The 72089-nt window shown below is 41.1% G+C and overlaps 2 protein-coding genes across 2 annotated transcripts; both read left to right on the top strand.

Annotated features, from left to right (window-relative positions):
• Nucleotides 1–43498: 43498 nt before the first annotated feature.
• On the top strand, nt 43499–47433 carry LOC121142151 (filaggrin-2-like). Its single transcript, XM_040751478.1, has 2 exons — nt 43499–43591; nt 43696–47433. Exons 1-2 carry the CDS (start codon nt 43499–43501, stop codon nt 47431–47433), a joined length of 3831 nt encoding a protein of 1276 aa, XP_040607412.1.
• A 14-nt stretch (nt 47434–47447) lies between these two features.
• Flg2 (filaggrin family member 2) lies at nt 47448–53492 on the top strand (the record flags this gene model as incomplete). Its single annotated transcript, XM_040751477.1, has 1 exon — nt 47448–53492. A coding segment is annotated over one exon (5448 nt), but the record flags the coding sequence as incomplete, so codon positions are not given.
• Between the last annotated feature and the right edge of the window lie 18597 nt (nt 53493–72089).

Below are 72089 nucleotides of genomic sequence, written 5' to 3'. Positions count from 1 at the left end.
TGAGACACCCCCCACATCGGTGACCACCAGAACCTCAGACCCACCCGCACCTAGAGGAGTGATAGAGAGGGGTAGACAGCAGTGTAAGAACACACTCAACAACATAGACAGCAAACAACTTGTGCATACTTATAGAAAAGCAGTCATCTATTTCTGTTCCATGCGTTTTTGTTGACGTGGTAATGCTTATAAACTCCTGTTGCATTGGTCACAGCACGGGAAGTAGCCTTGTCCTCAGGGATACTCAAACTGAGGCCTTTAAAAGTCCAGCAAGCCAGGTACCTTCCCTGGGTAGTGAAAGAGAGACGGCAAATTGTGCTGCTGCCCCCTGGTGGCACTTAAGAATAGCATCATAAAAACATTCCTGAAGGAAATTTGCTTTTTCTGGAGCCAAAAGGCCCGTGGGACACAGGAGAAGCTCAGCACTACAGCCTTTGACCGCAGCACCAGAGGGAATGGCCTGGAAGCAGCAGGCGTGCTCCACTCCCAGTGTCTCTGAGCAATGGGATTTCAACTGTGTTTCTCTGTTGAGGAGTGTCCTTCATGCAGCCACGCCCACCACCAAAGGGTTCTTGATGTCTGCAGAGCCACATCACCTGTAAGGACCTCGGTACCACTGTACAGATACGGTGATGGTGCGGGTGGCTGATTTTCAGTCCTGGGGAGCATGGCTTAGTGAGTGTGTGCTTAGGTGAGCAGGAAGGCAAACATCCTACAGATCTCCTTCCACAAGGTGGAAAATGGAGATCTGTATGTTTTTCTCAGAGGCCTTGAGTTCAAAGCACTATCCTAATCTTGTCCTGGATGCTTATGTGAACACGGTGGCTTTGTTTCTTAGCACTAATGTAGGCCGCACGGTGCTGTGTGACATTCATTCTTCAGCGCCCTCTGCTTATATACCAACGGCAGATAATGAATTGTCAGCCCCCTTTGCCAGAAGCAGCATACAGTGAGCAGTTCTGGGGTTGGAGAGGGAGCACCCTCTACCTCCATATTTTTAACTAAGAGAAGGACAGAAACTGAAGCAGCCAGATGACTTTCTTTTAGTGTCTGTATAAGTGGTCAGGGGCTGATAGATCCCCAAGGCCCAGCTTTCACTGGGGGGGGGGGGGTGGGTTAGGCTGTGGAACATGCTAGAACAGAGTAGACTGTATTCCTAAGGCAGCACCATTCCTTGCCCATTCTGACTTCTTCCACCCCAAGCCTTCTCGTGGCACAGATCATCTCTCCAGGAAAGGAGATCTAACATGGGATGGTGAGAAGAAATGGCAACATGGGCCATTAGAAGTCTTTGCTCTTCTGTCTGGAAAAGAAGTAAACTATTTAGGTAACTAGGCAGTCAGATACTACACTAGAAACAGGGCTTTTTAAATGCCTTAAATAATAAGACACAAATTTAGCTGCAAATGATTATAGATTTATCTCAGGAAAATCACAAAAGACCCAAGAAAGAAAGAAAGAAGGAAAAAAAGCAAGAAAGAAAATTAACTGTTATGCAGAAACAGTCATTGTTATTTAACACCCCCAGACTCTCCTCTATATAAATTACCATAAAAGTATCTCTATGAAAATATATCCCTATATGTGCAAATATATCTATGAATATCTATACATTTTACATTTATGTGTTAACTATACAAATTACATCTGTATGCAAATTACATGTACATATCTAAACACATACACAGGACATAAACATGTGTGCTCATGATTCACAGCAGACCAACTTCCTATGTCAGCGACTTAGGGCAGGTCACGTCAGCCAGGTTTGGCGATTAAGATTATGTGTTAGGGTGAAAGACTGAGCACTTCACAAGAGGTGTGCCTCTCATCGGGGCATTTGTCTTAATAGCTTTGTCTCTATTGTGGAGAAAACAATGGTAACTCTTTATAGGTAGGTGTGAGAATAAATAAATCCATACACTTAATTCCAAGAAAATGGTATGGTAAGCCCTCAACGAATTTAAAGAATTGAACGGAGCATCCAGGCCAGCCATTTATAAAGCAAAGAATGATCTGAGAACAAATGGGTCTAATCAGAAAGACTTTGAGCCGTGCAGAAGATCCTCACAGACTATAATTCCTTCCCACATCTGCAATGGCCATGGCTAATTGGGTGATTTTTCAACTCAAAGAAAACCCAAGAATTAGGGATGAATCAGTCCTATTTTACATTTTGTCCCATGGGTCAAAAGCAGGCTAGCACTGTTTCATCTTTCTCCCTCTTCAGATCAATAAGCTGTTAGACAAGAAGAAGCTGGCCTTAGTTTCCACAGGACTCAGGGAGGAGGGTGTGGGCTGCTGGAGAGGTCAGTCCACCATTTGCATTGATTGTATCTGACTTACAAATATTTAAAAAGTACAACAATCTAGGTCACATTGACAAGAAAATTCACTTTTCCTGTTTTGTTTCATAATACATTTCATTACTTGGGTTTTTTTTCTTCTAAGGCAATCTCACCACACACAGAAAAGAATTCCCACACATGAGATGATGTCTATCCAATTTCTTGAATTCAATCCCCAAATATAATATAAATACAAATACAAATGCTGCTACTCGCTGATTTGTGTGTTGTGACTATAAACAAACACCACACACACACACACACACACACATTGTTTATTATAACATTTGTCAAGGAGTTTGCATGTAACAAATACACACAATAAGAAGCACCTTGAGCTGGGCATTGGTGGCACATGCCTTTAATCCCAGCACTTGGAAGGCAGAAACAGGCAGATCTCTGTGAGTTCGAGGCCAAACTGGTCTACAGAGCTAGTTTCAGGACAGCCTCCAAACAATACAGAGAAACCCTGCCTCAAAAAACAAACAAACAAACAAACAAAAGAAGCACCTTGAGGTAACCATGCCCTTTGCCTGTGGACCCCCTAGACAAACCTGGCTTGATAAAATTCCTGGTGGCTACAGAATAGACACCATTGATTCTGCAAGTGGCAGTTTGAGCCACCTCCCCTGAGGCAGAGATATGTGTTGCTAATAGGACTCTGCTCACCACAGCCATGAACTTCCCTCCCCAAACACCTGTCAATTCACCAGGGACCTTTTTCCACGGCCTGTTACTCATAACAAACACAGGGCTGCCCTTATAAACTACACAACTAAAATCTGCCTATTTTCCATGACACATCAGTCAGGAACTCACTGCCCCAGTTACCATCTATTATTTCCTGATAAGATCAGTAGCCATACCTACTGCTGAAGTATTTGTTTGTCTTATGAATGGGTGTCATGAGATTTAATGACACCACCTTATCCACGGCTGCTGAAAAATTAAGTCACACCTTCACATGCATAGGATATTAGTTATTCCAAAATTAAACAATGCAAGAATCTAAAGTAAACCACAGATTCATGTTTTTTCCACCCATGATCTAGTCTTTCTCACCTGACTGGTTCTGGTTTCCTGTCAGCCCCCACCCTGGGTTTCCTATCTGATCCCTCTGTTGGTTTTCCCTGCTGTATGCCCTTATACGTGTACTTCATCAGGGTAGATGTGAAGACTGCTGGTGTCTGGGATTTGTGGCATCTGTTGAAATCAGTCCATTTATCTAGTTCAGTGGCATGCCACATGTGGCATCTGTTGAAATCAGTCCATTTATCTAGTTCAGTGGCATGCCACAAGGGCCAAGCCCACACCTCTTCACAGGGGAATCCAATTGTCCACCAGATGAAGACACATTCTGTTACCCACACACAGCACGGCAACATTTACCTCTCCCCAAATCCGGGAACTAATGATAAAGTTCAGTTTTGACTTTGGAATGTTTCTGTCTTTCCTATGCAGACCTCAGAGTGTGGATCATCTCCTAAGAACATGATGATATAGTGGGCAGTCATCAAAGCCAGTGTAACAGACCTAACTGGGCCACCTAACTGTGTGAGACTCTGAACCTCTGGATATTTCTCAGCTTCATTTTTTCTCACTGGGAAATGAAGATCAAAGTCTTTCCCTTTTAGAAGATTGGAAGATTAGTAAATCATAAAGCAACTTTCACATGGGGATGCACAAGAGCTACTGGGACCCTGTGATGTTTCTTCTCATCTCCACCCAGCCCTGACACCCTCACCAATGAACTCCTACTTTCTCACACAAGAAACTTCTATTCATTTTCTCTAACACAATTTCTCAAATCCTTCTAACATAACTCTTAACATCCATAATCTCAGCTTCATAAGATTCAGGGAAACTCAGAAACAGAAACGTGTTTTTGGTGGATGAGGACCAACATGGGACCCAAGACGGCAAAATGAGTCACCTTTTTCTTGGGAAATATGGGGCTAAATGGCAAACCAGAGCAAACTTCATGAAAAAGAAATTCATAAATGTATGTCAAGAACTTCAGAACTATTCATGCTTTTTTGAGAAAACAATGTCTTCTCTAAGAATGTATCATATTCAGGAAATGACTCTTCAAAGGCTTGCATATAGGATCTTTATTACAGTATTATGATAGTGAAAATTTGGAAGCAATCAAAATACTATAACCATAGAATAAATATGCAGTTATCAAAAATTATGTTTAACAGTCTTTAATGACACTGAAAAAATACAATTTGATACAAAATTCTGAATACATCAACTTTAAAAGCCATCTATATTAAAAGTCTATATAAGAGTCTATCTCATGGTATGAATGTCCATCCTTTGGGTATATGCTTAAGAGTAGAATTGCTGGATCTGTTCAACTATGTTCATAGCAGCATTATCTGTAATAACTAGAACATGGAAGCAACCTAGATGCCACTCAACTGAAGAATGGATAAACAAAATGTGGTACATTTACACAATGGAGTACTACTCAGTGGGAAAAAAACAATGACATCTTGAAATTAGCAGGCAAATGGATGAAACTAGAAGAAACCATCCTGACTGAGGTAACCCAGACACAGAAAAAAAAACATGGTATGTACTCACTCATAAGTGGATATTAGACATAGCAAAGGATAACCAGCCTACAATCCACAACCTCAGAGAAACTAGAAAACAAGAGAAACATACATGGACTCCCGAGAAGGGGAAACAGACAAGATCTCCTGAGTAAATTGGGAGCATGTGGGGGTAGGGAGAGAGAGGTAAGAGAAAGAGGAGGAGAAAATGGGAGTGGGGAGGAGAATATGGGGAATCAGGAAGGTTGAGTTGGGGGAAGAACAGAGAAGGAGAGCAAGGAAAGGGATATCTTAATAGAGGGAGTCATTATGGGCTTAATGAGCAATCTGGCACTAGGGAAATCTCCAGGAATCGACAAGGATGACCCCAACTAAGAATCTAAGCAATAGTGGAGAGGCTGCCTTAAATGCCCTTCTCTGATAATGAGATTGATGACTACCTTATATGCCATCCTAGAGTCTTCATCCAGTAGATGATGGAAGCAGAAGCAGACACCCACAGCTAAACACTGAGCTGAACTCCTGGAATCCAGTTACAGAGAGGATGGGTGATGAGCAAAGAGGTCAAGACCATGCTGGTGAAACCCAGAGAAAAAGCTGTCTTGAGTAAGTGGGAGCTCACAGATCCCAGTCTGACAGATGGGGAATCAGCATAGGACCAAACCAGGCCCCCTGAGCATGGGTGTCAGTTGGGGGGCTTGGGCAGTCTGTGGGGCCTCTGACAGTGGAACCAGTATTTATCCGTAGTGCACGAATGGACTTTGGGAGCTCATTCCCGATGGAGGAATACTCTTTCAGCAGAGATACATGGGGGGGGGGAGGCTAGGTCCTGCCCCAAATGATGTGACAGGCTTTGATGATTCCCCCATGGGAGGCCTCACACTCCCTGATGAGTGAATGCGGGGGTGTTGGTGTGATTGCTATGGAGAATGGGAGAATGGGAGGGAGAGAGAACTGGGATTGGTATGTAAAATAAGATGGCTTTTAATTGAAATAAAAGTTTTTTGTTTTTTGTTTTTCAGGACAGGGTTTATCTGTGTCTTTGGAGGCTGTCCTGGAACTCACTCTGTAGACCAGGCTGGCCTCGAACTCATAGGGATCTGCCTGCCTCTGCCTCCCGAGTGCTGGGATTAAAGGCATGCGCCACCAACGCCTGGCTCAATAAAAGTTATTTTTTTTAAAAAAGAGTCTATCTCACGTTAATACAGGCGATAGACTCTGATCAAAAAGTGTGCTTCTGAGTGTATGGAAGCAGAGACCAAGTTAGACATGTGCACACCTCTCTTCCTAGAAGTATTATTTATAACAAAACAAAGGGATTGAAGCAGCCGAAGTCTCCACCAATTGGTGATGCGCACTGAACCACAAATACAATAATATATATTGTATAGACACACAATGGAGTAGCAGCCAGTCCCTCAAAGGTAGAAAATTCTAAAATATTCTATAAAGTGGATGAAATCTGGACACATTATGCTAAATGAATAAGCTAGTCACAAAATTCTCTATAGTATAACATCGAATGGTCAAATTTATACTGAAAGTACTTGAGATTGCTTCAGACTTAGGAGAAAAATGAAGAAGAAGCTAACATGGGCACAAATTCAGTTTGGGAAGATAAACTACTACTAGAGACAGGTCATGGCTACAGCTGCACAGCAGTGTGAATACTCTCCACACCACATAACTGATGCTTACGAGAGGTTCAAAAGGGTCCTCTGTAACTCCAACCTCACTCCCCACGTGGTACTGCTAGGGTTGCATGTCTGTGTCAGGAGACATTTAGAAGATTAGGTTAAAATGAATAACTTGGCTTGATTCAGGATAAAAGTAAATACTACAAATCACCAAATGTCTGCTGATGTTGTGAGATATCTTTTGTCATACTGTTCATGTCCAGACAGAAACACACACACTAACCTATCAGCATGTACACACATATCACAAACTAAGGTTCTGCAGCATACTGCTCTTGCTTATGGTTGCCTGGAGTCTTTTTAACAAGTTTGGCATGGCCAGAATCCCCAAAGGTCAAGTGGAGATTACTGGGGATGAACACTGTGCATAATCAGAGAGCACTGATGGTCACATTGGTGCCCTGGGGAGAAGTCAATATAGATGAGGCAGGCCTTCCTCAAATGTCCCTTGTTTGGAAGAAAGATCAGGTACCACAAAAGAAGGCCAACTCTCTTTGGGCTTGACTGCAGCTTCTGAGAAAGGAGCAGCTGCCTTCCTTCTTTCTTCCATTCCAGACGTGGTCTCGCTATGAAACTCAACCTAGCTAGCCTCAAACTCAAAACCATTCTCCTTCCTCAACCTCCTAAGTATTGGGATTATGGAAGCCCACCACCAACCCCAGCTGTCAAAGACTTGTCTATAAAGATTTTCATATAAAAACAAAGTACTGTCAAAGAATCTAAAAGAGGAAAAAATGTTAAATTGCATGCTCTCTATATTTTACTATAATAAAATAGATATATGCACACAAGCATATATAATACATTTTTGTAATTCATACACATATTCAACATTGAAAGGCTATATTGCCAGACCCTTGTGAAGCTTGAATAGGGAAGTTACACTTTTTCTTTATTCTTTCTATTTTCCTATGTTTTGCAATGTCTCTATTATGAACCTATCACTCTATAGTCAAGGAAGAAATGTGCTGGTTAGCTGATACTTATGAGGTTCATAGCGGGTACTGGCTTCTTTTCAAGATATGCCCTCGGTTTTCACAAGGAAATTCCAGCCTTGCGGCCATCATAAAAGTCTCTAAGTCACACACAGCCACTGCTAAAGAACATTTACAAGCTCTCTGAATCTCCTATGTAGGTTTATGGCTGTTGTAATGAGGGAGGCCTTCCTAGAGTCCCAGGAGCTATGTTTGGGCTTTTGCTGGAGTCAGGCAAGTCAGGCTGAGGCTTCCTGTAGCAGCAGCAGGATGCAGTAAGGGAGTGACCACAGCAGAAGCTGGCCATCACAGTTCTGTAATCTGTCCATAGGTCAGTGATCCTCATCATCCCCTTTCTCTGAGTAGTTGACCATTCATTGGTAGGATGAGGGGCTTAATGTAAACTGTGAGCCCCACCTCTGAAATCAGAGCCGAGGACTCACCTCCTCCAGGGAGCCTTCCCAAAGGACTCCTCCAGATTTTGAGAGTCACTTCAGTCCAAAGCATCTTTACAGAGATGTAGTCAATATGTGCACCTACATGTCCTTATAAGACCTCAACAGTACTCAGCAGGCTGTTCGCAGTCTTTTATTCTGTCTGTCCTGTTTCCAGAAGGTAATCCCAATCATTTGTGATTGCGTGAACCTCAGGCAACCCAGCAGATGCTATGTGCGCTGTGCATATCAAGCCCTGCCTAGAAGCCATCACTAATCTGAGTACAGTCTAAACAAGGACTTCATTCTGAAAAGGATGTACAGGGCACCAACCTGAACCACCTTGCTCAGGTTCCCTGTGCTTCCCTCCTGCTTTACCTCCTGTAATGTTCTGTCCTCAGCTAGATAGAGCTCCAGAAGCTCCCTTAGCACACCATGGCTTGTTGGGCAGAGGCCTTTGTACACATGGTGGTCCTTCATCCTCCAAATGACAAACTTGGTAATATTCCAGACCTAGATCATACAGTAATAGCAGGCACAGCACATTCTTCTAAGTGTCTTCCAAGTAGTAATTAATTTTTATCTTTGCTCTTCACCAAGTCCTGAACAGGCTTTGTAATTGTTCTTTTTTGTTTTGTTTGTGCTGCTGATTTCCTGTTCTCATTTCAACAGCACTTTTTAACTTTCTAGTTGACTCTCCTTTTTCCTGTAAAATATAGTTCTACTGCTGCACGGTGGTGGTGTAGGCCTTTAATCCCAGCACTAGGGAGGCAGAGGCAGGCAGATCTCTGTGAGTTCCAGGCCAACCTGGTCTAAAGAGCGAGTGTCAGGACAGGCTCCAAAGGTACATAGAGAAGCCCTAAGTAAACCTTTGTTGGTGACTGTAACTTGTAACTTACATCTGGGAATCTTAGGTTCAAGCTTGCTCTCAGACTTTCCATCCAGATGGGAAGAGACAGCAATGCCAGGTAACAAAACAAAAAATGTGAATTTACAAAAGCAGAAATCCAGAAGGTAAAGTCTGCAGCTACCCCAGGGAGTCTAAGGAGACTTCACAGAGACTGTGAGCTATGGGTGCTGAGCCAGGCAATCATCACATCCAGCACGGATGTTGGTTGTAACTTAGATGTGTCCTTGGGAACTCTGTTGAATGTCTTTGTCCTCTATTCCCTTATGAATTTGGTAAGTAAAGAGGATGACCAGAAAGTCCCCCAGGGTTTGTCTATAGCACATTCACTCGGGTTTTATTCCAGCACAATCTACATTCCCAGCCCACTGTTCTGCATGCAACCGTTTAACTCAGGCCCAACCCTCCTCTGTAGGTTAGAAGTACCATTCTTTTTGTTCTAGACTGGGTGTGCCTTAGCACCTTCTTGATCTTCCTAGCTTTGTCTGTTCTTTAAGGTTTGTCCTGAGCCATTTGGGGATTAATGTTCTCATCCTCTGAATCAGAAACAATCCAACCTGAAGCTGTTCTGAATTGTTCTTTCTGACGCTGTCAAAATTCTCAATTCCCCCTAAATACATTCTTCCTAAATTAAAAACCTAAGAGTGAAACCTCCCAGCATTTTTGAGTTGAGGAGTCTAGGCTGAAATCATGCTGTGTTTTCAGGGGCAAACTTCAGAATTCAGAAGTTACTTACTCTTCAAGTCAAAATACCCACTTCAGGTTTTTTTTCCCCCAATGACTAAGTGAGGAAGACATGTAATGTCTCTCATCAAATCTCTTCCTTTAATTTATTCCTATATTTTATGTGTTTTCATTTTGAAATCTCTTCTGATTGTCACATCTACAGCCCCTCATAATACTACCCACCATCCTAATTTCTACACTTACAATATTTTTTCTTTCAAATAAATATCTTGCCTTCCTGTAGCCACTCTGCTGACTTTCTGGTACTTAGTTTTTTTTTTTTAATCATACCTGAATTAAAGCCATCCTCATTGTTCATTCTATCTTTGCTAAATAAAAGTATCCTCATTTCTGGTCTGGAGAGAAGGCTCTGTGGTTAAGATCACCAGCTGATCTTTCAGGAAATCAGGCTCAGGGCCTAGCATCTGTAAGTTGCCTCATAAACATCTGTTATTCCAGCAAGGGATCCGACTCCCTCTTCTGGCTTCCTCGGACAACCAGATAGTCACCCATCATGCAAGTAAAACACCCATGCAAGTAAAATACACATAAGATAAATAAATTAGGATTTTGGGAAGTATTCTGATTCCCTGTTTAAATTTACTACACAATATTACGCTGAATAGGCATGTTATTGAATGTTGACAGGGATGACAAGTTACTTATCCTTATGGAAAGGTAAGAACTCTTGAGTGCTTAGCAATTATATAATTGCCTGAACTAAATAAAGGTGATGATTAACGAATCAATGTTCTTAAGACAACACACAGTGCCATGCTAGAGTCAAAGCCACAGCTATTGTGGTTAATACTTTATTAATGTCTTGGATGCTAATGACATAAACCTGGGAAGGATAACAAATACTTTCAGATAGAAATAGCTTAGTTTAAAATTCTCCATAGGTTGAATTGATGAACTGAGTAAAGCAAGTTTTAAAGGGAGCACATGTAAGATTCTTTTGGGTCAAACAAACAAACAAACCAGGGATAATTACAGGGCAGGGTTGAATTGGGCCAGTGCTTCCCATTCACAATTCAGTGTGATTTCAGATTGTCACACAATTGCCAAACATTCAGCAGAAGCCTAGTTCTAGAGTAAGGGAGGCAGTATGATTTCTCTTACTATGCAGCCGGCCAAGAGCACTAGAACTAAGCAGAGCCAAGGCTGACACATTTTAAGAATGATTAAATCCAACACTCAGGAGACTAAGACAGCAGTGTAGTGAGCTGGAGTACAGCCAGGACTATATAGTAAGACCTACTCAAACAAAAACAGCAACAACAAATACCCTTTGGGATTATAGATCAAATCATAAAAAGAATGCCTGAAATAAACAAGGATATTTATACTGGAAAAACAACTCATTAGATTCAGTGGGAGCAGGACAGCAGCCACAAGAGGTATCTTTAGGTGCTCATCTCAAAGAGCTTGCAGTCAGGGTGGTAAGAGCAGTGTTTAATTAGCCGTGAATGATTATTTTTGCCTGGCAGAATCAGGGCATTTTCATAAAACAAACAAAGCTGGAGCTGCATCTCAGAGAACAGGCAGGATTTCAACAACCAGCAGGACAGGTCTTTTGAAGCGCAGGCATGACATCCATAACCCTCTAGGCAGGAGTTACAGCAGCAGGTCAAATAGCATACAGAAGACGAGTAAGGAAGACAAGTGCCCAACTGACCTCCAGGTCTCTAGGTAAAAGCCATTTCTTCAGTTCTAGAAATGCTTGCTGGCCTCAAACTCTTGGTCCAAAGGAGGTGCCTTGCTATGCCATCTTCTAGCGATGTATAATTATTCTCAGATTCAAAGTTTGTGTTTCATATTTAGGTACATGCATTTGTATGTGTATATGAAACAATATATTAAATATATACAGACAGATAAAGTTACAGGAAAGTGTGATATACATTATACTGTGCTTAAACATTTCTTAGGAGACAAGGAATATTCAAACTAGTAACATTTTAAGTAAAAGCTTTAGGAGATAAAAGGCACTAAGTATAGATGGAACCGGTCCAGTAAAAGCATGGTGGTAGCCGGGCGGTGGTGGCGCACGCCTTTAATCCCAGCACTCAGGAGGCAGAGGCAGACGGATTTCTGTGAGTTCCAGGCCGGGCTGGACCGATAGCCTCCGAAACAATACAGAGAAACCCTGTCTCGTAAAAACCAAAAAAAAAAAAAAAAAAGCATGGTGGTATGAAACACGCAGTATATAGAAACATCTTAAAGAACTTGTATATGTTAGTGCAGTGACATTGGTGAATGTAAGGTGTGGTCACTGTTATGACTCAAACAACAGACAAGTGCTAAATCCTTTGTTCAATCAATAAATACATATTGAACATGTACTTACAAGAGATTCCTAACCCAGGCTTTAAGATGTCTAGGTTTCCCTGAAGTTTAAAATAGTGACCTGCCTGCATGATACTTTGGTTCAATAGTTGCATAAACATTATGGGAGTAACCAACCGATATCTGGTTTAATTTAAGGCCCACTCCATGAGATGGAATACATGTCTGACATTGTTGGGTGCTCAAGAACCTGAGGATAGACCATGAACCTGGGGGGAAACCAAGCACTATTGTCTTGATAAAGGAAAGTAGCAATAAAATCACTCCTAAGGACATTCTGCTGTATCCATAGTGTTTGTGTAAAGTTCTAGGGATCCTTGGTTGGAGCACCATGGCAGATTCCACGACAGGCAAGGGTGGGCGAGGGTGACCTAGGTGGAGGGACAAACACACCAGTCAGACAGAGTTTAAGTGAGGAGAAAAGAGGTAAAGAGAGACAGAGACACACAGAAAAGGATAGAAGAAAAGAGGGAGAGAGGAAAAGCTCTGTCTGCCCCAGAGGAACAGCGGGAAGAGATAGTGGCAAAGAGAAGAGCCAGAAAGAGAAAAGTGGAGAGAGAAGAACAAGAATGATAGCAGAGCCAAGAAGAGGGCAAAGAGAACGTAAATGGGCAGAGGTCTTTCTTTTAAAAGGGGTCCTTTGTACCTGCGTGCAGACTAGTACTCACGGAACCCTGGGCTGACCAGAGTACTGCCTGAGTGCATTCTGCCAGGTGACAGGGGCAGGCCAGCTTAATGTCTGAATCCTTACACATAGATCAGCAACTCCCTCAGCCATCATCAGAGAAGCTTCCTCCTGCAGTATATGGGAACTAATACAGAGCCCCACAACTGAGCAAAGTGCTGGGTGAGAGATCTCTTAATACTAAGTCCCAAATGGGTGTCATCATCAAATCCTTTGTCTCATGGCTCATGAAACTATGCAGAAGAGAAGGAAGAAAGATTGTAATAGCCAGAGGGGGTGAATAACCAAAGGAAATAGCATCTCCCAGATGCAATAGAACTGAGGCACACACAAATTCACAAAGACTATGGCAATGTGCGCAGGACCTCTGTGGATCCAAGCTAGATGGGGTCCTGGTGCTAAGAAGGGGAACAAGACAAGAGTTCCCATTCCTAACCAAGAACCTACCTCCAAATGACAACTGCAGCAGGAGATGGAGACCTGCTTCAGTACGTGTGTGTGTGTGTGTGTGTGTGTGTGTGTGTGTGTGTGTGTGTAGGGGGGTGTCCTAAAGAGGATGTGTGGAGTCGGAGGAGGGGGGCACACCATCTGAGCATGAATTGGCGTGGCTGCCAGCAGCATTTAATTGAGAAAAATTACACCTTTTATATTATATAGTTTTACATAGGATTAAACAGGAGACAAGGGGCATGTGAACTAGGGTGTGGCTTGGGATCAGGGGTTGAGGAATCTAGCATTGACCTTGGCAATAGGCATCATTATATGTTAATGGAAGGGCCACAAGTTCCTCTTGCTAAAGATAAGAATGCTTTATCAAGCAGAAACTTTCCTCAAGACCCCCCAGGGAAGGGAGACCCTTATCCAAATTCCTGACCATGGGAAAATAACACAAATCATGCTTAAGAGCAGGTCCTATGTCCAGCAGTAAATAGCCAATACAAAATGAACTAAATGATATTTTTGAAAGTTGTTTGTTTCATATTGCTTTGTTTGTGTTATTTTAAAATCTTACTGGCCTTTTGCTTGTGCATTATAGTTTCCAATTTCTGTTTTTATGGGTTGTGTATGTATATGTTTCTTGTACTTTCTTTGTTTTTTATCTGTTTTCTTTATTTGCCTGTTTGATATCTAAAGAGAGAGACATAGAAGTCAGGGAGTTGGAAAGGTGGGGAGGATCTGTGAGAAGATGAGGGAGGGAAAGTATGATCAAAGTATATTGCATGAAAAAAATTAATTGTAAAAGTTTTGGTTTAATCCCAACTATTGAGTAACTAGTGGAGGACTTGAAAGCCCTGTGATTCAATTTGTGTTTTAGAAAGATCATTCTGGAGGGTGATCGCTGGATTATTTGTAAAATGACAAGATTGGAAGCAAGTACAGGTTGCTTATCACAGAAACTCCTAGGGGTGTCAAAAGAGAAGACATGGGTCCAGAAAGTATTCAGATACAAGGTTGACAGGATGCTGAGGTATGTCAGCTTGGGAAACACAGGAGAGTAGATTTCAGGTTCCTGTTCAGTGCAACAAGGGAAAATGAACACAGAAAGGGACAGGGAAGAAGAGAGCCCTAATGTGAGAAAGGGTGTGAAGTCCACTTTGTACATGCTAAAACATAGAAGGCACTGCTAGTTGTCTATTAGAATCTACTTTGCCCTCTTACACATGGAGACAAGACATGGCTGCCCAGTCCTCCTTTGTGACTACATTTCCCAGCCTTCCATGCAGTGGCTAGGTGGCATATGCCTAAGATGTTGCTGGTCGGCTATGAAAAAGAACACATGCAACTTGTGACTTGCTAAGAAAAGACCAATTCTGGCTCTTTGCGTCTTCCTCCTTCTGCTATTTGGAATGGTACTAATCATAATGACCTGGAGAATGGCAAAGCCGCCTATAGTCTGGGTCCTCAAATACCAAAGCTATCCACTCACTTAAGCATTCTTCTTGGTGTTAGGTCAATATGCTTATTTTCCTTTTGCTATCAAATTTTAGAGTTCTTTATTACAGCAACTTACCCTATGTCATACAATATCTAAGTAAGCATACGGAGAGCCCAGTGTGTTAGTCTATAAAGTTCAGGAAAGTGGGGGGAGTTACCAGGTATAATCAAATTGTGCTAAGGTCAAACTCATGGACCTGAATGAATCTCTCATAAGACCTGTATAAATAAGTGAAAACAAAAAAGACTTTAGATGGCACACGGGAAATACAGTCTTTAAAGGTTTGTATAAGGGAAGAAGAGGTACAAAAATAAAATTCTGAGAATAAAATCAGAATTAGAGGATGATGATATTGCACAAATGGAGAGAACGGAGCTGTGACTAAAGCTGTCAGAAGTGAACTTTAATGAGAAGCTGAGAGATGATGGGACCCAAAACACCAAGGCCAAGCCCTGAGCCAGAGTTGTAACCTCTTCCTATTGCAAGAGAACATGAAACAATAAGAAATGCTGAAGGGGTAAGTTTCTAAAGGTGCTGTTGGTGATTAAGAAATTACCATTATTTTCTCTGAAAGTAGAGTGAAGTTGGTGTTTGGCACAGCTTCTAAAAAGTGGTAATAGTTTAGAAAAATTACAAGACTGGGAAAACCTTGGGACTGAAGCAAAAGTTGAATAATTTTTTCTGGTGTAGATGACAGGAGTAGGTGCTAACACAACTTCAAAATGGAGAATCTGTGCAGCAAGTACAGTGTAAGGATACAAGTTAAAACCTGGAGGTCAGAAGTGAGAGAAGTTCTGAGGCTCCAGTCTTTATTGCTTCGGTCACTGGACTCATGGGAACTCTACACCAGATCTGCAGCAGTATTTAAGACAAAGTTGACACCACTGAAAAGTTTCTGCACTCTATAAGCCTCTCCACGGACACAGCAATCCAAATCAGACCAAATTCAACCAATTAAAAAAACAGATTTAATGGGTAAAATACACCCAGATGATTCTACAGCCCCCTAGAAAGGAGACTGAAAAGAGAGACTGGAAAAAAATGTGTCTGTTTTCTGGGGGGAGCCATTTAAATACCCTGTGGGAGTGGTCTTGAGCATCTCTGAGGGAGGAGCCCTGTTTGGTGGGCTTTTGGGGGGCAGGGTTTGGGAAGAGAGAGATGGGGAAGGGGTATTGAAGTGAAACTTCCACCAGAACAACCATCACCATGCCTTTCAAATCTTGTTCCCTGTTTGGATCTATATATTTTACCAATGAAAGAAGTTTATGTGAGTTTTAGAAGCTGGGAACAGTACAGTCATTTTCCCAGACACAGTGGCTTCTAGAATTTCTTCATAATGATTATTTTCAATAAATGCTCCGAGGCCAACCTGAGCTTCATTCTCTCAGTTCCTCTTACACTCACGTGAGCTCTGATTCCTACATCATATCACTTTTCCAGTGATGCCTATTTCCTGACTCAGTTCAAACTTGATACACCAGGCTTAGTGTTGACATTGAAACACGAAGAAACACAATCTATTTACACTGACCTCCACTCAACTCTGTTTTCTTTGGCAGTGTTGTTTGGAAGACATACTACAGCTTTGAATTCTTAGGTCCTGCCACCTGTAATGTTTCCTGCATTCCTGTGAGTTGGCTTCTTGGGTGTCATCATTCCCACAGTGTCCCACATAATTGGGTACTGTCACCTCAGACTAAACCTCTGCATTCTTGGCAGCACTCATCAATAGAACACCAGGCAATGGATGTAGGACCTTACACATCACAGGTCAGGCCCCGGATCCTTGTTAGCCTCTTCCAAAGTCATGATTCACCGTGACTTAACTGTTGTTTAGAAGACAAAATAGTTTCTTTCCACAGAACGTGGAATCTCACGTTCCAGCTGGTGCAGGCTCCAAGGCAGCTATGTACACAGAAAGTTTGTCACATTGGTAAGATGTGACAGAATTTAGACAGCAAATTTAATCTAGTTTAGCAGTTTGGGGCATACATTGGGGTCCCTATTTACCTGGGTTGTATATAACATGGGCTTTAGAATTATCACTGGCAACAAATTCCTGTGACCCATAGCGTAGACTCCATGACCAGGCTACCAGAAGTTAAGTCTTGTCTTGGTTTTGAGTAAGCTAACTCTCTTACCTTAAAGAGGGAATCATAGGATAGAAGACAGATCAGGCACCAGAGTGACCTTGAATGATCTAAAGGGATAACACCAATTGGCAAGCTAAGCAATAGTGGAGAGACCACCTCGAATGCCCATTCCTGATAATGAACTTGATGTCTCTAACCATCCGGGAGCCTTCATCCTGTGACTGATGGAAGCAGAGGCAAACACACAATTAATCACTGAACTGAACCCAAGGAACCCAGTGACAGAGAGAGAGGAGTGATGAGCAAATTGGCAAAGATTGGGCTGGCAAAACCAGCAGAGACAGCTGATCTGAACAGGGGAGAGCTCTTGGACCACAGACCGACAGTGGGGAGGCCAGCATGGGACTGATCTGGACCCCCCCAAATGTGAATGTCAGCGAGAAGGCCTGGGCAACCTATTGGGCCCTGAGCTGTGGATCAGTGTCTATCCCTGGAATACAAACAGTCATCGTGTGCCTATAGCACAAAGAGGGATGCTCTCTCGGCCTGGACTCTTAGGGGAGTGCCTGTACCCTACCCAGAGTGAAGTGACAGACTCTAGATATCCCCTATGTGGAAGGATTTGGCAATAGGGTGGGAGGATGGGGGGGGAAGGGGAGTGCGGGAGGAGGGGAGGGAGAGGGAACTGAGATTGACATGTAAAACAAGCTATTTAAAATTAAAATAAAAAATGATAATAAAAATAGAAATTAAAGAGATAATATATTTAAAGTGCTATTTATATTTCTGCTTTCTAATATCGTTAGAGACTCTGTATTAAAATCTGACTTCTATTCTTTGTCACTCTTTCATTGGCATTCTATTTCATCCCAGAAAAGGGAGAAATAGAGGTATTTTACTCTAGGTTTATCAGATGCATTCCCTGCCCCGACCTCTACCCAGTGTATAATAAACACGACAAAGCAGCTTTCACTTGTGCTTCAGTGAAGTTAAGCTGACATATATTCCTAGATTTTCCTAACCAAGTGGGGCTTCGTAAGAACTTACATCTTCTCCCCCTTGCAGTGATTCCTTGCTAACCTTTACAGACACCAAACAGCTCCTTCCATAGGGCCCTGGATGTTTTCATTTTCTGTTTGAGCCCTTACTGCCATAGGTCTCTTTACTCAAAAATACCACCTTCCCATTTAGAACTTTCCTTATCCTGTACCCATATAAAACAGCCTTCTCTCCAGCTCATATCATATTTATCCTGTTTTGTTTTACTCCATGGTAGCTGTCACCATCTTTCGTAATGTATATTTACTCATCCATTCACTATTTCCCCTCATTCCCATCCCTAATGGAAGTTCTCTGTCTACATTTATTGCTGGGGAGGAAGCCATCCATTTTCTTCATAATAATATAATACAGTCAGACATAGTTAGTCCTCTGAACTTTCCTGATTCTCTCTCATATACGGAAGGAGATGTGATGATGTGAGCTGAGACTGAGGAGGAAGGTCACAGTCAAGGATGTGGTTTGCTTCTAAATACTGGAGAAGGCCAAGAAATGGGCTTTCTCCTAGAACCTCTGAAGGTCACAGCAACATAGCACTGTTTACCTGTTCTCCTTGTAAAAGTGGTATAATATTTACCTAGCATAAGCAGGCCCAGAGTTTGAATGAGAGTGTTTGCAGTGGAACAAACCAAGAACTTGTACATACTAGGTAAATGTTTTAGCTTGGAGTTATACCCTCAACTCTCGGCTCTTCTCCCATTGAAAAACATTAAATTTCACTTTTAAAATTAGTGGGATTACACATTTTTCTCAAATAAGACAAAATAATTACTGTCAAATGAAAACAAAACAAAATTATTAACTTGTATATAGATGTAAAGTTATAAAATAAGCAATACTGATAGGCAGATAGTGGAAGTTGGGATGATTCAAAATGTCACATGTGTCCAGATTTAATGTTATTGACCTGAACGGTATAAAATATGTTAGTGCCTTAGAAATCCTTCTAAATAGTTTTTCTATATTCCTACTATGATTAATCTCATAGTGAATTAATCTCTCTAGGAGAAAATGACAAATTGTACTTCAGATTGCAGGAAGGCCCACAGACTGTGAGGTACTCTGCATCTGAGCCTGGAAACATATTTATAAATGACAGGATGTGTGTCAACAAACCAGTAGATAGCTAGTGTCTGTATCAATATTACTAAAATCATTAGTAGCATTTCTCAAACTACCCTAAAATTGATTAAAACAGTCATGTCATGGCTCTTGACACCTGTTAAGAGAAAGGAACCATGCCATCCGGGAGGATCTAAAGGCATGAAACACTGACAGATACAAACAATGACAAATAACTATATTAATTTCTATTCCCACTATAAGAAATCACCACAAAGTTAGTGATTTAGAAACAACAGAGATTTTTCTCTTTCCATTTTGAAGATTAGATGTTTGGGATGTGTTTTACAAGGCGAATCGCTGCGGGAAAGGGAAGAAAGTAGGATTTAAACTCGGCCTGCTCATGCTAGGTGAACAGTACTGTTGGAGCTGTGATCTTTGAAGGTTCTAGGAGAAAGCCCATTTCTTCGCCATCATCAGCTTTTAAAGGCAACCCACATCTTTGGCTGTGACCTTACTCCTCAGTCTCATCTCCCATCATTTCATCTCCTCTCTGATTTTGACCGTTTTATCTACCTTTCATAAGGTCCCTTTTGATTTCAGTGAGCCCAGCCAATCAGATAACTTCCTCAAGTATAGATTCTTTTTTTTTTCCGAGACAGGTTTTCTCTGTATTGCTTTGGAGATTGTCCTGTAGACCAGGCTGCCTTCGAACTCACAGAGATCTGCCTGCCTCTGCCTCCCGACTGCTGGGATTAAAGGCGTGCTCCACCAACGCCCAGCTCAAGCATAGATTCTTAACACACATGAGAAGTTGCTTTACCTATGTTACATCACAAGTTTCAGTCATTAAGAAGTTCACATTCTGTCTACCATAATGACCTTATTTATTTATTTATTTACGTACATATTTATTTATTTATTTATTTATTTATTGGTACAAGGAGACACCATGAACAAAAAGCAAGTTGTGGGGTAAAGGGTTTATTTGGTTTACACTTCAACATTGTTCACCATCAAAGGAATTCACGACAGGAACTCAAACAGGGAATGACCCTGGAAGTAGGAGCTGATGCAGAGGCCATGGAGGAGTACTACTTACTGGCTTGCTTCCCATGGCTTGCTCAGCCCACCTTTTTATAGAACCCAGGACCAGCATTCCAGGGACTGCACCACCCACCATGGCCTCAACCCTCTCCCATTGATTGCTAATTGAGAAAATGTCTTACAACTGGATCTTAAGGAGGCATTTCCTCAACTGAGGTCCCTTCTCTCTGATGACTCTATCTTATGCCAAGCTTACACACAAAACTAGACAGTGCACTGGGGAAACAACTTCTTGGGAACAGAAGGAACTGAGCAAATACTGCAGTTAGGCCTTGATATCCTGTGCAAACAAGGACTGATGTGGGCAAGATGGAGTGATCCAAGAACAATGCCCTTGACCTTCCTCTTAATAGCTTCCAGGAGGATGTAATGACTTAATTTAGATGGATAAGCATACAAAGCAACAAGAAAAAAGAAAAATGGTAAGATTCTGTGGTTGTAGTCTTGGGAAAAGATGAGACCCTACTGGAGAGCAAGTCCAGAGGAAGAGTTTACCTAGTGTTTAGAAAGCAAACTCTGTATAGAATATTGAGTGGCTGGATATGGAAACTGAGGAAGGAGAAATTGAGAATAACTCTTGTTATGCCAAGATTGCGGAACCCCAAAAATCCACCATGGAGAAAGCGACACACCAAATGTAATAACAAGGGTTTCTTTTTATTTCAAGCTGCAGCCTGGATTTTGCCTGTTTGGGAACAAGCAGAATGCTGCTTTTTGGCTGAGGGGGGAGTCTTAAAGGGAAAGTTCAAAAGATGTCTTGAGATTGCAAAGCCTTCATGGTTACATAGGATAAAACAATAACAACTGGGGTACATTATCTGTTCCCAGGTCTCTAGTCACATATGCAGTTCTTTGTTTAGCCTTATCTGTCAGGCTGCCTTTTTGGGAACTTAAAGAGGCTTCTTTTTCTATTTGGACTTTTAGAGTCTAAGTTATTAGACTTTTATTAATTTTTCCATTTCACTCCGAGGATGTAGAGTAACTGCGAGAGTAAGTTCAATGCCATTAGGCTGTATAGAGAGCAAAGTGAATTGATTCTCTCATATTTATTGAGTGCTATTAGTGTTGTGTTTTGTTCAGAGTAAGGGTAGTTTGACTTACAATATAGAGAAAGATACCCATTGTGATATGCCATAAACCCAAGGGCAAAGACACAGCTTAAGGCAGGAAGGCTCAGGACATTAGGGGTCTTCATCATCACAGTCCTCTCTCTGCCTCTGCCCCTTGCTTCACTGCTCTTTCTTATGACATGTTTTCCTGCTTCCCAGATCCATGGCTGTTCACATAGCTGCTTGTGCCTAGAGTTAAGCTCTCCCCATTGGAAATACCAAGCTATGACTAACAAGGCAAAACACTAACACTAAATTTGAGGAAAGTTATTCCTTGTCTTTTGTCTCATGAAAGATATCATTTGGGAAAACGGTCCAATGTATTCACTACTCTCAGAACTATTTATCGTTAGAACAATTCCATGAGTTATTATTATTATCCTTGAGATGTTAATCCTCTGACAGAAGAGACCATGCCAAGTTGGTTACCACTGTATTTACTTTATTTCTTCTGTAATTAAAACATAATTTCTGTCAGTGAGGAGGCCTAGGTAATCTAATGAGCCTTGGGCAGTAGATCAGTACTCATCCTGAGTATACACACGGACTTTGGACTCCCATCCAACAATATGAGATGCACTCTCACCCTGAACTCTTGGGGGAGGGTCTAGGCCCTGCCCTGGATGAAATGACAGACTATGGACACCCCAATAGAGGGCCTCACCCTCCCTGGGGAAATGAGGGGATAATGGGGGGGGGTTGGGGGAAGGGCACGGGAGGGAAAGGGAGAGGGATCTGGAACTGACTTGTGAAGCAACCTTGTTTCGAATCTAAATTTAAACTGAAAAATAAATAATAAAAAAATAAAACATAATTTCATCATTTCCCTCTTCCCTTTCCTCCCTCCAACCCTTCCCATGTTCACCCTTCTCCAATACCCAGAACATGCTTGAATAAGTGTGTTTTGTATAACTGAGTGATTGACTAAAATGGACTTCAGTTTTATGTTTGAGAGGATTTGTGGTCAGGGAGAGACATTCATTTTCTCAAGAGTTGACACAGATAGGTAACATTGAGGAAATGAGTTCAAACGTGGTCCACATGAGACCCTGTGATCTGTAGTGAGAACAACTCACTTCAGATGAGGACCTCCTCACTACTCTAAAACTTACATTTCCTCAAAAAGCATGCTTGGAGTTCTCTGACTCCAAGAGTTGCCCAGTAATAAAAAATCCAGTTCTACTCCACTGGAGCCAGGATTATCCTCACTCAGCACACTCACACAAGCAGCTGGAGGCTAGTTCTTTGTTCTTGAACAAGTACTCATGACTAGTGTTGGCAGCACTTAAGACACGGGAGGCATTTCTGTTATAAAAGTCCTACGCACTACTGTCACATGGGTTGATCCTCTTACAACCAAAATTGCCAGCTGGAAAAGGTCCCAGTTGTGTCACTACCCACAGGCCCCAAAAGCTCAATAGCAGGATCTTATTTCAGCTCTTCAGGCAGGGTAAGCAGCTTTTAATCCCCTTAATATGACTATTCAAATCCACCAGCTAAGAAGCGCCTCTTCAACACCTATGTCTTCTATGGTAGACACTCAGTATGGTAAAACAACACATTTTCAAAGCTGGAGAACAGGAATTTGGTACAATATTTTCCAACTGTGATAATTTATACAAACAAGGATACATTTTAAATTATGTATTTAACAAATCAAATCTTTCCTACCTCATTGCAATGGCTCATTCCTACTCTCCCCAAATCTTCTCATCAACTCAATCCATTCTCCACATAAGAATCAGTAAGAGCCATTGTGATAGCCCAGCAGATAAAAGTTTACAGTTTTATCTGTCTGTTGTTAGGTAAATTTTATCACAGCAATGAGAAATATAATTACTATAGTCTACCCCTATAAATGTTATGTAATTATAGTAAATAGCAAATGTTAAAGGCTGTGTGACTCTCAAAAGAATACTAATTTATATGCCCTATTGAGTACATAGCAAAATTTCAGGCATTTATTCCCATTCTACCCTCATAATAGCTCCCCTATAATGAGCAAAACTCCCATTTTGTAGATAAGGTTGATGAATGGAGCTGTGTGATTTACTCAGAGTTTTCTCAAAAGGGCTGGGCAAAACAATTCTTTCCCTCATTCGTTTATTCACTAATTCAACAAGTATTTTTAGTGCCTACAATGTGTCAAGCACTACTGCCCTGTGTAATTGGAAGGCAGCAGAAAGAGAAATAGGCAGAGGCTCACGGAACTTATGTGCTGGCTTAGAGTAGAGATAATGCCAGACTATGTTGTATGTTGGTAAGTGCTTTGAACACATAAAGCGAGGCAGAGAAAACTGGCATTCTAGAAAGAATATGAGATGTTAATAAGTGATGTTAAGGTATTTCTATGAAGGTAATGTTTCAGAGTTAAATTTTTCTGCTTAATGTGACACTTATTTAGACTGGAATTTAACCTTTTCTTGCATAATTTTGCAAACTTGGACAAATAAAGAGCTATATAAAGGTCACCCTAAAGTGTCTCCATGCCTTTTCACAGTCAACTTTTATCTCTACTCTCAAGCTCAGGCCCTGGCAAGCAGCTGCTCTGATTTGTCCATATGGCTTTGTTTTTTTCCAGTTGTCATGTGCATGAAATTGTACACAGAAAAATGTTCTGAACCTGTATTTTCATTTAACATATTCTATATGAGACTCATTCTATTGCATATCCTGATAATATACCATACATTTTGTTTATCTATTTACTAGGTGAAGGGCATTGGGAAGTTTGCTTGTCGTTGGTTATTACAAGAAAAGTTTCTATAAACATTTACAAGCAAGTCTTTGTTTTAATGTAAGTTTTCACTCCACTGGAGTGACTTGCATGTTACTTATAGGTAGATCATAAATATATTTACTTTTAAAGGAACTCAGTTTTCCAAAGTAGATACACCTTCCTTCATCCCCAGAGTGTAGGGTCCCCTGCATCTCCTTTCTACTTGGTATTACTAATGTAATAAATTTAAAAGTTATTCTAGATTTACAATTGTTATCTTTTTTTTGGTTTTAGTTTGCATTTCCTTAGAGGTTAATAATATTATCTTTTCACATGCTCATTCAGAGTTAGTCTTTTTTAGTGAACTACAATAATGATCCTGAAAATTGTCCACCATGCATGTATTAGTGACACATATGTTATGAGAGTAACCATCCACTTTCTGATTGGATTCAAAGTCTGTTCCACATGTGGAAGCCTGTGTTTGGTACTGCAAATATGACCAAGAAGACATGGTTGGGGAGCTCACAGGCCCCCACAGGTGAACCTGCCAACCCTACTTTGTTAAATGGACAAAGTATCAAACTGTCCCCTAAATTCCTATCTCCCTATCCATAGTTTTCAGCCCTCATCAAAAAAGTTTCTTTGTGCAGTGAATGACAGTTAACAACAAAATTCACAAGTGTTCAAAGGGCAGAGAATGAATGCCAGTGGAATTCTCTGCCACAAATGGTTCTCCCTTCCCCTGCCCAATGCTCAGGATCCACCTCAGAAAAATAGGCAGAAGGTTGGAGAAGACTGGAGCAAGCCATTGTCTGTGGACATGACAGAACTGCTGCACCCACAAACTCACAGCAACTGTGGTGGCCTGCACAAAATCCAGGTAACATTTTAGCAGGGAAGGGGCAGAGCCCTCACCTGGAAGGAGCTATTGACAGGATATGGCTTCTGGAGGAAGAAAAGCTACTGGTTGGCAGCCCACACTCCAGGGAAGTGTCCCACATGCAAGAGTACATGAGTATCAAAAGATGAACTCAATGGGTTCTTTATAAAAGAGGGCAGACATGATGTTGAGGAAGGAAAATGGAGAGAAGTGTGGTTGGAAATGGACAGAGTTGGGGACAGAAGTATGGGGTGAACATGATCAAAATACATTGTATGGCATTCTCAAATAATTAATAAAATATTAGGTTTACAAATGGCATCTCATAGCGTTGACTTACATTTCCCTAGGGGTTGATAAAGTAGGCATCTTTCCACATGTTCACTTACCATTAGTGTATCTTTTTTAGCTTAGTGTCTGTCTATCCAAAAATTTCACCCATTTTTTCCAGAGTTGTTTCTCTAATTGAAGTTTTATTTATGTGATATATGTGTGTTTGTTCATGTTTTTGGGTGTATATAGTGTCTGCATATGTGTAAATGAGAGGTTGATGTCAACTTGGTATGCATGTTTTGTTGATACTCATGGGAGACCTGCTCATTCCTGAACAGAAAAGGAATAGGGAATGGATCTGGAGATGGGAATAGAAGAGGGAGTTGGGGGTGGGGGAGGAACTGGGAGGAGAGAAGATAAATAAATTTGTTAAAATAAATAAATAAAGGAAAGAAAAATACTTAAAAATAAATACATTAGATTTTAATTATTGATAGTATGGGGAAATATGATTAATTTTTGGGTGCTTATATCCCAGGACTTAGATAAATTCACTTATTACTAGTTCTAATAGGTATTTTGGTTACTTTTGTGTAGTAGGTTTTTTGGAGTTTTTCACAGCAATGATCATGATTTTCCAGCCTACAGCTTTGCTACACTGGCTACTAGCTCCATGAGGAAGTTGGCTATGGGCAAGGGAGATCCCTGTTTTCAATTTAAAAGGTAGAACACTCAGCCTTTTGTCTTTCAGTAAAATACCAGCTATGGCATCTTGTAGATGCCTAATTTCAGGCTGAGAAAGTTCCTTTCTATTCCATTTAGCCTAGAGAATTTTCCTAAAAATGGATGTCAACTTTAATCAATGCCTCTTTTGCATCATTAATCTACACTAGTTTTTTTTAATATGATGAAGTACCTTGATAAATTTGGAATGTACAAAATACCTATCTGCTGCAAAAGGAGCTTTTCTAAGGAGGGTTGGAGATACACTAATCTATGGGTGTAACACATCATTAGAAGTGGGTTTAATACTGTGTCCATTTAGCAGAATAATAGTAATAGGCTTTCTCCTGGGGCTTATTAATTGTCTAGTCACAGTTTCTTGGCCCAACAGTGGTGCCAAATATGGGTTTTTTTTGTGCAGGGCAACATAAATCTAATCAGAAAGTGGTTGGTTACTCCCATGATATTCTTTAAAAGTATGTAACTACTTATTAATATTAAGTAAATATAAATTTCTATAATTGGATAACTGTTGCAGAGGTTCTTATCCCGCCAGGTCCCGCCACCCTTCTCAGCCCCAAATAAGCACACAGATGCTATATTAAGTATAAAACTGTTGGCCGAAAGTTAGGGCTTCTTATTGGCTAAAAAAATGTAAGCTATAATTTGAAGCAACATATAAAGAGATATAAACTATATGGTCTTTCTTTTAAAAAGCTAGAAAAAGGTTTAATTTATTTTGAGATTATAATATAATCAGACCATTTCTCCATTTCTTTTCATCTTTTCAAACCCTCCCACACACCCCTTCAAACTCTCCTTCAAATTCATGGCCTTGTTTTTCACTCATTGTTGTTGCATGCATATATGTACAAGTATTTACATAGATATTCTTTTTTTCATTTTTCCTTTTATTTAAAATAGACTTTTTCTCACATAATATATCCTGATTACGGTTTCCCCTTTCTCTACTCCTTTCTGTTCCTCCCCCACTTTCCCTCCCATCCAGATCCATTCCTTCTCTATATCTCAATAGAAAATGAACAGGCATCTAAGGGATAACAATAAAATGAGATAAAAACAAACACTAACACATCAGAGTTGGACAGGACAAACAGAAGGAAAAGAGCCTGAGAGAAGGCACAAGAGGCCCACTCATTCTTACACTCAGGAATCCAGTGTAAACAATGAACTGGAAGCCATATATATACCACGAGAACCTGGTGCAGACCTGTTCAGGCCCTGTGCATGTTGTGTCAGTCTCTATGAATTGATATGTGCTTTGATCATGTTGACTTAGAAGGTCTTGTTTTCTTTATGTCTCCCATTCCCTCTGACTCTTGTATTCTTTCCACCTCCTGTTCCACTGGGTTACTTGAGCCCTGAGGGGAGGGATTTGGTAGAGATAGCCTGTTTTGGGCAGAGTGCTCCAAAGTCGCTCACTCTCTGCATAAAGTCTGACTGTGGTTCTCTGTATTCGTTCACCTTTGCTGAAGGAGGAATTTTCTTTGATGATGACTGAGCAAGGCACTGATCTGAGTATAGAAGAATGTCATTAGGAGTCATTTCATTGTCACATTTTTTGTTGTTAGTATTGTTATTATTTTAAGAGCAACACTATTTAGTTCTACCTTAAGTCTCCGGGGTATCTAGTCTCAGGTTCTTGGTTACCCCAGCAGTGTCAAGTATGGGTTCCATCTCATGGAAGTTGGCTTAAATCTAATCAGATACTGGAAGGTATCTCCCACAAGGTTTGTGCCACCATTGCTCCACAACTTCCTTTGGGTTTCTTTGTGTATTCGCTCTGAATATGGATGGTAGTGTGGGGCTACTGGCAGCAGAACCAACATTTATCCCTAGTGCTTGAACCAGCTTTCTGGAGTACATTCTCTTTGGAGGGATACCTTGCTCAGCCTAGCTATACGTGGGAGGATCTCCATACTGCCTCAAGGAGATGTGCCAGACTTTGTTGACTCCACATGGGAAGCCTTATCCTCTCTGAGGAGTGGATGAGGGTGTGTGGAGGCAAGGTGAAGAGAGCAGGAGGAGGGGAGGGAGTGATTAACTGGGATTGGCATGTAAAATGAGAAAAAGATTGCTTTAAAATTTTAAAAGATTTAAAAAAATAAAAATAGCTCTGGCTGTCCTGGAATTTGCTTTGTAGACCAGGTTGGCCTGCCTCTGGCTCCTGAGTGCCAAGATTAAATGTATGCACCACCAGTGTATCTTGAAGGCAGGACACCACCATAGATCAAAGGATTTGTGGCTGTCTTAGTGTTTATATTTCTCTTTTGGCAGCATGCAGAGAACCTTCCTGTACCAAAGATGCTAGCACATAGGGGTAAAGGCTCTATGTAGTTTTCAGCTTGACTTCTCCACTTTAAATGAGTTGTGTGGGTATTGTCTTTAGCAATGGGGCATTGTCATCAGTTTGGAGAGAGTGATCTGTACAGCAACAACCTACTTCATGAATCTGTGCTCTTCATACCCCTATAGTACCAGTGGTAATGTCCTACAAGGCCACTTGTTATTATGCTCAAATCATTTACCTCTGGGTAAGACTGATGATGGCTTTTCTCTGGGAGCATGCGCAGCATCTTCCAACACTGTGAAACCTAGCCAGTGGGTGTGAAGCTTTCACATTAGTGCATTAGTGCCAGCACGCACTGTGTTCTGTGAACCAGAAATAGGAGACCCTGAAAGATAAAAGTCACACTTCTATCTCAGCCGTGGATGTCAGCTTTGTATCTTCAGATGTATTCCATTTGGAATAATTATGGAGATCAGAAAATTGATAAGGGATCAGAAGAGACAGAAAGCAGTGGTATAAAGGTTTAAAGAAGGATTAATGGAGCAGAGGTTAATTTGGGTTGAGGAATGGGAAGGTAAAGTAGAGGAAGGAATACAATGAGGGATAATAACCTTAAATACCTTATGAAAAAGTCATATGGAAACCTACTGGCCACAGTAGAAGCTTATACACGAGAGGGGGGGAGGGAGGGGGAGAAAGAGAGAGAGAGAGAGAGAGAGAGAGAGAGAGAGAGAGAGAGAGAGAGAGAGAGAGAGAGAGAGAGAGAGAGAGAGAGAGAGAGAGAGAGAGAGAGAGAGAGAGAGAGAGAGAGAGTGCTAAAATGTAGTTACCCAACAATGGGACAACAATGCCCCTCCTAGACACCACAGACTAAAAAATAAATTTCTGAGTGCTAGAATGTTTTCGTTCTTTCTTTCTTTCATTTTTTTTGTTTTTTTCGAGACAGGGTTTCCCTGTATTGTTTTAGAGGCTGTCCTGGAACTCGCTCTGTAGACCAGGCTGGCCTCGAACTCACAAAGATCCACCTGCCTTTGCCTCCTGAGTGCTGGGATTAAAGGCGTGAGCCACCAACGTCCTGCTGGAATGTGTTTTCTTTTATGGAGTTGTTGGCCAGTGAGTACTCAAAGAACCTCACACATTACAGGAGATTGTATACCCTCTAAACCTTGATGGAAATATCATTCTTACTTTTTAATACAGACACTTAGTACTATTGATCCCCCCCAAGTCCTGGTTTACTGCAACACACAAATTTTGAAATATGTATTCATTTCTAAATATTTCAGAGAAATTTCTAATTTTCTTTGAGCTACAATATATTTTGAATTGTGTTAGTTTCTAAATCCTTTTAGTTTTCATGGATTTTTGTTAGTTTCTATCTTTTTCTTGGGCTTTTCACCATTGCTACATGTATTTGCTTGTTATATGTTTTGTATGCATGTCTGGATGTGGAAGTCATAGAACAACCTGCAGGAATCAGTTCTCTTATATAGATCCTGGGAATTGACCTCTGGTCATCAAATTTGCTATCAAGTGTCTTTGCTTACAGAGCTACCTCACTGCACCCTCCCCAGTTTTTGTTTGTTTATTTATTGAGAAAGAGTTTTATTATTTTGCCTAAGTTGGCCTTGAGCGTACTATGATCCTCCAGCCCAGTCTCTCAAGTGGTAGAAAAATAGGTATGCTTCCACTATGTATCTTTATTTTATTGTGATCAGAGGACATACTTCATAGGATTAAAATAACTTGACTGGGGCTTATTTTATTGCTCAAAATGAGCATACTTAATAACTGTTCCATGTTCACTTGCAAAGAATTTCATTCTGATATTGTTGAAGAAATTATTCCATAAGTACTGATTAAACCAGGCTGGCAGACAGAGTTCTTTAAGACTTACACATCCTTATCAATGTTCTGATGGTTTTTATTAACTATTAAGGGTTTTTAATCTCTGGCTGTAACTATTTCTTTTTTAAGTTTCTGTCAGTTCATATGATACTTAGAATTGTACAATCTTATTGATATACTGATCCTGTCTGGGCTTCCTCTACTATCCTGTTGGCCAGGAAATCAGAGTAGGATTTAAAGTTGGGCAATCATAACTTCGTTTACCTTCCTTTTTATTCAAGAAGTGAAAACTATTGTGGAATTTTCCATTCTTTTGGGACACTAGTTGTCAAAAGTTAAGAGTTGATCTAATCCATGTTACTCCACCTTTCCAGATATCCCAAAGGCAGTAATTGAGCAGAGACAGAAATGAGAAGAAAGAATACTATCCAAAAGTGGACTTCAGAGACAAGATACTGAGACAAGAAAGCCCTTGACTCACAAGGAGGTCAAGGTGGACATAGAAAAGATAGTAGCAGAAATAGCAAAAGATGAAGGTAGAGATATTTAATCTCTGTCAGACCTGTGGCTTATCTTGAAAAGGACAGTGGACACTAGCAATGTCATTAAACAGAGGAGGAACATGCTCTCTTCTGTTTTAGTGTGTTCTACTGTGAACACTTACTGTGCTGTGACTGTAAAGAATAAAAACACAAGCAAGAAAATCAGTTAGAAGACCAACAGTATCAAATGACGGAGTTGAACGAAGATGTAGCAGTAGAAATGCCAATTCTCACCATAACATGAAGGGCATGATGCATGCCAACAGTATTTGCTGACTATTGGCGAGTGATGAATAAAAGTCAGATGTCTACAGCTCTAGAGCTATTTGTACTATTTTGAATTGTAATAGTGTGCTTCCAAAAGCAGGGTCTCCAGCAGGTCAGAGAAAATGGAGAGATGATGTGGATAGATGAACTATTGGAACAGATGCACAGACACACATGGGAATTTTATCTCAGGGCCAAAGCTTAATTGTTTATTTTTTTCTGTCTGCTGGTTGCTCTACCTACTCTGTTCCTTTTCTGTTCCATTCTTTTATCCTGTTAGTTTTTTCTTACATTTTCTTTCTACTTTTTCTCCTTCTATCCCCCAATGTTTCCCTTCTATTTCTTAACTGATCTTTTTTTTCTATATCGTTTCTTCTCCTTTATCTCTTGCTTCTCTTATCCCTTTTATACCTCCAAACACAAAGATTTTTTATGCAAGAAAAGATTAACTCACAACCATAAGTTACATATTTTTCAAAAAATGAATTAAAATCTTTACATAATAAGTATTCACATTATGATCATAAGTTACACTCACAAGCAGTTAAGCAGTTTTCTTTGCATTAATTTTCCCACCATAACATCTTCACCCCAAAGCAATGATTCTTTTATAATTGATTAACAAAGTTTTAAGTAAGCCAAGTACATTTCAGTTAGTTCCTTTTGTACTGGCAGGCAGCTGTTTGCAGTTTTAATGTAGCAGATTTCTATTCTTATTTATACTTTAATGAAACATTAAATGAGTGGTCAATTCACCATCTATTTCTATTTACACATAATAGGCTCATTTAATTTATTTCTACAACCTTGGGTTTTCAAAGTGTATACCTGGGCCTGTGATTAATTATATAAGATTCATGACCAAGGAACTCAGGCCTAATCTTAGGTGTAGAGACATAATTGTTTTCTGTAATCATCACCCTGTTTATTTCAAAAGTATAATTCACGGGTCTATAATGTATGGGACTTCCTTGTTCTTATTTTTCATCTTCTGTAGATCTCATATCTAAAAAAAGAGAAGTGACTTTTAGCCTATATTTGTCTTTTTTTCTATTTTTTATTGGAGCAATGGGTGGAATAACTAACCCAAACTATTTCCCTAATCATCATCTTTACTGTCTTTGTTTTTATTACTGACATTTTAAAATTTAAATTAGAAACAAGCTGTTTTTACACATCAATCCCAGTTCCCTCTCCCTCCCCTCCTCTCCTGACACCCACCAATTCCCTATCCCATGCCCTTTCTGTTCCCCAGAGAGAGTGAGGCCTTCTATGGGGGATCTTCAAAGTCTGTCATATCATTTGGAACAGGGCCTAGGCCCTTCCCCATGTCTCAGAAAGTCCAACGAAATCATAGATCTAACTAATCGCCATTGTTCTTATAAAAATCATCTTCATTATGAGTTATAAGTAAATTTCCCAGTGAGGAGTGGGATTTTTCCAAGAAACAATCACACTATACTTGAGACAGTGGGATCCCTCCATATAATAACCACACCGTGCCAAATACAGCAGGAACAGGGCAACATCTAACAGAAGGAAGCATAGCAGAATCAAGGGTCATTCTGGAGATTTGCCTCTCCAGGATACACCTAGAGTAGTCTTGTTATATTCTGTGCTGTATTTCATAAGCTCCATTGCTGATTGCAGCTCCTCAGACATGGCCACCAGCAATGGTGTTTTATATGTGAGAGATAATTCTATGGATTAACTCTCTTATTAAGTCTATCAGATAAGCAACAGATATGCATTGAAGGATTTTCTTGTCTTTTCCAATGGCACAATGCATGTCTTTGGGATAATAACTAAAGCACATGGGTCTCTCTTTTCAATTGGCTATCTCTGGAATGGATATAGGGACCAGAACTGGCAACATTTATGTTTGCTAGTGTAAGAGCAACAGAATCCATAGCCATCCAAAGGGCCCTCCCTTCACTATCATCTCAACATAGAGAACCCTGCCTGACAAACAGTTAACCCAGGTTCCAGAATGTTGCGTTGTGGAAGTAATTGTAAATGAACCAGACCTACAGGAGGCAGGTTCTGAACCTGGCTGGTATGTAACTGACTCAACTTGCCTCTGGCTTCTGAGACCCAAAAGGTTGGACTTCACTTCAAATGGACTCCAGCTGACAACCTTGAGTAGCTTGCAGGAGAAATAACAGTGAAGTTTGATAAGTCAGCTTATATTTAGATAGAACAATACTTAAAAGTTGCAAAATACTCAATCATGTATATATCTTCCTGCCATTTAGACTAATCTGACCAAATTAACACTGTTCATCTATCTGCATCCTATGAGGTGGAGAAGTAGGGGAAGAAAGGAGACATCCAGAAATCTACGATCCATTAGAGACTATTGAGTATCTGGCTATTTTTTTTCAAAGAGAAAACATAAAATATTTCTATATAGAAAGCCACAGAAGATCCCTGATGTCAAGATTTGATGGGCAAACTTTCATGGAGAGGATGAGGTGGTAATGATCACAACCAACTATGGAGGGGCTTTCAAGGGAATGGAGTTCAAACACACATAAGGTGAGAGAAGCAGGGTAAGTTACCCCATATATGCCTGCACCAGTGAATCAGTACTGACCAAGTGGAAGAGAAAGTCTTTGTATCCCAAATTCAAGAATGTGCTCCAAGCTGGTACCCACAAAATAAGTGCCTCTGGTCTGAGGATTCTCTGCTTTTGGGGGAGAGTTTTCATCATTATCATAACCATTACAAGTGGCATAAAATTCATCTTTAATCCTGGGCTCATCTGTCAACAGAGTCTACTTTGAAGCAAATAAACTATAAGCTGGGTTTCGTTTTGTTTTGTTTAAATAATAATTTATGCCCTAAGATGAAGATTAATCCCAAGTGCAGTTTCATGATAACAATATTATCACTAAGATAGAGAAAGTATAATTATTTTAATAAAACAAAGTAGCACTTTTAAATGTTGACTTAAAATTGCAATTTCTGCATTACTTAACTACTTTTTTGTTTCAGACACTTCAAACTTTTAGGCTTTAAAACAATACTGAAGAAAAGGTCAGACATTCACAAACACAAGTCTACGTAGGTAATAAAAGGGCATGGCAGATTTCCTAACTCTGTCATATTTCACTTAATCACTGTGCATGGAATTAATTTTGATTCTTTAGACAGGACCCAAGAATCACAAATGTAAGAGTTCTATAGCATATCTGCAGTCAAGTCTTCTAGTTGGAGCAGATTCAGGAAGCAGGTGTGAGCGTGGGCCTGGTGGACATCTAGGCTCAAAACTACTCCTACTGAAGCAAAGGTCCACCATTTCCCTCCATGTGGATTCCTCCCTTTCAAGCCAGGCCCACCCCAGAGTAGAGCAACGTCATATTTATCATCTTACAAGTATCAGTCTCTCTTTGTCAGGGCTTCTGCAGCTGCAAGTATCACTTGAACAAAACTGGGGATGGAAGGTGGGGCAGTTGGATTAGGGAGCACAGGGAATCCCTGAGACATTAGTCACCCTATCATAGTTACATAAAAATAATTACTCTATCTGAGTTTTGCAATTATCTTTCTAAATTAGTGACCTAGTGATCCTCTTCTAAGACATGAATCATAAAGGAAGAAAATTCTCACTGAGGAAAAAATAAGACAGTGAGGATGAGCTTTGTACACACCCCACTTTATCACACTTCTTAGAGTCTGAATATTCAGAGAGGACTTAAACTGAAGAGTCAGAGAAGCTTCCAGCACTTAGCTTAGTTAGTGCCAGAGAGAAGGTATGAGTAAGTGGGTGGATTACTTTATTTGTACTAGGCTAAAAAAACATAATTAATTTCTTAAAGGGAGCATTGTCATACCCAATAGTAATAACCAATATTAACCTGATTTTTTTACATACAAACCCAGTACCAAATGCTTACAAATGGTTCCAAAATCACATTCATGATTAAAAGGCCAAGTGACATTTTAAAAAATGCAACGTTTGGAATGCTCCAACATTTCAGTGCATATGACATCCAGTGATTTCACAATGACTGCAGTGTTTCTGGGTGGTTTAAACAAACAACAAAAAAATCAACAGCTTTACTTAGTAGAAATTCCTTTCAACATGCCAAAATTAATCTCCAAGCTCACCTAGTGAATTTTTGAGTGCCAGTGCTAATTTGACTCTTTCTCCTTCAATCAGGTTTGACTTTCAGTAAGTTTCCAAATCTATCTTGAAGTGATTTCTGTCCACAAGGCTGCCACAGGTCAGTGGTTTTGTGACTGCAAGGACCACCAGAACTTCTGAGACCTAGCCTGGAGATGTGCAGCTCTGTCATCTTCAGGGAGCACCTGAAGGTTCCAGATGGGACATGAGTTAAATCTGAACTAAGCAAATTTTGGAAACCCATGCTGCATTCCTGAAGTGTGGGTATATTGGTGGGCTTCTTCACTAGATTCTGTTGCTCTGGTACATAGAACTCTAGACATCCATCATAATGTAGAAAACTAAAACAGGTATGTGGGAGTAAAAGTCATTCTTAGATAACATAGTCATTCCCATTCCCACTTTTCATAATGAAATTTATTAGTGTCTTTGAAAGCCAAATTCCAAATGCTGATGTCTGATTTTACCTAGATCGGCCAGAAGAAGATAATAAAGTTTAGAATCATCTCTAGGAACTATCAACTCTACTCATTTATAAGATTAAACTTGACAGGAAGAAGAAAAGAAAATACACTGAATTCCTGTTATATGGTAAGCATTATCTGAGTGCCAAACCAAGTTATTCTCAGAATTATGCAATTATCCCCACTTCTCAAATGTGTAAACACACTCAGATTTAGAGATGTTCCCAAATTTTACTGGTTGTATATGTGGAGATCTAATACAAAGTGATCTATGTGTCTTGATGTAAAAATAATAATTTTTCCTCCTAGTCTATCATTCTAAGCTCCAAGAACAGATCTTTAAAGTGTTTCCAGAAAAGAGACAATTAATCTACACTAATGGACCTGGAGGAACTATTAGGGACAGCTCTCAGTTGAATTCACTAAGTATTCCTGGGATAGAGATCTATGAGAATCACAGTGAGTGGAAATGTTTGGTTCTCATGATAAAGTACTTCTTGCTTGGGTCCTATTGCAAGATATTAATTTTAGCATGACAACATGACAGAAAAAAATGACTTTAACTTAGATAAGGCCACCTATAAGGTAGAATTATATTCGAGAACAAATGAATCAGGCATTCAGTAAAACTAAAAGCTAGGATTTCCACACATGCAGTTAGTTTGTTTTAATAGTATAAGGTGTTTATGCAGTGGCCAATAGCACGTGAGCTTCACCAAATGGCCCCTCACAACCCAGAGCAGGGTGGATGTGGGTGGATAAACAGAGGATAATGAGAGAACTGGGAGGAAGGAGGCCAATATACATAGGAACAGCATACCAGAGACTGCCCTGCTTGGTGCCCCAGGCTTCTGCTTCCTCACACTATAACTTTTGAAGTTAGATAAGTAGAAATCTCTGCAGATATCACCATGGCAAACTTTACATCCTAAAATACCAGAAATTGTGTTCCTTGTCAGAAGGCACTTAGGTACCTTTTAGGTAGGGACAACACTTGTTCCAGATTGCTGTTCTAAGACACGTCCACTTGTACCCACACAATAATAACCTTTGGTGGTTATCAAAACAGGAAACAGAAGCAACGGTAAGTTCCTGGAGTCTTCCTAAGGGTACTGACTAGGTAGGGGAGCCATTATTTATTTCTCATCCCAGCACAACTATGACCCACTAAGTTGTACATTTTCAAAGTCCAATTTTTATGGTATATGGAATATATCTGAATAGATGTGTTCTTTTTTTTAAAGTTGGGAATTACCTTCTGGACAATGCTTTTGACAAAGGCACAGTATTTCTGCCTTTTCAGGGCCTATTGTCGGCCTCTACCTTGGATGGCATGAAACACTTAACCCAAATGAACTTGTATAGTTTACCAGGTAGTTATTGTAGGCCACATATCTCCTCCATCAGTAAGCAAGCGCTTTAATTTTGATTCTTTAAGTTGGGAAGCAGAAACCAATAGAAGTTGGTTACTCAAGGCATGCAACTAGTGAGAGGCAGAAATAAAAGTTGAACTCCTCTTTCTGACTACAAGGACTATAATTTTATCCATTATGCTAAGCAAGAAAGAAAAAATAAAAAGACTGAATACATAGAGTACCAAAAAAAATGGCAAAGTTCTGGCAGTCAGCAGGCTGTGGAAGAGTTTCCAAGTACAAAATGAATGGTGGAATTTAGTGTGAGGCTGGCTTTATACATTGTATGGGTGTGAGGCCCCCAAGTCTTTCTGACATGACCACTTTCACAAAAAAAACACAATTTCAAGAGTCACACAACTGAGAATGACTATAATATTTGTGGAAAACTTTTCTGCAGCTGTATTAGTTCGGGAGTCCCTTGGTTATAGGAGTAGTGGACTCTTTCAGGGACAAAACCATTAGCATGTCTATGAACAGATATTCATTCTATGTGGTTGCCAGGCTCTTGTAACTGCCTGGGTAATAGGTGTCTTCAAAGCAGTACCCTGACAGGAGATGGCAGAACCCACACATGTGGTGAATCTGCAACCATAGCCAGCTTCAGCCCCCAGTAGATTGAGTTACTTTTACCCACATCTAAATCCGTAAAGGAGGAGGCAATAGTATCGACTTTACAGGTTTACTTGAGAAATAAAATAGAAAAGTAGGCAAACAGAAGAAAGTAATTGCTTAATTAATGACAGCTGCTGTTACTATTGCCGGGTGGTGAGTACAGAAGAAGTGATTTATCATGCCTAATACAGTTTTCTGATTATTTTGTTAACCTTAAACACACATGAGATACATTACATACACGTACTTTCCTAAGAGACTAGGCCTAACCTAAAGATGCCAGATGACCAGTGAGTAGTAAGGCACTAGAAGAAAAATCCTACTCTAAATTCATCTTCAATACTTCTGAAAACATTACTTTTATTTACTGACCCTATACTTGGATAGCTAAAGAGCTTTCACAGGATCAGAGAATATTTCTTCTTTTCATGGCTTGCAGCATCCCATACACTAGTCTTTCACATTATTTGTGATTCATCCTTAAAAATGTATATATGGTATAAATCTCAGATTCATTTTTGCACAGTGGTTATATAATAAGGGTAAGCTAACAAAATGGTCAAAGCAACGGCACCACAATAATAGTTGTATGTTCAAATCTTGGTTCTTCCATCACATAGTTATGATTTTGAATGCTTTTCAACCTATGTCTTCATTTGTAATGTGGGAGAAAAAACATACACATGCAAATGTTATGAGACATAGTAAGAGAGATATATTCAACTCAGTATCTGAATACAGTATCTCAAAAAATTTAGCATAGTATTATGGTAAAAGCCATGAATTTGGTAAGCTTAGTGGCCTGGGTTCATTTGCAATGAAAAAGAAACTTCACTGTGCACTTGCCAAGTATCTTACACTGCTATCTTCTTTCAACACTAGATAAAGAAAACCAATTGTACAAACAAATCCTCTCCAACAAAGTCTCTGCCTTCCACTGTGTACGGCCCTACAGGAGAGTGTTCGAGAGCATGTCTCTACTGTGGAAGGTGGGGCCATTACCACCCTGTCTGCAATCATCTTACAGGCGAGAATGTCAAGAAGGAAGATAAACATGCAAGGGGTGGAGTTAAGTTTGATTAGAAATGAATCAGCCCATCCCACAGAAGACAGTACCCAAATGAGAAGCTATATAAGGGTCACTGTCACAATCTATCAACACCCTGCAAGCTGCATCAGGCCTTATCCTACTCGTTCCTTTGGTGAACCAGGTGAGATAAATTTAAATCTATAGTGCTTGGTGTTCTTCTGCCAGGTACCGGGAACTGAGTCTGAGCTAGGGCATAGAGAGTACCATATCTTGCTATTTTTCCTTTGGTTGTTGTTTCTTTTATTTTTGGTGGGCTATTTGGTTTGGTTATTTTAGTTTTTTCTTGAGTCTTTAAAAACCAATATGCAAGGTATCATATACCATTTATACATATGTATATATGATTTATACAATATGTAAATTTTTAAGGATGAATCACAAATAATGTGCAAGACTAATGTTTGGGATGCTGCAAGCCATGAAAAGAAGAAATATTCTCTGATCCTGTGTAAGCTTTTTAGCTATCCAAGTATAGGGTCAATAAATAAAAGTAATGTTTTCAGAAGTGTTGAAGATGAATTTAGAGTAGGATTTTTCTTCCAGAATATAATTTTATGGTTGGGGGTCACCACAGTATGAGAAACTATATTAAAGGGTCACAGCATTATGAACATTGAGAACCCCTGTTCTAGGCTATCTCATATTCTCCCTAGTTTTTCCACGTGCCATCTTTTCTGGGCATGTGAAAGAGACTGATAGTATAGTGTGGTTTCTTTGTGGTTCAGTGTTGGTTTTGAGAGCTTTGAGATCTAGTTCTCCTTGTTCAAGTTTTTGTCTGGACTGCTAACATTTAGAAGGATGGTATTTAATTAAGGGTTGAGAATGTGACAGTTCTGAACTGGGAGAAGGGCTATCCTACCTCTAGGTTCTACAGTACCAAGATATTATTTACACACTTTGCCCATTTTTAATTTTCCATAGGGTTTTTGGGTCTAGTTTGCTTTCTGATAAGCAATAAGGATTTAGAAGTTAAGGTATCTGTCACTTTTGTCCCAGCTGGTAATGGTGAGCATGCATGCAATACTGCCATTTCGGGGGTAGAAGCAAGGGAGATTAGCAGTCAATTGCCAAACTTGGCTCAAAAGCAACTTTTGAGGCCAGCCTGAGCTATGTGAGATCCTGTCTGAAAAATAAAAATAAAAGAAAGAACTGAAGAAATAACAGAAGGGAGGGAAAGAGAAAAGAGCCCGAGCAAACAACTTAATAGGTAAAGTGCCTACCACACAAGCATAAGGACCTGACTTCAGATGGATAGCACCCATGTGAAAGCTGGGTGTGGTAGCATGTGTTTGTAACCCAGTGCTGGGTGAGGGACAGAAATGGGTGGTTCTCTAGAGCTCATTGGCTAGCTAATCTAGCCAAATCCATGAGCTCCAGGTTCATTAAGAGATCTTTTCTCAAATATAATGTAGAGGGCTAGGGAAATGGCTCAGCATCTAAAGAACTTATGGTACAAGTGTAGGGACCCAAGTTTAAATGCCTAGAACCCCCATGAAGCTGAGCATAGTAGTGCACATCTGAAATCCCAATGCTCCTATAGCTAGTCTGGCAACACAGTGACGAACAACACACAAAAAGGAAACCATGACTCAAAAATATGGAATATGATGAGCAACACCGGATCTCCACACATCCACTGTGGCACACATGCATCTGTTCTCATGAACAAATACAGATACACACACACACACACACACACACACACACACACACACACACCCTCACATATCATACACACACATAAACATACATAATTCATTCACATATAAAGGAAAGATATAAAAACAATGTGAAGGATGATTTTGTTTCCATACACATGCCCATGTAGAGGCATCTGTCCCCAAACACAAAATGTGCATACACACCCACACTCATGCAAGGAAAGAAATGAAAGAAATGGAAGAAAAAAGAGAGAAAAAGAAAAGAATAGGCAAGGAAAGGCATGCAGAGGAAGAGAGAAGGATAGGAGAGAAAAGGAGAGATGAGACAGACTGGGGCTATGCTGTCTAGGTGGTACTGGGAACTTTGGAAGCCCAGAGTAACATGCAGGACATCAAAATACTCAAAGAGATATTATATAAAAATATACTTATCAGATAAAAATATGGAGACTTGAGATCATCCCAGTTGATCCAAGAACATTTCCAAGGTTTCCATAGTGTTGACTGATGTTACAAAAATCCTGAACCATACTTATATGTTGAGGTTGACAAAAGAAAAGAGGTTTTAAAAGTTATTTTATCAGCAGTTCTTAACCTATAGGTCACGACTCCTATGGGGGTGGGGGTGTACAAAACCATTTCATAGGGGTCACATCAGATATCCTACATATATTTACATCATGATCCACAACATTAGCAAAGTTAGTTATGCAGTATCAATGAAAATAATTATATTTGAGGGTTACCACAACACGAGGAAGTATATTAAAGTGTGTCAGCATTAGGAAGGTTGAGAACCACTGTATTATATTAAAATAAGACCTATTGGTAAGTTAAAAGGAAAGGAAATGAGTCCTCTCTCCTTTCTTTTTCTTTCTTCCCTTCCTTCTTTCTTTCTTTCTTTCTTTCTCTATCTCTGTGTCTTTCTCCTTCTAGGTTCATTTAAACTTGGGGGGAAAGATGACAGATCTCTTAAGAAGTGTTGTCACCGTCATTGATATATTCTACAAATACACCAAGCAAGATGGAGAATGTGGCACACTGAGCAAGGATGAGCTAAAGGAACTTCTGGAAAAAGAGTTTCGTCCAATTCTGAAGGTATGTGTCAAGTCAGAAGGCTGTTGGGGGTCTGTACACGTTCCAAGAGTAGCAGAAAGTGCATATTCCTAGCCAATTTTGAAAAAAAATCCAAGTAATAGTCTTTTGAGCTAGTGAATCATAAATCTATTAAATCAGCATATATTTTTAAACATATGTTTCTTCCATATATTCCTGTGCCTTTCTACCTTCTAGACTACAACTTTCTCATTCACTCAGGCTTCTTGTTCCAAGTAAATAAATATGTGTTAGGAAATTAATTAATTGATTGATTATTCTATCAAATGGAGAACAATGTTATGGAGGAATGTCAACTTCTTCCACAGATCACAATAGTCTTTATTTTCTATTAACCTTCCACATATACTAAGTCCTATGAACCTAAAGTAATACTCAAATGAATTAAAATCGTATAACACACAATGTATACTAGGTGCTACTAGTTTATTTTACATGAGAATGAGTCTGGGCTGACCAAGTCTTCTTCCTTGGTGTGTCTCTCATATACAGAATCCAGATGATCCAGACACAGTAGATGTCATCATGCATATGCTGGATCGAGATCATGACCGAAGACTAGACTTTACTGAGTTTCTTCTGATGGTATTCAAACTGGCTATGGCCTGCAACAAGGTTCTTGGAAAAGAATACTGCAAAGCTTCAGGGTCAAAGAAGCGTAGGCATGGTCATCAACATCAAAAGAAAGAAAGTGAAACAGAAGAAGAAGAGACACCGAGACAGAAATTAGGTTTCAGACATTCAAGTTGGAGTGAAGGAGAGGAGCATGGACATAGTTCTGGAAGGTCATGGGGAACTGCAAAGCATAGACATAGGTCCAACTCTAGGGGGTTGGAAAGGCAAGGTGAATTATCCAGCTCAGAGGAACCTAGGACAAAACACCATGACTCTAGCTCTGGTCACTCTTGGAGCAGTAATGAAGAGAGACATGGTTCCAGCTCTGAAGAGATAGAAGAAAAAATAAACAAGTCACATTCTAGGCCCTCTAGAGAATCTGGGGAAGAAAGTGAATCAGGGGAAGAAAGTGAATCTGGATCTAGGTTAAACAGTCAGGGAAAGAAAGGTCATGGTGGATTGTCACATGGACTGGAGAAGAACAAACATAAATCAAATTCTACTCAGTCAAGAAAGGGTAGAGAACAAAAGCTTGGACCTAGCTCTGCAAGCTCAGGAAATAGTAAGACACAAAGTCATACATGTGGACACAACAATTCCAGTGGATGTTGCAGACCGCAAAATGCTTCAAGTTCTTGTCAGGAAAGTAGATCTGGAGGGCAAGGAACTCAATCTTGTTGCACCCAGTCAAGATGTCAGTCAGGAACTAGTGGAGGACAAGGCTATGGATGTGTCTCAGGAGGTCAGTCCTCTAGATGTTGTCAACCTGAACCTAGATCCTGTAGCCAGTCTTCTAGTCAGAAGGGGTATGGATCTCAACAATGTAGTCAGCCACAGAACGGAGGAAGACAGCAGAGAATGGGGTCAAGCCATTCGTCATGCTGTGGATCTGGAGCAACTCAATCTTCTAGTAACAGTCAACATGGAACCAGGTCCTGTGGACACTCTTCAAACTCTCATCAAAAGGGGAGTAGTTCGAATGAATTTTCCAAATGTGGTCAGTACGGGTCTGGTTCAGGACAGCCATCCTGCTGTGAACAACATGGGACAAATTCAAAACAGTCCTCTGGCTTCAAACAACATGGACATGGATCAGGTCAGTCTTGCTGTGGCCAACATGGTACTGCATCAGGTCAATTCTCAGGATGTGGTCAACATGGGTCTAACACAGGTCAGTCATCTGGGTTTGGGCAGCATCAGACTGGTTCAAATCAGTCATCTAGCTCTGGGCATCATGGGTCTCATTCAGGACAGTCATCTGGGTTTGGGCAGCAGGAATCTGGACCTGGTCAGTCATCTGGCCATGGGGAACATGGGTTTGGATCAGGTCAGTCATCTGGGTTTGGGCAGCATCAGACTGGTTCAAATCAGTCATCTAGCTCTGGGCATCATGGGTCTCATTTAGGACAGTCATCTGGGTTTGGGCAGCAGGAATCTGGACCTGGTCAGTCATCTGGCCATGGGGAACATGGGTTTGGATCAGGTCAGTCATCTGGGTTTGGGCAGCATCAGACTGGTTCAAATCAGTCATCTAGCTCTGGGCATCATGGGTCTCATTCAGGTCAGTCATCTGGGTTTGGGCAGCATCAGACTGGTTCAAATCAGTCATCTGGCTCTGGGCATCATGGGTCTCATTCAGGTCAGTCATCTGGGTTTGGGCAGCAGGAATCTGGACCTGGTCAGTCATCAGGCCATGGGGAACATGGGTTTGGATCAGGTCAGTCATCTGGGTTTGGGCAGCATCAGACTGGTTCAAATCAGGCATCTAGCTCTGGGCATCATGGGTCTCATTCAGGTCAGTCATCTGGGTTTGGGCAGCAGGAATCTGGACCTGGTCAGTCATCAGGCCATTGGGAACATGGGTATGGATCAGGTCAGTCATCTGGGTTTGGGCAGCAGGAGTCTCAACCTGGTCAGTCATCAGGCCATGGGGAACATGGGTATGGGTCAGGTCATTCATCTGGGTTTGGGCAGCAGGAGTCTAGAACTAGTCAGTCATCTGGCTATAAGGAGCATAGCTATAGATCAGGTCATTCATTTGGGTCTAGGCAGCACGAGTCTGGACCTGGTCAGTCATATGGCTATGGGGAACATCACACTGGATCAGGTCAGGTGTCAAGCTATGAGAGACATGGTTCTGGATCTGGTCAGTCATTTAGCTCAGGGCAAGGCAAGTTGGGACAAGAGGAATATCACCATGGACAGTCAGGTAGCACAGGACACAGTGGAAAGGGAACCATTCAAAGGCAATCTAGAGACACTAGTGGACAGAGTCAGGCTGGCCATGCAGAGACCTCACATTCCAGCTCTAGGAGAAGTCCCAGAGGAAGCCCAGTTCACCCTGATTCCAGTGAGGGAGAGGAACACTCAGTAGTCTCTCACAGACACTCTGGATCCTCTCAGGGTCATGGAGTTCAACATGGAGAGTCTGGGCCAGCAGTTCATGGCAGAGAAGGAGCTCCTCAGAGGCAATCTAGGGACAGCAGTAGACAGCCTCAGGCTGGCCAGGGTCGGTCCCCGCAGTCAGGCCGTGGGAGAAGTCCTAGAGGAAGTCCTGTTCACCCTGAATCCAGTGAGGGAGAGGAACACTCAGTAGTCTCTCACAGACACTCTGAATCCTCTCATAGGAGTGGTGGAGTTCAGCATGGAGAGTCTGGGCCATCAGTTCAGGGTAGAGAGGGATCATCTCAGAGGCAATCCAGGGACAGCAGTAGACAGCCTCAGGCAGGCCGTGGGCAGTCTCCACAGTCAGGCTCTAGAAGACATCCCAGAGGAAGTCCAGTTCACTCTGAATCCAGTGAAGGAGAGGAACACTCAGTAGTCTCTCACAGACACTCTGGTTCCTCTCAGGGTCATGGAGTTCAACATGGAGAGTCTGGGCCATCAGTTCAGGGCAGAGAGGGGTCATCTCAGAGGCAATCCAGGGACAGCAGTAGACAACCTCAGGCAGGCCATGGGCGGTCTCCACAATCAATTCCTGAGAGAAGTCCCAGAGGAAGTCCAGTTCACCCTGAATCCAGTGAGGGAGAGGAACACTCAGTAGTCTCTCACAGACACTCTGGATCCTCTCAGCGCCAAGGAGTTCAACATGGAGAGTCTGGGCCAGCAGTTCACGGCAGAGAAGGAGCTCCTCAGAGGCAATCTAGGGACAGCAGTAGACAGCCTCAGGCTGGCCATGGACAGTCTCCACAGTCAGGCTCTAGAAGACATCCTAGAGGAAGTCCTGTTCACCCTGAATCCAGTGAGGGACAGGAACACTCAGTAGTCTCTCACAGACACTCCGAATCCTCTCATAGGAGTAGTGGATTTCAGCATGGAGAGTCTGGGTCATCAGTCCGTGGCAGAGAGGGATCATCTCAGAGGCAATCCAGGGACAGCAGTAGACAGCCTCAGGCAGGCCGTGGGCAGTCTCCACAGTCAGTTCCTGGGAGAAGTGCAAGAGGAAGTCCTGTTCACCCTGAATCCAGTGAGGGGGAGGAACACTCAGTAGTCTCTCACAGACACTCTGGTTCCTCTCAGGGTCATGGAGTTCAACATGGAGAGTCTGGGCCAGCAGTTCATGGCAGAGAGGGATCATCTCAGAGGCAATCCAGGGACAGCAGTAGACAGCCTCAGGCAGGCCGTGGGCAGTCTCCACAGTCAGGCTCTAGAAGACATCCCAGAGGAAGTCCAGTTCACTCTGAATCCAGTGAGGGAGAGGAACATTCAGTAGTCTCTCACAGACACTCTGGATCCTCTCAGGGTCATGGAGTTCAACACGGAGAGTCTGGGCCAGCAGTTTACGGCAGAGAAGGAGCTCCTCAGAGGCAATCTAGGGACAGCAGTAGACAGCTTCAGGCTGGCCATGGACAGTCTCCACAGTCAGGCAGTGGGGGAAATCCTAGAAGAAGTCCTGTTCACCCTGAATCCAGTGTGGGAGAGGAACATTCAGTAGTCTCTCACAGACACTCTGAATCCTCTCAGGGTCATGGAGTTCAACATGGAGAGTCTGGGCCATCAGTTCAGGGCAGAGAGGGGTCATCTCAGAGGCAATCCAGGGACAGCAGTAGACAGCCTCAGGCTAGCCGTGGGCAGTCTCCAAAGTCAGGCTCTAGAAGACATCCCAGAGGAAGTCCAGTTCACTCTGAATCCAGTGAGGGAGAGGAACACTCAGTAGTCTCTCACAGACACTCTGGATCCTCTCAGGGTCATGGAGTTCAACATGGAGAGTCTGGGCCAGCAGTTCATGGCAGAGAAGGAGCTCCTCAGAGGCAATCTAGGGACAGCAGTAGACAGCCTCAGGCTGGCCATGGACAGTCTCCACAGTCAGGCCCTGGGGGAAATCCTAGAGGAAGTCCTGTTCACCCTGAATCCAGTGAGGGAGAGGAACACTCAGTAGTCTCTCACAGACACTCTGAATCCTCTCATAGGAGTGGTGGAGTTCAGCATGGAGAGTCTGGGCCATCAGTTCAGGGTAGAGAGGGATCATCTCAGAGGCAATCCAGGGACAGCAGTAGACAGCCTCAGGCAGGCCGTGGGCAGTCTCCACAGTCAGGCTCTAGAAGACATCCCAGAGGAAGTCCAGTTCACTCTGAAACCAGTGAGGGAGAGGAACACTCAGTAGTCTCTCACAGACACTCTGAATCCTCTCAGGGTCATGGAGTTCAACATGGAGAGTCTGGGCCATCAGTTCAGGGCAGAGAGGGGTCATCTCAGAGGCAATCCAGGGACAGCAGTAGACAGCCTCAGGCTAGCCGTGGGCAGTCTCCAAAGTCAGGCTCTAGAAGACATCCCAGAGGAAGTCCAGTTCACTCTGAATCCAGTGAGGGAGAGGAACACTCAGTAGTCTCTCACAGACACTCTGGATCCTCTCAGGGTCATGGAGTTCAACATGGAGAGTCTGGGCCAGCAGTTCATGGCAGAGAAGGAGCTCCTCAGAGGCAATCTAGGGACAGCAGTAGACAGCCTCAGGCTGGCCATGGACAGTCTCCACAGTCAGGCCCTGGGGGAAATCCTAGAGGAAGTCCTGTTCACCCTGAATCCAGTGAGGGAGAGGAACACTCAGTAGTCTCTCACAGACACTCTGAATCCTCTCATAGGAGTGGTGGAGTTCAGCATGGAGAGTCTGGGCCATCAGTTCAGGGTAGAGAGGGATCATCTCAGAGGCAATCCAGGGACAGCAGTAGACAGCCTCAGGCAGGCCGTGGGCAGTCTCCACAGTCAGGCTCTAGAAGACATCCCAGAGGAAGTCCAGTTCACTCTGAAACCAGTGAGGGAGAGGAACACTCAGTAGTCTCTCACAGACACTCTGAATCCTCTCAGGGTCATGGAGTTCAACATGGAGAGTCTGGGCCATCAGTTCAGGGCAGAGAGGGGTCATCTCAGAGGCAATCCAGGGACAGCAGTAGACAGCCTCAGGCTAGCCGTGGGCAGTCTCCAAAGTCAGGCTCTAGAAGACATCCCAGAGGAAGTCCAGTTCACTCTGAATCCAGTGAGGGAGAGGAACACTCAGTAGTCTCTCACAGACACTCTGGATCCTCTCAGGGTCATGGAGTTCAACATGGAGAGTCTGGGCCAGCAGTTCATGGCAGAGAAGGAGCTCCTCAGAGGCAATCTAGGGACAGCAGTAGACAGCCTCAGGCTGGCCATGGACAGTCTCCACAGTCAGGCCCTGGGGAAATCCTAGAGGAAGTCCTGTTCACCCTGAATCCAGTGAGGGAGAGGAACACTCAGTAGTCTCTCATAGACACTCTGAATCCTCTCATAGGAGTGGTGGAGTTCAGCATGGAGAGTCTGGGCCATCAGTTCAGGGTAGAGAGGGATCATCTCAGAGGCAATCCAGGGACAGCAGTAGACAGCCTCAGGCAGGCCGTGGGCAGTCTCCACAGTCAGGCTCTAGAAGACATCCCAGAGGAAGTCCAGTTCACTCTGAAACCAGTGAGGGAGAGGAACACTCAGTAGTCTCTCACAGACACTCTGAATCCTCTCAGGGTCATGGAGTTCAACATGGAGAGTCTGGGCCATCAGTTCAGGGCAGAGAGGGGTCATCTCAGAGGCAATCCAGGGACAGCAGTAGACAGCCTCAGGCTAGCCGTGGGCAGTCTCCAAAGTCAGGCTCTAGAAGACATCCCAGAGGAAGTCCAGTTCACTCTGAATCCAGTGAGGGAGAGGAACACTCAGTAGTCTCTCACAGACACTCTGGATCCTCTCAGGGTCATGGAGTTCAACATGGAGAGTCTGGGCCAGCAGTTCATGGCAGAGAAGGAGCTCCTCAGAGGCAATCTAGGGACAGCAGTAGACAGCCTCAGGCTGGCCATGGACAGTCTCCACAGTCAGGCCCTGGGGGAAATCCTAGAGGAAGTCCTGTTCACCCTGAATCCAGTGAGGGAGAGGAACACTCAGTAGTCTCTCACAGACACTCTGAATCCTCTCATAGGAGTGGTGGAGTTCAGCATGGAGAGTCTGGGCCATCAGTTCAGGGTAGAGAGGGATCATCTCAGAGGCAATCCAGGGACAGCAGTAGACAGCCTCAGGCAGGCCGTGGGCAGTCTCCACAGTCAGGCTCTAGAAGACATCCCAGAGGAAGTCCAGTTCACTCTGAAACCAGTGAGGGAGAGGAACACTCAGTAGTCTCTCACAGACACTCTGAATCCTCTCAGGGTCATGGAGTTCAACATGGAGAGTCTGGGCCATCAGTTCAGGGCAGAGAGGGGTCATCTCAGAGGCAATCCAGGGACAGCAGTAGACAGCCTCAGGCTAGCCGTGGGCAGTCTCCAAAGTCAGGCTCTAGAAGACATCCCAGAGGAAGTCCAGTTCACTCTGAATCCAGTGAGGGAGAGGAACACTCAGTAGTCTCTCACAGACACTCTGGATCCTCTCAGGGTCATGGAGTTCAACATGGAGAGTCTGGGCCAGCAGTTCATGGCAGAGAAGGAGCTCCTCAGAGGCAATCTAGGGACAGCAGTAGACAGCCTCAGGCTGGCCATGGACAGTCTCCACAGTCAGGCCCTGGGGGAAATCCTAGAGGAAGTCCTGTTCACCCTGAATCCAGTGAGGGAGAGGAACACTCAGTAGTCTCTCACAGACACTCTGAATCCTCTCATAGGAGTGGTGGAGTTCAGCATGGAGAGTCTGGGCCATCAGTTCAGGGTAGAGAGGGATCATCTCAGAGGCAATCCAGGGACAGCAGTAGACAGCCTCAGGCAGGCCGTGGGCAGTCTCCACAGTCAGGCTCTAGAAGACATCCCAGAGGAAGTCCAGTTCACTCTGAAACCAGTGAGGGAGAGGAACACTCAGTAGTCTCTCACAGACACTCTGAATCCTCTCATAGGAGTGGTGGAGTTCAGCATGGAGAGTCTGGGCCATCAGTTCAGGGTAGAGAGGGATCATCTCAGAGGCAATCCAGGGACAGCAGTAGACAGCCTCAGGCAGGCCGTGGGCAGTCTCCAAAGTCAGGCTCTAGAAGACATCCCAGAGGAAGTCCAGTTCACTCTGAATCCAGTGAGGGAGAGGAACACTCAGTAGTCTCTCACAGACACTCTGGATCCTCTCAGGGTCATGGAGTTCAACATGGAGAGTCTGGGCCATCAGTTCAGGGCAGAGAGGGGTCATCTCAGCGGCAATCCAGGGACAGCAGTAGACAACCTCAGGCAGGCCATGGGCGGTCTCCACAATCAATTCCTGAGAGAAGTCCCAGAGGAAGTCCAGTTCACCCTGAATCCAGTGAGGGAGAGGAACACTCAGTAGTCTCTCACAGACACTCTGGATCCTCTCAGGGTCATGGAGTTCAACATGGAGAGTCTGGGCCAGCAGTTCACGGCAGAGAAGGAGCTCCTCAGAGGCAATCTAGGGACAGCAGTAGACAGCCTCAGGCTGGCCATGGACAGTCTCCACAGTCAGGCTCTAGAAGACATCCTAGAGGAAGTCCTGTTCACCCTGAATCCAGTGAGGGAGAGGAACACTCAGTAGTCTCTCACAGACACTCTGAATCCTCTCATAGGAGTGGTGGATTTCAGCATGGAGAGTCTGGGTCATCAGTCCGTGGCAGAGAGGGATCATCTCAGAGGCAATCCAGGGACAGCAGTAGACAGCCTCAGGCTAGCCATGGGCAGTCTCCACAGTCAGTTCCTGGGAGAAGTGCAAGAGGAAGTCCTGTTCACCCTGAATCCAGTGAGGGAGAGGAACACTCAGTAGTGTCTCACAGACACTCTGGTTCCTCTCAGGGTCATGGAGTTCAACATGGAGAGTCTGGGCCAGCAGTTCATGGCAGAGAGGGATCATCTCAGAGGCAATCCAGGGACAGCAGTAGACAGCCTCAGGCAGGCCGTGGGCAGTCTCCACAGTCAGGCTCTAGAAGACATCCCAGAGGAAGTCCAGTTCACTCTGAATCCAGTGAGGGAGAGGAACATTCAGTAGTCTCTCACAGACACTCTGGATCCTCTCAGGGTCATGGAGTTCAACATGGAGAGTCTGGGCCAACAGTTCATGGCAGAGAAGGAGCTCCTCAGAGGCAATCTAGGGACAGCAGTAGACAGCCTCAGGCTGGCCATGGACAGTCTCCACAGTCAGGCTCTAGAAGACATCCTAGAGGAAGTCCTGTTCACCCTGAATCTAGTGTGGGAGAGGAACATTCAGTAGTCTCTCACAGACACTCTGAATCCTCTCAGGGTCATGGAGTTCAACATGGAGAGTCTGGGCCATCAGTTCAGGGCAGAGAGGGGTCATCTCAGAGGCAATCCAGGGACAGCAGTAGACAGCCTCAGGCTAGCCCTGGGCAGTCTCCACAGTCAGGCTCTAGAAGACATCCCAGAGGAAGTCCAGTTCACTCTGAATCCAGTGAGGAAGAGGAACACTCAGTAGTCTCTCACAGACACTCTGGATCCTCTCAGGGTCATGGAGTTCAACATGGAGAGTCTGGGCCATCAGTTCAGGGCAGAGAGGGGTCATCTCAGAGGCAATCCAGGGACAGCAGTAGACAACCTCAGGCAGGCCATGGGCGGTCTCCACAATCAATTCCTGAGAGAAGTCCCAGAGGAAGTCCAGTTCACCCTGAATCCAGTGAGGGAGAGGAACACTCAGTAGTCTCTCACAGACACTCTGGATCCTCTCAGCGCCAAGGAGTTCAACATGGAGAGTCTGGGCCAGCAGTTCACGGCAGAGAAGGAGCTCCTCAGAGGCAATCTAGGGACAGCAGTAGACAGCCTCAGGCTGGCCATGGACAGTCTCCACAGTCAGGCAGTGGGGGAAATCCTAGAGGAAGTCCTGTTCACCCTGAATCCAGTGTGGGAGAGGAACATTCAGTAGTCTCTCACAGACACTCTGGATCCTCTCAGGGTCATGGAGTTCAACATGGAGAGTCTGGGCCATCAGTTCAGGGCAGAGAGGGATCATCTCAGAGGCAATCTAGGGACCGCAGTAGACAGCCTCAGGCTGGCAGTGGGCAGTCTCCACAGTCAGGCTCTAGAAGACATCCCAGAGGAAGTCCTGTTCACCCTGAATCCAGTGAGGGAGAGGAACACTCAGTAGTCTCTCACAGACACTCTAGATCCTCTCAGGGTCATGGAGTTCAACATGGAGAATCTGGGTCTCAGAGTCAATCCAGGGACAGCAGTAGACAACCTCAGGCTGGCAATGAGAGTTCCCCAGAGCCCGTCTCTGGGAGAAATCCTAGAGCTGGTCCCATTCACCCTGAGTCCAGTGAGGGAAAGGAACACTCATTAGTTTCTCACAGACACTCTGGATCCTTGCAGGGGAGTAGAGGTATTCAGCATGAAGAATCTGGGTCAGCAGTGAAGGGTAGACAGGGATCATCTCCCAGGCAATCTAGCGACAGCAGTAGACAACCTCAGACTGGCCAAGAGAGGTCACCACAGTCAAGCTCTAGCAGAAGTCCAAAAGGAAGTTCTGTTCACCCAGAGTCTAGTGAGGGTCAAGAACACTCTGTAGTTTCAAGGAGACACTCTGGTTCTACAAAAGGACAGAGAGCATCATCACAAGAATTGTCTCATTCTCGAGTTCAAGGAAGGCAGGGACCTCCTCGTGGGCACTATGGAGATTCTACAGAACACACTGAAATTTCTCGTGAGCATTCTTCCCATTCTGGGTCTTTGACTAATTCTAGAACACCTAGTTCCTATGATTACAGTAACAGTCGTTCTGTAGAAGATTCTGGGTTCTCTCATAGATTCTCTGGATCACAACATGGAGAGTCAGGTTATAATTATTCTGCATCACATAGTACTCATGGGCAGTCAAGTGATAGTCTAAGAAACCAGTCTAGCAGAGCACATGGGCAGTCTTCAAGAAACCATTTTCAGTCACCTAGTACTAGTCAACGTTGGAGACATGGCAGCTATGGCCGTGAAGACTATGACTATGGACAGTCAGGATATGGACCTTCTGGAGGCAGCAGAAGTAGCAGCCGCAATTCTAGTCCTTTGAGGTCAGCACATCAGGCTGGGAACACACATGTGTCAAAATATAGACAGTCTTTCTCTTTGTCTCAGAATGTAGGATCCAAAGCAAATGAAGCCATGGGAGGGCTGAAGCTAAAATATGGAGAATCATACCCACATCATGGGCAGCCAGTTGATTACTACAATCTTACTGAATCTAGTACAACTGGAAAGCTAGAGTCTAGTCATGGACATTCTGTAGAACATGCAAATGACTGTGATGTTAAATATGAATACAGTACAAAAGGAAAACAAGTAATTACCCAAAGCCAGCCAATTGACCAATCTGGTTTTGGCCATAGTCAATATATATCATTTCAGGAACATTCCGAATCCAATTCAATTGGAAATCAAGCTGGATTCAGCACTAATAATAAGCAAGCATATAGCCATGGCCAATCAAGTGATAGCCAGCTGTCAAGTGAAAGCAGAAATGGAAATCAAAAATCTTTTCCCAGTAACTCTCTTCAGAACCTATATTGTATAGGAACTGAAGAGTGTAAATATTTATCAAGTGCAACCACATCGGTTGCGGGAAGACAAGGTCAGGAGCCAGGATCTAACCCATCAGGGACCATCAGAAATATCAGTCAGTATGTAGATGGCAAGAAAACAAGGGACTCTGAATCCAGAGGTTATCAGGAAAGGGGGGAACTATACTCAGGTTCTGCCTATGTAGACAGCTACACTCCACTATATACATATGTCCAACAACAAAGACACCATTACCATTATTTTGATTGAAAGGCCAGTATAAAACATGATAAACCAAGATAAAAACTAAACCAAAGAAGAAAGTACATGCATAGTAAGAAAATAAGACATTAACATGTTTCCTTATTTTGGAAGTAGGTGGTATATTCTTTCATAGTAACTGTATTACTTCTTTAATGTTGCTTGCTGCAATATATTTTTATAGGACTCCACAGACTCTGACCTTCTTGGACAAAAGAAAATAAATTAAGTAAACAGTATTGGAACTATATTCAGAAGTACAAGTTTAAAACGTTTGATTTTGGTGTTTGTAATTAAAATGAACATATAAAACTTCTGTGAGATAAGCATTATGTTTTCCACATGCTATTTTACTTGTTGATTAAAAACTTAACCAAGAAGCAAAGGACACAGTTAAGGAGTCACAATTTTCCTAGCAATATTATAACCCATCCATGTACTGAACAAAGAATTTGCTTGTTTCTTGGGTGGAGAGTCAGAATATTTTCATCTTTTGTGTCATCACTGGAATCTGTATTGCTATTGAATTTATTGTCATGATCTCCTAGATGGAAGAATAAGAAAATTGTATTGCATTAAAATTTGACAATAAATTTTTAATCTGAATATGGCTTCTCTTTTTTATTTCTACAAACATAACTCCTTGACAAGGGATCAGATGCACATTTTTCTTCTACCTCTGGATAACCAGCAGCAGTAAAATACTCAGATGCTAACAATGCAGAGTCAAAAGAAGGAAAAATATCAACCACATCTCACTCTTTCCTCCCTTTAATTACTGTCAAAATCATTTACAGAAAGACTTCATACTAAATTGACTGGAAATGCTTTTATTAATCATCACAACACAGGAAAGAACAAATATAATTCTAAATTGCCATTTCCTAATAGAGTCCAAGCTCTGGGAATACGACTTATGGGCTGTAGACTTTCTCTGTTAAATTCATGAATAGAAATATCCATGCCACTAAAGGTTATGGGACACCTACATTTCCTATTGAAAAAAAAGCAATTAATATGTTCCTGAATAGAAGGAGAAAACTCATGAATTTTTTATGAATAGTTAAAAAAGTAACAGAAAAATACATACAAGATATTAACTTCAGCAGAAAGTTTACTACTACTATTGTACCAATGATAATTTCCAGAATGTCAAAAGTAGTTATGAACTTTAAAATGTTTTCCCAAGTTTGCAATTTCAAAGTAAAGGCCAAGCAAAGCATATTTTATGAAAGAGTAACAATTTTCAAAACAGAATTTTATGTTCTACTCCTCTTTGTCCCTAATTCAAACTGTTTTTCTTGACCTTCCCTGTGGAATTCAAACTAAGAGAAATTCCTGGGTGAGTATATAAAACCACGAACCCTAACATTTCAAAATGCAGGGAGGTACCACACCATCACCTCTTTTGTAAGGAGGAGCCTCAACAGCATTTGTAGTTATATTCTGAGATGAGTGACCATGGCGGAACACCAGCACTAGAAGGGTAGACCATTGTAAGAATCATAGACCTGGGACAGAAACATAGTGATAAAGAGGGGAGAGTCATCATCCTGGTGTGTCCTGTCCTCCCGCAATTACCTGGCGACTCTCTCCTCTTTACTACATTTTCCAGAATCCTCCTCGACTCCTAGTCCCACCTATCTTACTTCCCTATTGGCCAACAGTGCATCATTTATACCAGTCAGACAAACATATGCACAGAAGAACTTCCCCCATTAGTGAGAAACTAAAGATTCTGCATCTACCACTCACAACTCCAGAGGAGGGGTATTCTGCAGTCACATGTAGGTTGTGACCTTTGCAGGGTAATGAGAGTCCTATCAAACTCTACCTCCATGGATGTGAGCAATTCTACCTACTAGAATATTTCACAACACTTAAAGAATTTTACTTAGATAATAAACTAAAACCCTCACAATCTAAAGCATAACACAACAAACATACAATTAAAGATCAAAGAATATCCAATCATTTCAATGGAAAAAGAAAAAAAACACTCAAAAAATTCAAAACCCTTCTTGATAAAATTCATGAACAAATTAGCTATTGAATTATTATAATTCACCATGCACAATGAGCATCAAATGATGAAGGAGGCATTGCTCCAACTAGACATCTTAATACACCAAGTGAAACCTCCAGTGCTGGGAATAGTTTACCTCTTACTGAGTCATTGGCCCATTGAAACCCCAAAACATCACAACTACTGCCAAGGCTATTGTTTTCTCACTACAATCTGATGGTAAGGTCCTATTGCTGAAGATAACACTTACATATCTCATTGAACATGAAAAATTTGACTGAACATGGAAAAGTTGAACTGGTGCCTAACTAGAAACATCACTCCTACTGACTAGTGTTCATGATCCTGATAGTTACTCTACACACTATTAGAGGAGAAGGGGAATCACCAATATCATCCACATTAAACTGACCTGCAACAAAAATGCCTGCAAGACAAACTGATGCAATTGTGACACAACCACTTTTTGATTGGATTTAAGGGCCATCAATGCAGTAGAACCCATACTTGACACTGGTAATGTATTAAGATAAATAGACTGAAACTAGATAGGTCCAGAAACTAAGGAAAAACCAAATACTATTATTCTTCTAAAAAAGCATAGCAGTAAAATTACTCCTAATGACATAATGCTATGTAGATCAGTGCCTCACTCAACCCACATCAAAGAAGCATCTTGCAGTGTATACCATATACAGAGACCTACAGCTGGACAATGTGCAGAGAGTGAGCCCTTAGTCCTAAATAGGATCAAACCCCTCCCCTCAACACTCAGGAATCTATGTAGAAAAGGAAGTAGAAAGAGTATAATAGTGGTAAATGACTCCAGAGAAACAGTGTCTTCCAGATACGACTGAACTGGTCCACATATAAACTCAATGAGACTGACGCACGCACAAGACCTGCACAGATCAAGCCAGACAAGGTCCCACCTCTAAACCAAGACACTATCTGGAACTGAGACCCACTGATCAAAATATGTTGCAAAAAATTATAATTAAAAGTGTAAAAATGCAAAAGATGTTAGAAAAGAAGGACTGTGCATGACCAAATGAAACAAACAAAAATGAAGTCATGTAGAAGGAGAAAAGCGAAGCAAATATTTTTTTAAAAAGGAAACAAAAGGGATATAAAGAGGAAGACAGTCCATGATCACTGTTTGCAGATACTAAAACTCTATATACTGAACAAACTTATACTTCACAAAAAGACTACTAGAATTGATTGATCCAGTAAATTTGCATTTGCAAGTTTAGGATACAAAGATCATTAGGTTTTGCTAAGAAACCCAAAACACACCTATGAATAAAATTAACTTCAAAAATAAAAGGCCTCTAAATGAATATTGTAAACAGCTTAATAGTGCTGTTCAGACAGGCAACACCAATATATTATGCATATAATATATCATATATAACAATAATAGTTGAAGAATTAAAGAACATGAATTTGACTGGAAAATTTAGGGGGAAACATGGGAGGAGGGAAGGAGGGATAATATGATCAAAATGTGTTACACTTATGTATGAAATTCTCAAAAAATGAAAGTTATGAATATCCTTATACCCACAGGTAAGTGTAATCCTCACATATCACTAAGGAATCTTCTCTTTGCAGCAGACAGAGGTCACCACAAAAAAACACAACTGATCAACATGTAGTTGTGAGACTAGTACCAATGGATACATCGCAAAACTCTCCCCCACCTAAAGGTCATGGAATATTGTAGAAAAGTAGGCAGGAAGATTTGCAGAGTCAGAGAGAGGATCAGGGACATTGCTGTGAGATTGTGTCTCCTAGTAACATCAAAACTATACCTGTAACGTCTCACCAACACACTACCCGAATATGAGCTGACAAGGAGGATAACAACAAATACGCCAAACTGGATGGGGAAAGGCCCAAGAGGCCTCAGTCCTACTCAGCCTTTACTCAGATAACTGAGTAAAGCTGGAGTGGCAGAGGTGGTCCTCCCCAGGGAAGAGCACTCCAATTGTTTGTCTAGTGCCAAATGGACAACCCTGAAAACAAGCATAAAAGTAACATTATATGGACTTAACAGACTATATTTAAGAATATATGTATACAAAATATATATCCATGCAATAGCAAGTTATGTTAAGAAGAAAGAGGCCCTGAATTTGAAGGAGAGTGAGGATGGTATGAAACGGTTTGGAGAGAGGAAAGTGAAGGGAAATGTTGTAATTAAAAATAGTCTCTAAACAAGAAAAACTTAAAAATGTAAAAGAAAATTACAAAAAATAAAAGTGTAAAAAGACATGTAATAATCATGAATTGTGATAAAGATTATTTAAATGTTAATATTATACAGACTCAATGCTATCCCATAAAAATGCCAATGATGTTCTTCATAGAACTAGAAAAAATCCCCAAATTATTGTGGAAGTTCAGTGTATCTGCAGAAAGCAGAGGTAGAAATTCAAAGAAAGTAAGGAAAGAGGAAGAGAGGGCTGGAAGAGGGAAGTAGGGAGGGAGGATACTCAGAAAATACAACTGGCACCACACAGAAGTTCAGTCTAAGCAAACAAGAGACCTAGATTCTGCATTGCACATTGGCACAAGGGAGTGCTTCTTTCTTCCCAGCTTATAATGAGCCATCTTCACAAGATATCAGCAAAGCCTACTGCTATGGAAATCCAAGTCACCTATATTTTCCAGTCTCTAGAAAGGTCAGGATGCACTAAATGTTGAAAGACTACCATTACAGTGAAGGAAAGACACTGAATCAAAAGTTAAAGTCATGTTCTAGAAGCTCCTTATTTATGTTCTGTATAATGAGAAAAGTCAGGGCAACAAATGACAGACATTATCCAAAAGAGAAAAAGAGAAGGGTGTTGGGAATGATCAAAAGAAGTTACAAGACAGCTTGAAAGTATGAGGAATAGAAAGGTTATCCAATGGAAAGTAGAAAACAGCTCAATGTTCCTTAGTAGGAAGATAAAGTCAAAGCCATGACTACAATGTAATCTAAGAATCAATGTTGAAAGCAGATTGTCATTGACAGCCTCAGATGAGCCCAGAGTTCTCCTAAGCCTTATGTCCAGTGGTGAGATTTGTTGTGACAATGACTTCTCCTGTGTGGAATGAGAGAATCAAAAAAGATATCCATGTTGTCATTTCCCACATTTCAGAGTCCTTACCTCATTATAGTGTCTGGGTAGGAACTGAGATGCTTACTAAAGACACAGAAAAATCTACTCAATGAAACCGTAACAGATCAAAATTCTGCGTTCTTTCTCCTACAAATAAAATATCAAGGTGAGGGTGAATGGGGGAGGGGAGGAATCACTTTCTGTTTCCAAGCCACTCCAATGTCTCTCTGCCTTTACTGACTATTTATAGGAAAGGCAGCTTCCCACACTGGGGCAAAACATTCAATATTTGTGTCATTTATTCCACTATGGATGCAAAGAAAACCAAAATGTGTTCAATGCCTATTCATTATTTCACGCACTTTCTCTAAAACAACCTTGCATGTCAAATATTGTGTATATTCTATAGACAAAACTGACTATCATAAAGACTAAAATTTAATCCACATGAGCACAAAGTAGAAATCTAAAGTCACACACCCTAGTCACTCTGAAGTCCAGATGTCTTCTACGTCATCACACTACTTTACACAGGGCTGTAACACCCAGAGAGCATGCATCAAATATTGGGTTTCCTGACCATCTTTACCCTAGGCATCAGTTTACATTCTCCCCCTTAGAACACATAGATATAAGTGAGCAAGTGTGTAGATAGACAGTCAGACAGACAGCTATATATAGAGATAGATAGATAGATGATAGACAGATAAATGAAGAGATAGATATGTAGATAGATGATAGATGAGTAGAGAGATGAATGAATAGATAGATGAGTAGATAGATAGATGAGTAGATAGATAGACAGACAGACATACAGAGAACAGAGAGGTGGACATCTGGTAGAGTTTTACCCATTTAAATGTTAAAATATTCTCCATACCTCATATATCAGTATCACTCTTTCTTTTTGCAAAGAACTTTAATAAGACAGTTCAACTCTTCTTCCTTAAATTCTGAAGATGAGATTTTTCTCAGCTCTAAACTTGTCTGCTACATTGTTAACCGTGCATGGATATGTTAAGAACCAACCAACCAACAAACAAAATCACATCTCATCCAAACTAATTTACCCCAAGTAGCATTTAAAAATATATGACAACATGAAATTACTTCTAATTGGTGTAATTTCCGAGGCTGGACAAGGGTTATGCACCACACAAATTCTAGATTTGAATATTTTGGGATGAGGGGTTTAATCAATAACTTTGATTTCCAACAACTTTCTGTTAGCTTCCTTTTAAATCCTTGCTTCATCCTTACTAAAACCTTCCTGACAAGTTTTGTCAGGCTTAGCTAGCCAAGCCTGAAAGAACAGGTTGTTGAGCTCCACCTATGTGTGACAAAGTACTCATTTCTACAGTTCTCCTTCAACTAGAAACACAAGAATGTAGGCTAGGCTGATCAGCAATCCCTCTCTGACTACTTTGATGACAGAATCCAGATGCTCTAGATAATGTGGGTGTGGTCAATATGACATTAGGGTCATTCATTCACATCCATTCATTGGGAAGAAGTTAATAACAACTTAATTGACAGGAATTAATCTTGGTATTGAAGTTACAAATGTGAGAAAGACACTGTCTCTATCCTTTCATAGTTAATGTATATCCAGGAGACCAAAATGCAATTTAAACAAAAACAGATATGAATACTTTGGTGAGCACTGTAATAACTACATTAAAGGAACAGAGGTGATCAGAGCTAGTCCTGACTAAAGTGAAGAAATGGGATTTTAAAAATCTCAAGGAAAAAGTAACATTTGTTCTCTAGAATGGCCAGTCCAAGCCGGGGGGGGAGAGACAGAGAGAGAGAGAGAGAGACACAGAGAGAGAAACAAAAAGAAAAGAAAAAAGAAATTGCCAGTCCAAGCTGACGTGTTAGAAACCCTAAGAACTTCTTAAAGTGCATATAAGTTCCCAAAGTAAGAAAGTTCAGAGTGACAGACAGGAACATGAAAATAATCCTGCATAGCAGTAATAGAAGCTACATGGCAGCAAAGCAAGAGATGTCAGAGCACTAGGCCAGGGTTGGATCACAATGAGCTTTACAGATAAGCCTTGCTAAGAACTTAAGCTGTTATGAACAATGAACAATTGTCAAGTTGATTTTGGATGTCACATGATCACATTTTCACTTTGAAAAAAATTACATCAGAAGGACAAGAGCAGATTTGTGAAGACAATTCACAGACTGCTACAAAGTCTAGATGGAAAATTAAAGGGGTGACATGGAATGGAAGTGAGGCAGGATGTTGGAAATATTTCTTTTAAAAAAGACTTGAGAATACATGGTATACAGTAATTGAATGAAAAGAAGGTTATCTAAGATGATCAGCTAGGTTTCTGGCCTGAATGAATGAATTTATCCCCATATCTATGAATTCCTGTAAGAATAAAGAATTACATTTGTTGATGAATTAATTAAATCAGTTGGCTGAATTAACTTAAATGATTCATTTAACAAAGTTTAGAAACTGAAAGATGATACACAGACATTCTGGGCCAGATGAGGGCAGTTATAGTCACACTTTGGACTAGACACTGAGTTTCCATCACACCTGAATATATTCGCAACACCAAAGCTGTGCTCATTCAATCAGTGGTAAGACATGTGTAATCTACAATCTCTTTCCCAAATTCCCAACTCCCACCTGCAGCCTCCTAATGTGTTCCTAAGAACGCATGATATACTTAAAACTGACCTTCTTTATGCTAAATGATAGAAAACCATGTCCATTATTCATTCCACATCTTAGGAGGTGAGTTAACCAAGACTATAAAATCCTATGGACTAAATAAAAGATCTTTGAAACATTGATTTTATAGGTCTCTTCTTCAATGATTGGCTGATGGATTGATTGATCAATCAATTTATTTTTGTTTTGTGCATATTTTCTTTTGTTAAGTAAAAGATCTGATAGATAACAAAATTAGAAACATGTTATGAATTATGAAAGTGCAAAACAAAGATGTGATAAAATGCAGAAGCAAAAATACTTGACTGGCCTGTGGTTACTGATTTATCTTTGAAAGAACCCTTGTTGGAAATCACCTAATCGAATAGTCATAGGCTACTTGACTCCTTAAGATTAGCCGAGGTCACATTTCTGTTTAATAGAAACATTTACCAGAACTAACTCACACTATGTTTTGTGCATATTTGCAGTTATGATGAAAGGTAAGTATCACTCATGTTTTCAATTTACTAGATTAGAGCTAATTTTAAGGCTTGGTTGATTTTACCTGCTCAAAAATTTCCCAGTCCCCATTGCAAATTAGTCTTAACAACGTTAATAATAAACTGCAACATTAAAATAGAAGCATGTGGGCTTGCATTGGAATACTTGAGTTTACATGAAATTTATCACACAATGCAATATTTTGTTATAATTTTTGTTTCATTTTTCCACAATGGTCTGGAGAAATAGTACTCAGAAAACAAAGCAAAGTGAGCATCAGCATAACATACTAAAATCAGCAACTGGCTTTCTCTGGAAACATCTACTTACAATGTTCTTATTAGTTATTCCTAGAGTTTATTAATTTATGAAAAGAAAAATACACTGAATAACCAAAACAATGTGAGTTACTGATAACAATTTTAAATTTAATTAGAATGTACTTCACAATACTAACCAGGTATCAAAATAACTAACATGAATCAAAATAAAATTCAGAAGTAGCAAAGATATGGTCAAAAGGCTGAATTTTAAGTGCAGAATATAAAAAAATTCTAAAAAGAATCCTGTAACAAAATTAAGATGATATAATGAATGGGGGATCTAGGTGATACAGAAAGGAAGAAGAATAAACCTCATATCTTCAACAGTCACTGTACAGTCAGTTGATTGGGCCTAAAGTTGGATTATCTAAGTTTTCAAACTAATTTGCTATAAAGTCATTATGATCCACTTGTTTTACTCTTAGAGGATTTATAGACATTATTAACAAAAGCAAGGAACAATCTTTATTTTAACTTTATTATCTTTATAGCAAGTTAAATATGAATAAAATTTAAGACACTTTATAAAACTGTTAGATTTATATTTAAAACTGCAAAAACAGTGACTTTTCTGTTTTGAATGAATTTTATTTATTTTTCATTCAGCTGTATACATTCAGAGAAATATGTAATATTTTTCAAAAATTATCACTGAATATATATAATTAGTGGTGATTCATTGTTGTCTTTTATAATTGTCTGTATTGCTTAAGGATTTGCTGCATAAGATAAGCATATATTGTTCTTAAAATACCATTAAAATATAAAACAAATACCTTATCATTCCCAGAAAGATAGAACATGACCAAGGCAGACGAGAAACTTGTTCTAAGTTCTGCCCCCAAGGTTCTGGGAAACCATTGCCATGTAAGAAAACAGAGGTAAGATGCAGAGTTCAACTTATTAAAGTGTTTCAAGTTTAGATTATTTTGCTGGTAGCAGTCAAGCGTTAGCAAAACACAGGGATACAAAAAGAAGATCTAATGTGGGAAGAAAGCCAAGGATTTGTATCTAATAATAATAATAATGGATTGAATAAGCCCAGATGGACCTAAATTCATGAGGCATTGTCTCCAGTGCTAGTCACGTTTCTGGTGATGGGATCAATTCTCGACTAGGGAACTTGAAAAATCATATCAAATGGCCAACAGCTTCATAATTAATATAGTGTCTCACATGTTATTTGGGGGCTAAGTGGCGATAGGACCCAGGCAGGAATCCCATTACATAATGGCACCCAGACTTGGAGCACAATTTTCTACTTAACAAAAGCTTAAAAAGGGATTTTAAAAACAGAAGAACAGAAAGAAGTAGCAGCATTCTCTGGAGTGGGCTCTGTTTTTCTAGAGACAAGCAAAGACTTACTCAGCCAGTGCTGGTGGTAAACTTATGCCTGCCATGTTGGAAAGCCAGCAGTTAAAACAGCTTTAATTTTAGCAATGATATTTAGCAGATAAAAGACATGTGGCCAGAAAAACATAAATATTTACAGTGAATTCAGATTCAGATGAAGTAAAACCTCTAAAAGGTTCACAGTGTGTTTAAAAAATATACATAGGCTTGAAAGAGAAAAAGAAACAGGATAATGGCTGGGTGTGGTGGCACAGTCTTTTTTTTCCCCCCTCTTATAGATTCTCTTTTTTTTTTTTCATTTCCAGTTTAAATTTAGATAAGAAACAAGGTTGCTTCACAAGTCAGTTCCAGGTCCCTCTCCCATTCCCTCCCTTCCTCCCGTGCCCTCCGCCCCCCCCCCCCCCGTTATCCCCTCATTTCCCCAGGGAGGGTGAGGCCCTCCATGGGGGTGTGCATAATCTGTCATTTCATATAGGGCAGGGCCTATACCCTTCCCCAAGAGTTCAGGGTGAGAGTGCACCTCACATTGTTCTATGGGAGTCCAAAGTCCGTGTGTATACTTGGGATGGGTACTGATCTGCTGCCCAAGGCTCAATAGCCTCCTCACTGACACCCAGATTCAGGGGGTCTTGATCAGTCCCATGCTGGATTCCCAGGCTAATGCCTGGGATTCAAGAGTTAACCTTTGTCAGGTCAGCTGTTTCTGGGGGTTAAACCAGCCCAGTCTTAATCCCTTTGATCATCAGTCCTCCCTCTCTGTTACTGGCTTTCTTGAGTTCAGCTCAGTACTTAACCAAGGGAGTCTGCCTCTTCTTCGATCAGCCACTAAATGAAGTTTCTGTTTCCCAGACTCTCTGGCCATAGGATTGTAGGCTGGCACTCCCCAGATCTATGTCTAAAATCCATATATGAGAGAGTACATGCCATGTTTCTCTTTTTGTGACTGGGTTACCTCACTCAGGATGGTTTCTTCTAGTGTCATCCATTTGCCTGCGAATCTCATGATTCCATTATTTTTTTCTGCTGAATAGTACTCCATTGTGTAGATGTACCACATTTTCTCTATCCACTCTTCAGGTGAGGGACATCTAGGTTGCTTCCACGTTCTGGCAATTACAAATAAAGCTGCTATGAACATAGTGGAACACACATCTTTGTTGTATGAATGGACATCTTTTGGATATATGCCTAAGAGTGGAGTTGCTGGGTCTTGTGGTAGGTTTATTCCCATTTTTATGAGGAATCTCCATACTGATTTCCAAAGTGGCTGAACCAGTTGGCACTCCCACCAGCAATGGAGGAGTGTCCCCCTTTCACCACATCCTCTCCAGCATAAATTGTCATTGGTGTTTTTGATTTTAGCCATTCTGACAGGAGTGAGATGGTATCTGAGAGTTGTTTTGATTTGCATTTCCCGGATGGCTAAGGATGTTGAGCACTTTCTCAAGTGCCTCTCAGCCATTTTAGACTCCTCTATTGAAAACTCTCTATTTAGTTCTGCAGCCCACTTTTTAATTGGGTCCTTTGGTGTTTTGGAGACTTGCTTCTTGAGTTCTTTGTAAATTTTGGAGATCAACCCTCTGTCAGATGTGGGATTAGTGAATATTTTTTCCCATTCTGTGGGCTGCCTTTTTGTCTTGCTGACTGTGTCCTTTGCCTTACAGAAGCTTCTCAGTTTCAGTAGGTCCCATTTATTAAGTGTTGATCTCACTGTCTGTGCTACTGGTGTTTTGTGATATATATTCCTCCTCTTGTTTAGATATTGTGTTTATACAGCTCATTTAAAAATGTAATGTATACCAGGCATCAGCCTGGGAATCCAGCATGGGACTGATCAAGACCCCCTGAATCTGGGTGTCAGTGAGGAGGCCTAGGTAATCTATTGAGCCTTGGGCAGCAGATCAGTACCCATCCCAAGTATACACACGGACTTTGGACTCCCATAGAACAATGTGAGGTACACTCTCACCCTGAACTCTTGGGGAAGGGTCTAGGCCCTGCTCTATATGAAATGACAGACTATGGACACCCCCATGGAGGGCCTCACCCTCCCTGGTGGAATGAGGGGATAACGGGGGGGGGGGTTGGGGGGAGGGCACGGGAGGAGGGGAGGGAATGGGAGAGGGACCTGGAATTGACTTGTGAAGCAACCTCGTTTCTTATCTAAATTTAAACTGGAAAATAAAATATAAAAATAAAAAATGTAATGTATAATTAAATACGGATTATAGACAGTTACCTATAACAGAACGTATAGTTAGGTTGGTTAGATTTTCTAGATATACAGAGGTATATTTGAGATGGATAGATTTTCTTCAAACCTTTCAAACACCTACAGAATATATGGCATTTAAATGGTTTAGGGTTTTTCGTGATAGTGAGACACAACTACTCCTAGCAAACCAATTACATGTCTGAAAGGAAGATGGGCATCAAAGAAACGCGTTATGGAGTTTGCTTTCAACATGGCAAAATTAGCCATTTGGACAAGAAACTGCTCTTACCTGGACTGTTTGACTGTTGCTGTATAAACTGGACATGCAGGACCCACAGGAAAGTGACTGCTGAACTTGATGGGACAGTCCTAAAGGGTTCCTGCTTCATGGAAGAGTCTGCCAGACATTCTGCAGGACACAGAAAACTGACTGACAAACTGCCAATACAGATGGACAGTTTAAAATTTCCTGCTTTGCTGAGAAGTCTGCCAGACACACTGTGGCCTATAGGCTGAAGATGGATGCCACAACATTACAGAGGAACTTTGGATGACTGTCCAGGTAGTGAGATGTGTCAGTCAATTCTAGTGTTTATATATTATCCTTCTGTGGTCTTTGATGGAGTTGAAGACAGATACTTACAATTATAGTTTACCTTAGTTATGATAAAATATAAGTTACATCTAAGACTTTAGACTCACAAAGATAGGATAGGTGATATTTTCTTTAATCTTGCTAAATGTTAATGGACTAAATATTGTATTTATACTTCTTTCTTAGTAACTGCCTTGTTATATATTTTACTATGCTAAAGTTAAAACCTTTCTTTTTATTTAGACAGAAAAGAGGAGATAATGGGGGAAATCCTTCTGGGGATATGTAAAAAAGCACTGTTGGTCAATAGGGAAGCAAGATAGGTGGGATTAGGAGTCAAGGAGGATTCTGCGAAATGTAGTAAAGAGTGGAGGGTTGTCATGTGATCACAGGAAGACAGGATGCGTCAGGATGGCATCCTCGGAAAGGTAAGTACTTATAAAAATATTTATTAGTAATTATTGGTTAATAATTAAGTCAGAGCTAGCCATGAGAAACCATAGCAAACGGCCAACAGCTTCACAATTAACATAGAGTCCTTTGTGTTCATTTGGGACTGACGTGACTCTAGGACCCAGGCGGCTGGTGGGAAGAGTACATGTTACAGATAAAAGTATAGCCTCCTCTGATTTCATCTCAAATATAACTAAGCCTGTCTCTTCCTTCCTAAGGGATAATCACTGCAAAGCCAAGCTTGGTTCTTCACTTTCTTAAGACAGGGTTTCTCTGTGTAGCTCTGGCTTTCCTAGAACTCATTCTGTAGACCAGGTTGGCCTCAAACCCACAGAGATCCCACTGCCTCTGCCTCCTGAGTTCTGGGGTTAAAGGCATGCACCACCACCACCTGGCAAAGCCTGTTTCTTTCCAGGTACCTACAAGATATTTTTATATGCAAATATAAGCACAAAAACAAATATTTAACATTTTGTGTGCATTTCTATCTAAAAGGTGTACTTGCCGAACTTCTTGTTCTGCATTATATAGTTTTTGCTGAATAAAGTTAATTCATTCATTTCAATTGCTTATAGAATTCTATGATAGAGTTATGCCAAATTTTATATAGTGTCTCACCCTATGGTGGACATTCAGGTTTATTTACAGAATTGCAAACAATGGTGTGTACTAATATTGTTCTCATTTCTCCTTGTTCACACATGTGTTTGTCATGGGTGTGTCTAGAAACAAAATCATTGGCAATAGGGTGTGTGCAATTTTAATCTTAATAGATATTGCCAAACTCTCTTCTAATTAACATTGATTGACACTCCCATAGAGGTGTATGAACGTAGCCTTTCCCCAGCAGAGCCAAATTAGATCAACTTTAGAAGTTCTTTAACCCTGGGCATCAACAATACCATCCATTTTTTATTATTTTCATTTTCTTGAAATAGTTTCTCAATCTTATGAGTTTATTTTATACAAAATGTTTAATTTTTATGCTTGCATCTTCTACTACTGGGTTATTATCAGGTCAGTTCTTTGTGCACTTTGAATGTCAATCTCTTCCTTGTTGACTAGATTGCTAATATTTCCTCCCAATCCAATTTTATTTTAAAAGTTCTTTTGTCCGTAGAACTTCTGAAGTTTTAAAAACCAAATTCATGCATAGAATTCAGTTGTAGAGAGGAAGGAGTAATGAGAAAGAGGTCAAGACCATGCTGGGGAAACCCACAGAAACAGATGACCTGAGCAAGTGGAAGCTCATGGGTCTCAGTCTGACAGCTGGGGAACTAGCATAAGACCCCTGAATGTGGGTGTCAGTTGCGGTGCGCGGGTGGTTTACAATGCCGCTGGCAGTGGAACCAGTATTTACCCCTATTGTATGAATGGGCTTTGGGAGCCCATTCCCCATGGAGGGATACTCTCTCAGCCTAAGTACATGGGGAAGGGCCTCGGTCCTGCCCCAAACAATATGTCAGATTTTGATGATCCCCCATGGCAGGCCTCACCCTCCCTGAGGAATGGATGGGGTGTGAGATTGGGGATGGTGAGGGGAATGGGAGGATGGAGGGAGAGGGAACTGGGATTGGTACGTAAAATAAGATTGTTTTTAATTTAAATAAAAATTAATTTTAAAAATTCATGTACTTTTCTCTTCACAAACATGGCTTCATCACAAATAAAATGATATTTTACTCAGTGGATATTAATTTCTTATCAGATAAATAGCTGGCAAAGATTGTTTCCTCCTATTGTACAGGGTATCTATTCGTTTTGCTAAAGATATTTCCTCTGATGTTCAGAAACTTTTAAGTTTTATGAAATCCCATCTGTCCATCCTTACTGTTATTTTCTGACCTATTTCTCTACTCTAGAAAACATCTAGAGACATCTTTAGGTGCTTCTCCATGATTTCCTCTATTGTTGTCAAAGTTTTAAGATGCACATTAAAAGCTAGATCCATTTAAAGTTGATGCTTTTGTATGCAAGAAACCGGGATCTAATTTCAGTCTTCAATATGTGGATATGAATTTTTCCTTACACAATTTAGTAAAGAGGCTGTCTAATCTTCAACATGTTTTGGGTGTCTTACTTGAAAAACAGATGGCTGTGCCTGCATGGTTTTGTTTCTAGATCCTTTATTCCATTGGTTTGCAAATATATTTTGTGTTGATACTATGTATGCTCTTTTTTGTTTCCATGGCTCATGGATGGGAATACAAATTAGCCCAGCCACTAACAAATCAGTAGGAATCCTTCAGAAACTAAAAACACAGTGAACCAAACCTCTAATGTTAGCAGGTATGAGATCCTCAAAAAACCTATGGCTGGGGAGCTCATAGGCCCTATGAGGGAATTACTACTGTTGTTTTGCTCAAATGACATGGTAGCAAGAAGTTTTCTAAATATTTATGTTTGTTTCTGTACATGAATGCAATTTGCAGCCTGGACTAGAGCTTCTCTATGCATTGAACAGTGGTGGAAGCAGAGATTGACAACTCTCATTTGCTCGAGGTACCAAGAATAAATGTCAGTTCTCAGCCCTAAATAGGACATTTATACCACCCCCTCTACAGTCAGGGAATGTCACAGAGAATGTGGCAGAAGAGAAAGCAGAAGATAAGAAGAAGGCTGTGGAACACGATCTGCAGGGCATGGCACAGGTGTTGCAAACACAGTATTGCAACTGCTGTGGTTGCCTGCACAAAACTGGGCATGTCAAGGGCAGTTTGTGGATTGGAAAGGGGATCATAGGACCCTTTACCCTGTTGAACTATTGGCTACTGAAGAATTCAGGGGTGAGAACAGGCATTGTCTTCAGTTGTGTACATAAGGGTGAGTCTACCAGGCTCCAAAGGATAGTTCTAAACCCATTGCCACATAAAGGACTGATTAAAATCAATAGACCACGAAACAAAACAAAAAATAGGAATATGAGAGAAGGACTTGTAGGGAGGAGGGTGGAGTGACAGCGGTGGGAGGTAGATAGATTGTAGGGGTGAGAATAACCAGAATGCATTGTGTGCATATATGAGATTTTATCAGAGAACAATATTAATTGAAAATACTTTTTTAAAATCATGAAAGCAAAAAGGTGACTACTTTAGAAGAGGATGGGAACCATTAAGAGGGAGAGGGAACAAAAAGGATAATAGGAGTATAAATACGATCAAAGTACATTGTATTCATGTGTGAAAATGTCACAATGGAACCTACTGTTTGTATAAATCTATACTAATAAAATAGTTTTCATTCTTGTACATCTTCTTCAAATAATTTAACTTTAGTTTTTTTTTTTTTTTTGCCCTGGTTTGGGCTTAGGTTGGTCATCTGTCCCCCTGAACTTACATCTGTGTGAGCTAACTGGATTTACTACAAGGCATCTACTTCTTTAACATTAACATGCTGGCAGAAAACTGTCATGAGCAACCTTGAATAATAAGGTGTGCAATGTGACTTCTATTTAAAGTACTACCTCTGTCACATTCTAAAGCACATTGTCACATGTACAAATGTTTGGGGGTTTTCTTGCATTCATTCTTTGCCTTTCCACAACACCATGCTTGGCAGTCAGGACTTTTTCTAGTTGTTCAACTTTATGAGAGTCCATCTTTCTCCAGTTTTTTTTTCTATTCTCAAGATAGGCAGGCTTTTATTGTATTTTTATATTTCCATTTAGAATTATTTTTGCTAGACTCTGTGGAAAGTTCAAGGATTTAGGAAGGAATCCCATTAAATTTTTCACCTTAATTTGGAGGTAGGTGGCCATCTTTTTCTAGAGTATATTTATTTGAAAGAATGTATCTTGAGCCAACAAGATGGCTTATGAGTAAAAGCACTTGACACACAAGACTGACCATATGAATTCAATTCCTGGAATCAACTGTGGAAGGAGAAAAACAACTCCTGAAAATTTCCTCTACCTCCACAATTTTAAGAACATATATACATCTTTGGACTACAGTATGATGATATAATAGTAAGGTTCCAATGTACTTATCCTTGGGTCTGTGATGGTCCATATTGGTTATCAACTTGACAGAATTTGAATCACTCAAGGAACAATCTTCTAGATATTCCTGTGAGACAGTTTCTACCTTCATTTTAGTAGGAACATGCAACCTTGATGTGGGCAGCAGCATTTCACAGTCTGGGGTCCGGGATTGAAGACAAGCTGAATGCCTGCATTCATTCATCTTTCCCTGATTCCTGATTGTGGGGACAATGTCACCAACTGTCTATGTTTCTACCTCTGTTAATTTTCCACAACCATAAACTATAGACCAGAACAGTGACACTTCCTTAAGCTGCTTTTGTCACAACAATAAAATAACATAGTGTTGTTGCTTATCAGAATTGAATTGTCAGTACATCATAGTAGCATATGCATGTAATCCTGTACTTTTAGAAACTAAAGCAAGAAAATAAGTTTGAGGACAACTTAGGCTAATATAGCAAGACCCCATCTTAGTAAGCCAAGAGGAATTTTAAAAGCATAAGAGAAATATTCATTGTGAAAATTCAACCTATTAAGATTAAGGATTTATCAGTTCCTTGAGTCTGTTTGGACTCATGTTTGATGTTCTAACTAGCAAGAGCACACTTAAATAACACTGGTCATCTTTAGAGTGACTGACCAACCTCATCTAGTCAACAAGCAGAGGCAAATCCTAGTGGCCTACATGGTTTCCCAAAATATTTCCACCAGTTGGAACCTGATTAAATCCAAATGAACTTTCTTCTCTTTCATGAGAGTCTCAGTAATACTTTAAACAGCACAGAATCTTAAGAACAACATCTAGACTTTAAGTTCCATCAAATTCTGCTGCAGATTAGCTTATGAAAACCGTCCAGGCCTCATTTCTCCCCCCAAACTTTCCCAGCTAACTTCTTTCCCCTTAACTACTGTTCAGCTTCTTATCTGACCAAGGGAACACACAGAAGGTGTAACTCATTACTTTGATTTACATTTTTTAAAAGTCCAAGACAATTTCTTTGGAATTTTATTTTGAAAATAACTCATGCATATTACAACTCTAGATTAATATATTGACAATAAAGTTCCTGAGAGATAAAATAATTTCCTTTAATTCTTTTACTTTTGTTTCATCTCTTCTAGAAGCAATCTATATTTCCCCAAGCTTCCTACAATTTTTTTAATTGACAGTTATGAAGAATAACATGAAGTTCTGGTCTATATATCCATTGCAGCAAGTCAATCAAGTTAATTAACATATCTATCACCATATTTTTGTGGTGGGAATGTTTTAAATCTATTGGGATTTTGAACTATGATCACACTGAGTGCAATAGATCATTAAACTAAGTCTTCTGGTCTGAAAGTCTGTCACTTAACAGTGGTGAGTACTAAACCCAGGGTATTTGTTCCTCATGCCAGGCAAGCACTCCAACAGAGCTAGAACTCCAATCTCAGCTTTGTATTCTCAGACACCATCTTTTCTCTGCTCATCTCCACACCACTGCTCTCAGCATCTCCTCACTATTTTCTCCTGTTTCTATGAGCTTGACTTTTGTACATTCCATATATGCATACGACTAAACAGCATTTGGCTCTCTATATTCCTTTAACTACTTTTTCCATAATTCCCTCCAGTTCCAGCTACACTGTTTCAATTCACAGGCTTTCCTTTGTAAAAGACTGGATGGTATATACTGTGTACATAGTCCATGTGTTCTTCTGTTCAATCACAACACTTGTATTACTTCTGTATCATGGCTTCTTTCAGCAGCACTGAAATGGATGTGGGAAGTCTCTTCCACACTTTCAGATGCATGCCAAGCAGTGAATGCCGAATCACGTGGTAATTTTATTTTTGATTGTAGGGAAACATCTAAGAGATTTTCTAAATGAGGTCCACTAGTTTATTTTCCCACTCTGAAAACCAACTACCTTAAAATGCAGGATTTCTCAACCTACTTAGATTTTCTTTCATGATCT

The sequence above is a fragment of the Mesocricetus auratus genome, unplaced genomic scaffold (genome assembly GCF_017639785.1).
Source record: "Mesocricetus auratus isolate SY011 unplaced genomic scaffold, BCM_Maur_2.0 Super-Scaffold_100009, whole genome shotgun sequence".
Taxonomy (NCBI): domain Eukaryota; kingdom Metazoa; phylum Chordata; class Mammalia; order Rodentia; family Cricetidae; genus Mesocricetus; species Mesocricetus auratus.
The sequence above is the reverse complement of the archived record's forward strand: the minus strand, read 5'-3'. Positions and strand labels throughout refer to the sequence as shown.

What these genes read in the sequence shown, in the direction of transcription:
- LOC121142151 (XM_040751478.1), top strand. Translation starts at nt 43,499, where the DNA reads ATGGGTCTCATTCAGGTCAGTCATCTGGGTTTGGGCAGCAGGAATCTG. An exon ending in GGAACATGGGTATGGATCAG is followed by an intron (nt 43,592 to 43,695) that starts GTCAGTCATCTG and finishes TTTGGGCAGCAG; the next exon opens with GAGTCTAGAACTAGTCAGTC.